The sequence below is a fragment of the Chanodichthys erythropterus genome, chromosome 10 (genome assembly GCF_024489055.1).
Source record: "Chanodichthys erythropterus isolate Z2021 chromosome 10, ASM2448905v1, whole genome shotgun sequence".
NCBI lineage: Eukaryota > Metazoa > Chordata > Actinopteri > Cypriniformes > Xenocyprididae > Chanodichthys > Chanodichthys erythropterus.
Genome location: NC_090230.1, coordinates 2,625,396 through 2,697,484, shown reverse-complemented (window position 1 = coordinate 2,697,484; position 72,089 = coordinate 2,625,396). Strand labels below are relative to the sequence as shown.

Here is a 72,089-nt window from a genome sequence, read left to right as displayed (position 1 = left end):
TATGGCAACATACTCTTTGTGTTCATTTTTTTTTATTTTTTTTTTTTTTAGAGAAGACCTTAGTTTAGCCAATGATGTGCTTTGGTTAAGTCACATAACATGCATTTTTTTTTTTTTTTTTCTGTGGCGCGATTTCTGACAGACTGTCATCTCTTGTCGGTAGTTGCTGAAAGCAAACTAAAACATCAGTAACAAACAAGTAAGTTATCAGGTAAGTTATGATGACATATTCACTACTAAAAAAAGTTTTTATGAAATTAGTGAAAATAGATGAAATCGCTAAAATGGCAACACTGTGCAATAATGGAATGATGTTATTATAATAGGCTAGATAGCTAGCAAAGGCCAGCTGCAGTCTGTTAAGATGTAACAATAATAGCATTAATGCTAGTGATATAATGTTAACTAGTCATATGTTAAGGACTGTCATGGCATTTGTATTATGGATTAAATCAACATCAGAGATCTGCCACCAAAGCCAGTACTACTGGCCCAGACCAACCACGGAGACTACCATTGTGTCTCAAAAAGGCAGGTGCAAGTGGATGTAAGTGTATTGTTAGGGAGAAGTGCACCAAATGTGATGTGTACCTGTGCCTCACCTCTGAAAAAAAATGCTTTTTAAAGTTTCGTACAGAAAAAAGTTGAAGTTTCAAGGATTATGGGGGGTTCATGTTCATAACCTTCCTCTCATAAGATTGCATAATGTTGAATTTTCATGATCTGCAATGTTTTAGGTTTTATGTCAATGTTTTATGATACATGATGATACGTATTATATTTGTTTTTAACTGTCTTCATTTGCATTTTTAATAATATTCATGAAAAACGTAATTAAATTCAAAGAATGTAAAGCATTATTGAGCAAAAGAGAATGGAATAAATAAAAGCCGTTGGAAAATATGTATAAGGCGTTGTTTATATTTACTGCTAAAGCTTATAATAGCAGCATTTGATTCAATACAAACAACATTTCTGAGGAAAAATATCAACTATATACACTTACACTTGTTCTAAGTTATTTCCACTATTGCGCGTTGCTGCTATATGGCAGCATATCATAAAGTACCTTAAAATAATTTTTTTTTCCATTTTTTTTTTTTTTTTTTTTTTTTACAGCACTTCAAGTTAAGCCATTCTGAGAAACAGCATCAAATATTTTTTTTCTATAGATTTATCATAATGTGTGCAGTAGAGGGTTAAAGATGTAGGTTGATGTACTTGTGTTGTAGACTGCTCTTGAGTGTTCTAATTTTGACACATAACATCACTTGTGGTGTAATAACACATTCACATCTACTCCAAGCTGTATTGGACATTAACGGAGGAGTGTAAGTGTGTTATGACCCACTTTCAGTAACACACTGTCAGCGGAACAACTGTGTTGATAGTTTGATAATAATGAGAACTGAACCATGACATGCGAACACATTGATTCATACACATAAGAACCCACTTCCATGTGAGGAACTGTGAAACTCAGATGTCTTTGGCAAGAAAATTGACGAAGAACAAAAATGTAATTTATAAAAAATACATTTTAATTGCTCAGTTAACTTTAAATATAAATAAATAATTGTATGTAATCACCCCTATAGATATATTTTAGTAACACTTTACAATAAGGTCTCATTGGTTAACTTTAGTTCATGCATTAATTAACATTAACTAACAATGAACAAAACATTTGTTACAGCATTTATTAACATTAGTTAATAAAAACAAATGTTCATTGGTAGTTCATGTTAGCTCAGGTTCATAAAATAATGTTAACAGATACAATAATATTAACAGATATAACTTGATTTTAATAGTGTATTAGTACATGCTGAAATTAAAATGAACTAAGGTTAATGAATGCTTTAAAAGTATTTTTGGTCATACGTTATATTAGGTGTCTTTAACTACTATGTACTCATGTCAATGATAATAATAATAATTGTACAATGTACTCACTGTGTTGATGTTGTATTGCAGAACACTGCTGTTGTTGAGGTGTGATACCAAAAGTAGTTACCAAAATTAATTACAGCTGTAATTGTTCTCTCTCTCTCTCTCTCTCTCTCTCTCTCTCTCTCTCTCTCTAGAAAATATATATATATATATATATATATATATATATATATATATATATATATATATATATATATATATATATATATATATATATATATATATATATATATATCTTCAAGAGTATAATTTGTTTAATTATGCTTTAAAAAATATTGGATTACTTTTTACTACTTACTATCTAAATCCCACCAAATCAGTCTTAACCAGTTGAATAATACAAGACATGAAACTCTTTTATTTTTTTTTATTTTTTTTTTCAAATAAATAATATAAAACTGCATAAAATAATCTTGAACTGACCAAATTATTTAAAGGGAGACATTAAAAACATGCATTACATTTTGATATTAAATCCACTATTGTTATATATAGAATTGTTCTATAGTCTATGTAGTATTTAATGCAATTACATCAGAAATAACTGTAATTATATTTTTGAAAAATTAAGAGTAATCCCTTACTTTACTTTTTCAAGGGAAAGTAATTAAGTAGTAATTATTTACTTAGTAACGCATTACACCCGACACTGAATATAAATACAATTTAAAAACATGTACACAATAAGTGCATTATATCAAATTATTCATTTAGCCTAAATATTAATAGGCTACATATTAGATAAATACACTTAATATTAAGTGGGACAGTATTTTTAATTATCAATGTACTTAACTAATGTTAAAACATGGAATTGTATTGTAAAATGTTACTGATATTTCTTTGTGTTCTATTTTGGTTCTCATTTAAATTTGCATGTTACCTAAAAAAAAAAAAAAAAAAAAAAAAATAAATAAATATATTTATAAATATATAATATATATATATATATATATATATATATATATATAGAGAGAGAGAGAGAGAAGTTAGAAATATCACCATTTACTGTAATTTATTCATTTTTGAGTTGATAAAAACAGTATGAAAGCAAACAAAAAAACCACAGACCCCAACCAGCCCGCCAGTGTTTTCCCATAATGCAACAATCTTGCATTGTCCTTTCTATGATCCCGCTTGCAATTATGTCACAGCCTAGCCGCGGGCGGATTCACATTTAAGCCACTTGAACCAATCGTATGTGCTCAGACAGACTCCACCCCCACATCACGTAACCAAAAAGCAGCTGTGGCTGACCTATCATTAAATGTTACCGTCATTCGCACGATCCACTTGGTACATTCACCCGCATTCAGAGAGCCATCGTTAGCAGCGAACGTGTCGATTTCCGGCAAAGGTCGAGTCATTTTCGGTGTCTTCGTCCTGTCCCGCATTTTGCTTTCCTGACAGCTCCTGGTGTTTACAGGTCAGCGACAGTAGAACAAGATAAAGTGTGAAGTGTAATGAGGTGACACTTTGTTGAACATAAAAACACCTCCCACTCTAATTCACACAGCTGCAGAAATGTTAACACACAACCCCAAACACCCCCACTGTTATCACCTTTGTCTGGCTGTCAACTAGCATTAGAAAAACAAAAATCACTTTCATGAAGACGGAAGGCTAGGGTTGTGGTAGTTGGGCCACCTGGTCACAGCAGGTCTATTTTGCACTTATTAGGAAATAAACTTAGTACATATTACAAGAATGGTTACAAATCTTTCTAATTACTTTGTAGCTAATAATAGTTTTAGCTAATAAAGAGTTAATTCCATTGGGTTATCATGAATAAAACACAGCATATAATGCTATCGACCAATCAAATTCAAGGACTGGAACTAACCGTTTGTTTTTTTATTATTATTATTATTTTTAATGGTGATATATGTGTACAATATTGATAAAATTTTGAAAGACCCGGCAATGTGGATATAATGTATTATATAATGTGGACAGCACAAGCAAAGAGATTTGCTTTATTGCAGGTATGGTTTTACATTCTAAATAAAAAGGAAATTGGCCTACATCTACAGTACAGGGTTTAAATAACTGGTTCTGTTTATAAATAACAGCAGATTAAGCTCTGTGCAAATGCTATTAATATTATTTACATCACTTAGCCACTTCAGCACATTTCCATTTAATGTTTTGATATTCTTCTCTGCTGTACTGAATGAAAGCATTTGAAATTCAACAAGGTCATAAAAGCTTACATGTTAAATAAGTAAATAAATAATGAATCCAAGATGAGGAAAATAGTTGATAGTTGATACAATCTCTGCTGACACTTCAGGGTTGTGTAGTGCTCATGTTTAGGCGCAGGTCCTTTATCTGATCCGGATATGGCCCGGATCCGGCTGACTACAGTAAACCTTGGGATAAGCAGAGAGACTAATATTAGCATAGATGCCATTCTTCTTATGATGTAACAAGTACATCTGGTGTTGCAGGAAGTGTTCCCGGTTCCGGCTGAACTATGCAGCCTAACATTTAACTGGTTTGAATATATATATTGATAATGAGTTATGTGTAAGCCAGGTTAAAGAGATGTGCTTTTAGTCTATGTTTAAACTGACAGAGCGTGTCTGCTTCCTGAACAATGCTGGGAAGACTGTTCCAAAGTTTAGGTGTTAAATAGGAAAAGGATCTACTGCCTATGGTTGATTCTGATATTCTATGTATTATCAACTGGCCAGAATTTTGAAATCACAATTCTAGTAAGAACTCTAGCTTTTGGATCAGCTGGAGTTTGTTTATTAAGTGTGCATGGCAACCACCCAGTAGAGCATTGCCGTGATCTAGCATTGAAGTCACGAACGCATGAACAAACTGTTCCGCATTTGTCATTGAGGGCATATGTCATAATTTAGATACATTTTTAAGATGGAAGAATGTGGTTTTACAGATGCAAGAAATGTGGCTTTCAAATGAAAGATTGGTATCAAAGAGCACACCCAGATTCCTAACTAATGACAAAGACTTAACAGAGCAGCCATCAAGTGTTAGACAGTATTGTAGGTTATACATGCAGAGGTTTTTGGTCCAGTAATTAGAATCTGTGTTTTTTTTTTTTTTTTTTTTGTTTGTTTGTTTGTTTTTTTCAGAATTTAGTTGTAAGAAATTACTAGTCATCCATTTTTTTATATCAGCTATGTATTCCGTTAATTTTGTGAATTGGTAAGTTTCGTCAGGGCGCAAAGAAATAAAGAGCAAAGTATCATTAGTATAAAAGTGAAAACTAACGTCATGCTTTTATCCGGGAAGGTGGTCTAATGGTGGATCCAGGAATTCTTCCAGGTGCTCTTCAAGGGAGATTTCTTCCTGCTCGAGGTAGCTTCATCTTAGTTGCTGGCAAATCTAATTTAAATGAAAAATATTGAAACAAAAATGAACTGGTAACGGAAAGATAGGTACAAACGGATCGCAGCTTACTTTCACTTTGTGGTTGGGGTCTTCTGTCATGGGTTGTGTGGTAATAACAAACACACTATGAAGAAGATGAAGAATAACAGTCTTTTAATAATCCACAAGGTAAATTCCAACAGAGGTAGCAGTCCAACAAAACCCGACAATGAAACATGTTATGACTATATTAACTGTATATTTTGCCTTTTTTATTTTTTCAATATTTTAATATACTTCAAGTTTGGTGGCCTCTGGCATTTCTTATAGTCATCAAGGACGTGTGAGAGGACACTGTGGTCGCTGGGAAATAATCACAGCATGTCTGCCGCAAATTTGATTAAGACTGATAAATATCATCGCTCAGTTAATGAGATGTCAGACGCTAAGTGGACTTTCCCAGCCTAACCTTTTCCACCCGCAAAACATAATATAAAGACAGGACAGCACGTTCCCAAATATCTCAAGGTCATCTTTCACTGCACTGGTCAGGTGGCTTTTCAGTTTCATCAAAAGACAGCATGGGAACAGAAGATGGAGGTTCTCATAGCTGGGAGGTTCTTATAGCTAACATTTTGATTAGAAGTTCAAGGTACCACACATTAAATGGATTCCTCACAGACATCAAAGGAACTGAAAGTTCTAGTCCATGCACTTGTCTTAAAAATGTTTACACCATGACGCATAAGAAGTGTGTTAAAGTAATAAAAAAAAAAAAAAAGTATCACTAACTTGACAACATTCTTTAATAACAGTAGCTCAATGCATAGTAAAATGCTCAGGTAGCTTGGTGTTGGTTTTCAATAACAGTATTACAATTAGTTTTTGTTGAAAATGCCAGTGTATTTATAAAACGTTATGCCATAATGTGCACATACTGCAGTCCTAGATTTATTTATTTTTTTTACATTTTCTTAAGATTAAAACTTGCAAAACTTACAGTTTTAATGAATAGGGTTGGAGTTTGTTTGAAAATATATGCAATACTAATAGTGATAATACACATAGAAACACTAATATGTAATTTAATCTTATATTAAATGGATGGTTCACCCAAAAATTAAATTTCTGTAATTAATTACTCACCCTCATGTCTGTCCAAACCAAATCAAGTCCTTTGTTCATCTTTACAACACATATTACAGTTTTTCTGAATTGCTAAAACACTAAATCCCATCCTCTGAACCAAATTCGCAATAGCCTAAAGCAATTTGTCAAATAAATCACTCTTTCTGTAAAACATTAAACAAGGTCAGGTAGTTAAGACACTGTTTGCAAATCTCACGCACTCTTTTTTTTTTGCAAAACTCTAAACACATTCTCACTCACTAAAACACATTTCAGACTGTGATGCACTTATGTTTCAAAACGCTAAACGCAGGCAGGCGAACATTAAACACAACTACAACAGTTGTCATCGTTTACACACAATGACTCAAAATTGTTCACACATTTTTCAAATTATGTAATCAAACACAATAGAAGTCAGTTCAGAGTGCCAAAATTGACTCAAAATGTTAGAGGGTTTTTCCCTTTGCCTGGCAAGAGATGACATTGGCTGTGATGTGGACAAAGTCCTGAGGCTGGACCCAGCATGAAGACATGATGCTGAGGTAGAATGAATCTCTCATTGACCTTGATTTTGCAGTTGCACAACTCGTTTGAGTGTGTTGAAACATGCTTTTCATTTGGATTTTTTTTTTTTTTTTTTTTTACTTTTTGGCTTCTGCAGTTGTGTTATTGTATTTTTACAATATGCATGTGCTGAATATACAGATATTCAATTGACTATATGTTACTTCCTGGTTGTCATTAAGCCAGCTCGGGCATATCCGGTGAACTGTTAGCAATTCATTCTGTAGCCTAATCGCTGAACATCGACAGAAAACCATCAGTGGTTAACTTTTTAAATTTAATGCAGTTATTGCATTTACCTAATTTGCCAATAAACCAGTTTTATTGATTGCAATAAAGACGAAATTACGTCTGTAATTACACACACACACACACACACACACACACACATTTTTTTTCCAGCATTTTTTTAATGTGATGACCACAAACATTATATATTCATCCTTCTGAGATTGTCCCCATTGTACAACCGAACATTTAAAAATCCAACATTTGATAGAAAACACTTATTTAAAAATAAAAAAGACAATAATTACCACTTTAACCAGCAGGTGGCGGCAAAGTAGCATTTATTTGCGCATATATCAGCCATTTTCTCTAATCGTTTTTCACTTCGTTTTTGACTAAATATTAAACATTATAAAATAACTAGGTTTAAAAATACATTTTGTCAATGTGATGTATGAAATACTCAAACAATAACTTTTCTTGTGAATGAATGGCACAGAAAACGAGCACCGCGCTTTCCCTTTGTAATCACAGCAGCTGTCAGTCAGTGCAGCGCAAGATCCATGATTTCAGAACACTTGTAAAAACGTCTCGGTTACGTATGTAACCCTCGTTCCCTGAAGGAGGGAACGGAGACGTACGTCAGTAGTGACCGACGAATTGGGATATCGCTTAGAGAGCCCTATCATCTTCGTGTAAACTAAAACAAGCCAATGGAATTGGCGTGCGATATTTGCATAATGCGAACCGCCCCCGACAGGTGTATATAAATAGGAAGCAGATGCAATCACACTCTGTTTTTCGCTGAGGAGACAACTGGTGTCCGCGCTACAGCGAGGGTACAGAAACTGTGGCGACGGGACGTACGTCTCCATTCCCTCCTTCAGGGAACGAGGGTTACATATGTAACCGAGACGTTCCCTTTCAGTCGGTCACGTTCGACGTACGTCAGTAGTGACCGACGAATTGGGATCCCAACTAAAGCGCCACAGTTACGAAACCCCTTCCAGTGCCCAGCGCAAGCTCAGCCGCCCATAGCACCGGCTGGCGGTGAAGGGGGCGAGCTTACACCGAGAGAGTCTACTGCTGTCTAACCAATACCCACTAAGTAAACTAGACACACTGGGGAAGCGAACCCGAAGGGGACGCTGCGGAGACCACTACCTACCCAATGGGGGAGGAGTTTACGTGGAAAATACACACATGGACTGGCCCGGGGGGCAGTACGCATATGGAGTCCCTGGGATGGCTCCACCTGGTAGGGGGAGACTCATCTGACAGGTGACAGCAGAGCTGGCTCTGCTAAGGGAAAGACACGGACTCAGCCCGTAGGGAGTTTTAAACCGTGGAAAATACACATATGGGACCGCTCACGTAGAGGGGTCACGACATATGGGCCCCAGCCAACAGACAGCGTCAGCGACGGATGTAGGCCTGGCATCAGACATTCCGCAATGTCCGAGCCGAAGGGGGAGGCGGAGGAACTCGACAGGGTTCGCCAAGCGGGGAACACGACTGGAGTGAAAGTATGCACGTATCCGGCCAGTGGCGGGAATGGCATTGCAAGCCGACACTTAGAGTGGGTACAACACGTCTACCGACTAGTGGATGCGAGTACACGTGAGGATACCGGCTCTACACGTAGGCTATAAAACCTAGCGAACGTGTTAGGTGTCGCCCAGCCCGCAGCTCTACAGATATCTGTCAGCGAGGCGCCATGAGCCAGCGCCCAGGAAAAGGCCACGCCTCTGGTGGAGTGGGCTCTCAACCCGAGCGGGCAAGTCACGCCCTGGGATTCGTACGCCAAGGCGATGGCATCCACTATCCAGTGGGCCATCCTCTGCTTGGAGACAGCCTTTCCCTTCTGCTGGCCTCCGTAACAGATGAAGAGCTGATCTGAGGTCCTGAAGCTTCGCGTTCTGTCCACGTAAACGCGCAGAGCGCGGACGGGACAGAGCAAAGCTAGGGCTGGGTCTGCCTCCTCCGAGGGCAGCGCTTGCAGGTTCACTACCACAGGATTGGCCGTAGCCCACCGCCCTTTTTCGGTACAATGAAGTAGGGGCTGTAGAACCCCGACTTCATATCGGCTGGAGGGACCGGCTTGATTGTATCCTTCGCCAGGAGGACAGCAATCTCCACCCGGAGAACAGGTGCACTGTCCAACGACACCGGAGTGAAGTGGACAGCCCTGAAGACCGGGGGACGCCGGGCAAACTGAATCGCATAGCCGAGTCTGATAGTACGAATGAGCCAACTGGACAGGCTGGGGAGCGCTATCCACGCTTCCAGACACTGAGCCAGCGGGATCAAAGGCACCACAGACGCACCGGGGGTGGGGCAGCAAGGCAGAGAGGGACCCAACTCGGACGGCTTGGGAGCGGCCCGGAGTGGGGTCGGACTCTGCGAGGCAGCAGTGTGTATGGGAGACGGCGCACGGGACGCGGTCTGCGCCATCACACTGCCGCCTGCTGGCGAATGGGGAGGGAGCTGCCAGCGGCGAGGCGGGGCCTGGCACACTGGCAGACACACCTAGTTGTGACCTGGAGTTTGAGGAAACTGCTCTTTTTGTGGCAAAGTGGGTACCGCTGGACTCCGGAGAGCCAGCGGCGGTAGATGGACAGCCGCCACAAAATCCCCCCGGCCCTCCTCCGGGGGTGGGAGAGCAGATGGAATACTCTCCCAAAGGGCAGGAACCTTCCGCTCCAGGTCGCCCGTCTCAGGGCCGAGTTTTCCCCGACCGCTTGCCACCTGGCTTGGCAGAGACGGGCTGGGCACCACGTCCGCGACCGGCACCCTGCTGTTTGGCTGGTGTAGGCTGCTGCTTTGCCGACTTACAGGGGCGGAGGAAGACGCAGACGGGCGCCCTCGGCGACGAGCAGGCTGAGGCTGAGCCACGGGCGGCTGGGTGGAGGCAGCAGCGGACCGCCGTGGCATGACATGTCTGATAGCCTCAGCCTGCTTCTGTGCAGCGGAGAACTGTTGGGCACAGCTCTCCACCGCGTCGCCGAAAAGGCCGACCGGAGACACGGGGGAATCCAGGAACTGATGTTTGTCGGTCTCCCTCATGTCTGCCAAGGTCAGCCAGAGGTGGCGTTGCTGGACTACCAGAGTAGACATCGCCTGGCCAACAGAACGCGCTGTCACCTTCGTTGCCCGGAGGGCAAGGTCAGTGGCAGCGTGCAGCTCCCCAAGCAGCTGTTGGTCAGGACCTTCCTGGGGCATCTGCGACAGCGCTTTTGCCTGATAGACCTGCAAAAGGGCCATCGCGTGCAGGGCAGAGGCAGCCTGCCCACAGGCACTGTAAGCTTTCTCAGTCAGACTGGCTGAGAATTCACAGGCCTGGGACGGGAGACGCGGCTCACCGCGCCAGCCAGCGGCCGTTGGACACAACTGCATCGCAACAGACCACTCGACTGGCGGGATCCTCGCATATCCCCTGGCTTCCCCGCCGTCCAGGGAGGTGAAGGCGGACGAGGGACCAGGCCCTGTACGAGCCCCATACGGAGCTTGCCAAGACCTGGTCACCTCATCGTGTACTTCCGGGAAGAAAGGCATTGGGGCGGGACGCTGGATTTGACCAGCGCGACCCCCCCCCCCCCAAGTACCAATCGTCCAACCGAGATGGGCCGGGACAGGGTGGAGGGTTCCACTCAAGCCCGACGCACAAGGCGGCCCGGGAGAGCACAGCCGTGAGCTCGGGATCCGACTCGGGCAACGCTACCGTCCCGGGCGGCAGCGCGTCCGGGTCTTCCCCCGAGGACTCTGGCTCACCTTCCGATGCAGCGATCGACATCCGATCCGCCGCCGGCACACCAAATGTAGCGGCTGGACAGTCCGTAGAGGGCCCAGCGGAAACTAACGGTGGCACGATGGGTTGCGGTGCTGATGAGGCGGCAGGGGCCCGAGGAGCGTTTCCGCTCGGCGGGGGAGCCGTGACCGTTATCCTCAGGTCGCCCTCCCTATACAGCGCCGTACCGTCATTCTGGTTCCCGGGGCCGGAAAAAACGGTCGTACGCGGCATAGGAGAGGGGACTCCCGCTTCCTGAGACTTCAGGAAGGAGAGCCTCGACCTCAGCACCGCGATGGTCATGTTCCCGCAATGGGAACATGAACCATCCACAAAAGCTGTTTCAGCGTGCAGAATGCCCAAACACGAGATGCAGCGATTGTGCCCATCAGCAGGGACCAGGGAACGACCGCACCCAGTAACGCATAGACGAAATGACATACTGTCAGGGTTCGTCTGTAAAGCTCTTTTAGAAGGGGAAGTCAACTCACTCGTGCTGAAGCACCCAGGGAGCGACGCGATGTGTCAGGTACACCACTCCCTGACACACTGAGGAACCGGCCCAAATCGCTACACACACACACTCTTTGTGTTGCTGTGAAAACAGCAGTTTTAGAGCTTATAGCTCAGCTCCTCGGAGACTCGCGACCTCGCTGAACGTGCCCTCTTCACCAGCACTAAAAGCTCGCTGTAAATCCTCTTCTGAGGCAATGTTTTAGAATAAAACAAACGAAGAAAGGAGTCTTCTGAACAGGACACCAGTGAATGGCTCCGAAGCGAAAGACAGAGTGCGATTGCATCTGATTCCTATTTATATACACCTGTCGGGGGCGGTTCGCATTATGCAAATATCGCACGCCAATTCCATTGGCCTGATTTTAGTTTACACTAAGATGATAGGGCTCTCTAAGCGATATCCCAATTCGTCGGTCACTACTGACGTACGTCGAACGTGACCGACTGAAAGGGAACACACATTTTATTCAATTAATCTAACTAAAGTGCACAATCAATATTTAATTTGTTATTTTATTTATTTATTTTTTTTTTTCACACGAAAGTGATGGTCGAATTGAATTTAGCCGAGGAGGAATACTGAGGTACGTCTTTCTTTTTTTTTTTATGTTTGAATAACTAAATTAATGCTACACCTGACTATATTGTGATTATAAACTAAGTATTGCACTACTGATGCTAAACACATTAGCAAATGACATCTCACCAGAAGTTTTCGAGCTGGCTTATATTATTGCGGAAGTTCTAAAGAACGCACCATACTATACTTGCAGTACATACAGTATACAATTTATTCACCTTACTACCGTAAGTTGTGATTTCTGTACTTTTTTATGTAATTGAAAAATTTGTTTACTTGGTTACAATATACTTTTTTCAGTAACTACATGCTGTGGATGCTGTGTTCTCCATTTTTTGATGTAGTGTAATGAATGATCTGTAGTGTTTACATATTGACTGATGTGTGTATGATCTGTTTGATTTTGCCAGTAATCAGAGGTTCTCTGAATGTAGTTTGTAACTCAACTCAATCATATTAAGTTCAGCTTACTACAATGCAATTTTGAGTTCACACAACATTTTTCTATTAAGTACAATGAACTTTCTTTATTATTTGAGTGAAACAAACTCATTTCATTGAATTAATTTCACTGTTCAGTTTTACAGTATATTTGGCCTTTATTCAACTTAATTTTTTGAATGATATATACTTAAGAAAATAATATTTTGCAATCAAAGTTATCTACATAGAAACAGATAAATATTTGGCTGGTTTTAATTACAATTCTTCCTTGGTGTGAGTAAACTACAAGTTTAAACTAAATAGTGGGCAAGAAGTTTATAGCTAATAAACTAACCTGTATATTCACTTGTGCTACACCTGTTGTCATTATCATGATGTGGCCTGCAGCGTCAGTTGCTTCTCTCCACTGGCATTCATAAATCTACTCCCGTGGCCTCATGGAATAGTAAAGTGTCCATTGAATGTGCACTTCAGAATCTCAGTGGAAGGAGTAGGTCACCCAGGTACTTTTCGCTTACTGTTTTTCAGATACTATGTATTCGGACATACTACTCTGTTTGCATACTTGTTTTTTTTAATATTGCATAGTAGGAAAGTTTTGCATTTGCAGTTCACAGTATCCACCTTATTCCCACACCACATGACATTTTGCGCAAATTATGGGTGTAACTTCTGTTGAGCTGTAAACAATCAGTGAAAGGCTTGCTCTATGAATGCAAAAAACACATTTTTTTTTAAAAACTGGGTACAATGAGATGACATTACTGTATTCTACTCACCTTTCAACCATCGAACAATAAAAGTACATTTAAAAGTGTAAAAGCAATAAAAAAGGTACTTTCAACAGACCATGTATAAGCACCAAAGCGCGATCTTTTCCACAGCTATAACGGACGGATAATAAATTGCATTTACCTGTGAATACAAACCTGGAATGAGACGTGAGGATTTGAGGAGAAAAACGAGAGATTCTTTGTGCATTTCAGTGAATTATTAATGGAATATATCTTAAATTACATTGGGAGAACAGATCACAAATGTGCATTATATATTGTCCTTTTTTATACTATTACAGTGGAATGCCAAGGTAAAAAACAAAATAATTATGAGGAAAAGAATGCAGCGACTGAAAAGAGCTCTTGCCATAGATATTCTTGTTATAACACGTCACGTTAAAATACCAAGCGTTATGTTATTTTCAGGATGTCAGAAAATAAAACATGAACGAAAATTGACAGCTGATCAAGTCAAACTGACGGATAAGCTTTATTTGTAGGGTAACCTTAGGATTTGAAATTATTTGTTTCAGTCTTTTTGAATGGACGTTCCCCAAACTGGAATATGCCACCCTTATTCATTTAAAACGCAGTAGGATCGTCAGGAATAAGGTGGATAGTTGTGGGGCAAGCAGGATTGCTAATGAGCATCACCTGTGTGCCACACCGGTCTCGTATCTCATGTAGGAGCTTCGGAAGCAAAAAAGGAGGAGCAATGACAGTGCAGTGAAGGAAAAGAGAGGAGCAGGCCTGGATTTATGTTATGTTTTGTTTATGTGTGTTTGGCAGTCGTTTGTGAGGGGCTGCCACTTTTACTCTCGTTTTGTGTTTGTTTATTTTGATATTCAAGTATTGTGTCGAAAGTTCGCTGGTTGCCACCTCCTTCTTCCCTGAACAACAAACCTTGCTAAAAGATACAATACAAAATACAAACTTAGATGCAAATGAGCTGTTCACTTAAAGTCTATAAAATACACTTAAAGTATACTTATATAAACTAAAAAGTGGGCCAATTTAGTCTCAAAGTATTGAAATAGTATACATGCAACATGTAAAAATAACCTGCTTGACCAGTTTCAGTCTTTATAGTAGATCATAATTAATATATTGTTTGAGTAATGACAGCGCATGGCAAACTAATCCAGTTTAGGGTGTGCAGCTGCGCTCAAAGATCTCAACAAAGGCCTGCTTGTTGCACCACTGTCAATGCAGGCTGCCATTTTGGATGGATCAGTCAAGGCGAACAGAATTGTTTTGGGGGTTGGAGGTTGGAATGGGATAATCCTGCTTGACGTTGTTGGGAAAGTATGGTGGAGCTTTCCCTAAAGTCAAAATGGAGAAAAGCCTGGCTTCTAGAGATCCCTGCATAGATAAAGTCCTGTTTTTCGACTTTTAATGACATGGAAAACCAGAGGACAATGTAACGTTGCCAACACTTTCTGCAATTTAACTTAGACTGAATCAACAGGAAGCATACAGTACTCCAAAATACGCATTCAAGCTCATTAATCACAGTAAATACAGAACTGAAGACATGACAAGAATTAATAAAACACGTTTTATTAGTCTCCTGGTAAGATTGCGGTTGTTCTACCAGAAATTCTAATGAAACACTATATGAAATAGTGCATAATAAGAATGTGATTTGTGACCGTTCAATAGATGACCACTGGAAAAAAAACATTTGAAACCCTTAATGACACAGATATATCATACTTGTGTATTAATTTCCCATATGGAACAGTACGGATTTTCTTCCTTGTCTTGGCATCGGCCTCAGCTGCAAACACAGTCCGCTGTCAACTCCTTCTCCAAGCGGCACACATGAGCACACAAACACCCCCATCCTTGTGGGAACCCTCTTCCAATTAAACGTTGTGGTGCTGGCCCTGTAATTAGCGTTTCCAGTCAGTTGCTGTCTGCATGTTGCTTAGCTGAGACAGGCCTGATGCTAAACGGCACACTATTTGTCCAACAATTATGTCAGGTCCCTGTGTCATGGCACAGACGTGACCAATTAGCTGAACCTCTGCACCGAGTGAGAGAAAGAAAAAAGGGATTAGAGCAGAGGAGATGGGCGAGGATGAAAACAGGGTGAGGGGGAGAGGAGTGGGTGGAGAACGAGGCGAATCTAATGGGAATAAGAGAAAAGAACACATAGAAAGGCTTTTGCCGGGAGGGAGGTGGAAGGCTGCTCTCTCTCTCTGTACTTTCTGTATTTTCTGAGGCTGTACTGATCATTTCTTTAACCAAAACATGGTCCACAATATTCATCAAAGGATGCTTGGTAAAGCTCAGTCTATTAAAATAGTTTGTGAAACTTGTGTTTATACCGCATTATAAAGATTGACGTAATACATCACTATGTATTCATAAAAGCTGTCTTTTGTAGGTTCTCGTGTAAAATATCATGGACTGCACAAAATACTTAACTTACAATGGATTCCGATAGAGATTGATGTTAGCATGGTGCTAAGCTAACAACACAGTTCTCTTATTAGCATAAAAAACAGCAGAAAGAAGTTGCGTCCCAAATGATGCTCTATACACTATGTACTTATGCGCTATGTACTCAACTGTGCAGTGTATGAACTTAATAAGGTTATTTTGTCATTCATCATCAGAATCTGATAGCCCCTCCCCCTCCGCTAAGTAATTAAAGCTGCAACAGTTGAGTGCAGGAAGTGGTGTCCAACATTCCACACTTTCTCCAATTAATTAAGCGCATCATCTGCGTATTTAAAGTGCACTTTCTTATTTGTAATTTTTACTATGAACACACTGCTCATACTACAAAATGCCATAAAATAGTGCACAAGTAGTATGTGAATTGGGATGCACCTACAAACTAATAAAAGTATTTTAATGACACTTCTCAGTATTAAATGAAATATACAAATAAATATATAATTATTATCAACATTTCTCTCCCTTCCACCATTTTGAATTTACGTTGTCACTGAGCTTGTCACAGAGAATCCTGGGATTGTCTTCTGCATAAAGGATGCAAAGGATGAATAACCTATTGAAACAGTACAAATGCAAAGCAATACTGCTCTATAAGCACATAAATCTGCGCAAACGCTATCTCTTCATCTAAAGAACCTTTCACGTCTTCTCTTGTCAAAACATTTTGCCATATAGGATGTGCGGTTGCCCCGTCTGGAAGCACCTCTGTTTCCCTTTCCAATCTGACAACAGCTCTTGTGTGCGCGCCAGCCACTGTAATGTCACGGCTCTCACCACAGAGACTGACAGCGACTGGTTGCCATTGCAAATCAAGAGATAGCACACAATACAAGCACTGTGTCATCACATTCCTGCCCCATAATATCTGTCAGGGCTTGCTTAACTGAATCTATTATCTGGTACGGACCAAGGAACAGGGTTTGGTGTGGTAAGATTTCTTTTGTATTCTCTCTCTCCCTCTCTCCTGTGCAGGCAACAAACAAGTAATCCTCCTTTTAAGGACCTCTGAGCGTATCGCCACAGTCCTGAAGAAAGTATGCAGCAGCACACAGCTACTTGACAACAAGAGAAGGAGAAAGAGGCCATTTTTTCTTTGTTTTCTTAGTTTAATACTACCTCTTGGAAAACATTCTAGCATCATTTGTTTGCATACACCACTTGTATTGATATTTTATTTAATGCACTGGAATAGTGCTTTTTTTCTGTCTGGTAAATTGTGTTGTGCAACCAACATGTAGAAATGTAAACACAAAAGTCAAAACAAAACACTTAAAACCAAAATGAAACAAAACAAAGCATACAACACAAAACTTAACAATGCACAAAACAAAACACAAACTAAAACAAAACAAAACATAAGACAAAAAAAGCAATTAAACCAAACCAAAATATAAAACACAACACCCTGCAAATCGATGTTCAAAGCCATGCCTCCTCCAAAACACATGAACGCATACAGACCAGAAGTTAGACGACCAGAGACAATGTTATTGGATTAAATCATGTGTCATTCACCGGTGATAAAACTTTACAGCACCGTGAGTAACAGTACTACTAAATTAAAGTTAAGGTGATGATACACGGGGCAACTTTTTGAGCAGTGTTGCCGTGCAATGTTGCTTGGGCACTTTCCCATTGAGAATGAACAACAAATTTCTATCTGGATACTTTAGGTTGGTCGTGGGCAATTTTCTGAGATCCTCCAATGAGAATGCTAGCAGCCGATCACGTGACCGGCTTGGAGAATTAAAAAAAAAATCAAACAAGAAGGCGGCCTCTCAGTGGCAGTAGAGCGAAGAAAAGGAGAGTGTACTTATATATTTTTTAAGTTGTCATGTGTCAATTTACCTCATTTAAATTTCAATTAAAATACCAACAAGTGTCCAATTTAATGCACACAGGCTGTAATTTAGCCATCTAATGTTTTCAGTTAAATACTAAAAAGATGAGTTTTGTTTAATGTCTGTAGTGGCGTAGGCTATAAGGCGTATGGCACGTGAATGTAGCTTTTGACGCGATCGACTCTGGTTTGAATCCGCCTTTTGCCACTTCTCCCTTTTCCTATCACAAATCAGACTGGAAAGGCATTAATATTTAATAAAAACAAAGAAAATATTTGAAGAGTTTAAATAAAGTGCCAAACAAGTATTTATTATAAATTATTAGGCTGGCAATAGATATTCTCCTCTGTGATTGGTTGCTGCCTACTGTTCGTTGCCCTAATTAGTTGCCCTGTGTCTCAGGTTGCCCATTGACTGAATGTAATGACTGAACAAACATTTTATGGTCCTACACCTTTCACAGACAATATAGATTTATAAAGATACATTTAGATCACTTAACATAGTGGTTGCTATCAGGATATAAGAAGACTTTCAACCAACATAACAGAATCACCTATTGTACCTTTAATTATTATTTGTCAAGGTCCCCATTAAGTGTGACTTCAGTGTCTAAATATTTGGAGGCCACTGTTTACAATTTTAAGAAAATAGTCCCCCGTTGTTACTAGTGGCATTCCTTAAAATCACATATTGCTAAGATACCTAATGCAAACTAAAGTAATAAATCGTCAAGGCCAATATATCGGCATTTATGAAGATTCTCTATTTTGAAAGTCCAGAGCAGTCTGAACAACACATCAACTCCACATATTTTCTCACAGTCTATATCTGCAAGGCAGGTGCCCTGACCTGTAAAGATCAAAGCCTTTCTCACTCAAATACAAGGCAGAATGTTTTATAGAGGAGAATGGTCTTAAAAATCCTCAGGCTTTTCAATTAAGCAAGAATTTGTGGCCCCAACATGCCTGAAAAAGCTACTACAATTGAAGACTTCGACAATTGAACATGTCGATACAAAATAACTTTCAACAGAGGCCATAAAGTAAACCACGCAAGAATACACACAGCAAACACAGGTATTTCTTAAATAATTTAATTGCAAAAGGGGTTTTTAAAAATATTTCTACAAGAATGCATTATTTAATCGCTGTTTTTTTGTCTTCACCATTAAATACATCTCAATGCTTTCCAAAACAAAACAAAAAGAACAAGAAAAGAAAATATTTTGAAATGTGTCTTGCTTCTCCTCAATATAAGTACAGCACTCAGCAGACATTTTGCTTTTGCATGTCAGTGATTTGTGATGTGATGAGAAGACCGTTTTAACTGATTGGAAAGAAAAAAAAAAAAAAAAAACTTTTTTTTTGCTTAATTTTTAATATAAAAGAGTAACTTTGAAACTCAGGAAAAATGTCACAGAAGAACAGGAAAGGAGTGGAGGAAAGAGAGAGTCCGAGATTGGCACAAAGTTACTGAACCAAAATCATGCAAGTTATGTTTCAAAACTGCTTTGATAAAAAACAATGACAATAGCACCTTACCTAAATACAGTCATACACACAAACATACACACATTCAAATCCAGTTATGAGAGAATATACCATCAGACATGTTGAATGTGACAAAAGCAGCTACTTTTAGTTCCCGAACGGCTCTGTAAGTTAGTTGCAGTGCAGATAGGAACTGTAAGGAACAGGGTTCATATACATCGAGATCAAAAAAAGATAATGTCTGTCATCATAAAATCACTTCAGTGTGTTATATTACATGGAGCTCTTGTAATTGAGAAAAGAGGGAGCCATTAAATGATTTGTGAACTTATGAAACAAAACCACAAATAGAGGAGTACTGAGTAGAATATATGCAGTACCATTTCCCAAAGTGCAATATATAAGCACTGAGACTATTCTAGATACAGGTTTTGGTAAAAACGTTCTGTATTAGCTTCAAGCTTTAGTTCTTAACCCATCCGACATGCTACTATTTTGCATATTTTATGTCTTTATTGTTTGATGTGGGGCCATGAAGTCTTCACATAACTACTCAGAGCAGACCAGAATAGAAGACAAGAGCCATTCAAAAACTGAAATATGCTGGTCATCTGTCTCTGCCAGGCTGTAAACAGCCTATTTGCAAGAAAAAAAGAAAAAAAAAGATGAGCGAGGTGAAGGAAGGCTTAAAAAATGTGGAAGACAAACCAAGTTTCAGGAAGTATAACGTATCCTGCCGCCCGCATAGCACTAACATGAATTTCCATTGTGGTTGAAAATCTCATTTGAAAACAACCCCGGAAATCCTGTAATTCCAAAAATATGATTGCTAGAAATTACCAAAACACTTGGTGAGTGAGCTTTACAAAAGGATATCTTAGAGAATTGTTACTAACAGTTTCTCTTTGTGGTGGTGATGGAAAGGCTTAGATTTAATAATTAAGAGATTTACTAGGGATCTGCCCAACATTGATGAGATGTTCAACACCTCTATTCATTTCTCCTATACCGATTTCAATGCACTTCCTCTGCATTAATTTTTCTCTTCAAAGAAACATTATGTCATTCCAAAATCTTTTGTTTGTTGTTGCATATCTCTTTTTGAATGTCAGAATATGCTGATTCAAATTTATATCAGATCTTTAAATAAATTAATCATTCCTTTTGGCCTCTTGGGATATGTTAAAATAAAATAAAATAAAATAAAATAAAATAAAATAAAATAAAATAAAATAAAATAAAATAAAATAAAATAAAATAAAATAAAATAAAATAAAATAAAATAAAAATCATTATAAATTGGTATTTCTCCACATAATATTATTGATTCACAAGTAATAATATATAATATAACTGGAGCTCCTCATCACAAATTATTTCATGCATTTGTGCTCCACTGTGGAACACAACTGAAATGTTCATCTACAGAATATGTGTGCATAATCCTTATACTCTCCCTTTGTTTTATACACATACACACAGAGAAACGCACGCACTACAACATAGTCATTCTGACACGTACACACACTCATTTTAGAAATGGTCAGTGATTAGCACTGTTTTTACACTGAAAGTATTTTGTCTTGTTTTCCAGGAAACAGCTAAACATTCTTAAAATAAGATAAATTTACTTGAGAAGCAGAATAGTATTCATTAGATTTGTTTTCTTACCCAGTTGACAATTAGTTCGTTTTAAGCTTATGTTTATTTTTATAACCCTTAGTGAATTATGTTAGATTTATGCTTAACACAAGAAAAAAATTGGTATATGGATGTATTTATAGATATATTCTTTGAAAACAAACTTAATATATTGCACAATTTTGCAGTCTTTTTTAAAATTATGTTTAGACATTTTTTCCTGGAAAAAGACAAATATATTGATTTTAAATTATTTATTGCAGTGTAGTACAAGTTATCACAGTCCTTCTCATTTCTAACTGCTAAAGAATCCAGATATAATGGTTAATGACCAGCTAAATGTCAACCCATTGTGGAACAGAAACTAAACAGGGTGAGGGAAAACAACAGAAGAGAATAAAAAGAAAACATCAAGTGAAATTGTGAAAACATAGCTGAACTATGAAAACATCCTGAGTTCACCAGGTATATTCTAAGAAGTCCTTTTGTCAGTTTAAACCTGGTGGACAAATGCAACTTCCTCAAATCCGGTCCTGCGACATCCATGATCTTTCGCCCTCGGCTGTGCCTCTCCCTCCTGTCCGTTTGAGGCATGTGCCCTTAAATAAAACACCTTCAATATGAAGATGGAGAATAAGCACAAAATCACACGCACAATAGAACATCTGCTAGCACTGGAGGGATTCGTGTCCACGCGCTTTGTGAATTTATATTCACTTTTAGTTTTTTGTCCTTATATTCAAGTTATGCATACTATTAGAAGAGTTTCTCTTCCATAAGCAATGTCCATCCAGGAGAGTCTGTCCCTCAGAGTCAGCTTCAGGGAGAAATGCATTATGGGAGGCTTTGGAGATTGGGCGAATCCCAGGCAGCCTCACAAACGAAAGTATCACACGCACGCATGCAATCGCCAATCCCATACCGGAGCCTCGTGAGTCAGGCATTGGGATATGGGCTTTCCTCTCTGTTCTTAAAAATAAGTACAAAATAATCTTATCTAATCCTGTCGTGTGTAAAATAATGCAGTCGTTACAGGAAAACAGGAAAATTGAAAAGAAAAAGTTGTCCGAGGCACTGCAAGCCAGTTTCATCTGATTAGTGGAGATGATCAGGCATCTGGGGACGTCTGTTAGTTCTCTGTAGAACAGTTCCACCCCCATTTCAGACCTGGACGGGCAGCGTTTGGTTCATTTGCAGTCTCATGTCTTGAATGCTGCCGAGAATCTTCTTTTGGTGGCCGGCTAATGTCACACCTATCCGTAACAGATCTCTGTAAAAAACAACAACAAAATAAAAACCTTATTGCCACTGTTATAAAAAAAAAAATTAAAAAAATACTTAATAACAAGTGGTTTCTAAAAGAGAGAACAGAATCGATATTATTCAAGCAAATAAACTCCCATGGGAATGTAGCCAGGTGAGCAAATCCCTTTAGCAAATTGTCACTGGGTTAAGCAAATAGAACAACCCCACCCTTTGGCTACTAAACTGAGACAAGTTTGTGGTGCAGAGCCACTTCTCAAATTGGAGGTAAGTCAAGCGTTGGTCAATGATTTGCAAGGGTTTGCACCTAGGGCTACCAGATGTTAAATTTCACATAAAGAAAGAGCTATTAGCGTAACCACAGACATGACTTGGAATAATATTTCACTGTACAACAGACAGCAGTCATACAGTAGAATGAGTGCGGTGTAAAGATTACCGCAGGCTTTATGATAAAAATGCTTCTTGTTGTTTCATTGGCTGAGGTAATCTAATCCATTCATGAGGTTTTAGTTTACACAGCTACATGTGTAGCTAAAAGCTAGCACAGTCTCGTCTTTTACTCTTTTTTCACCTTCCGATAAGAAAAAGATTGCAAGAGGATGGACGTTGTCATGGAGCAACCAGCCCTGTGGCGGCCCCCAGTCTGTCTGCCCTTCTCATCTCTACAATCGCATAACATTAGCAGAGTAATTTCACACAATGTGTAAAAGTGTTTTCTCTCTTTTCCCTCTGTTGGTCCCATCAAGCCAACAATGCTGGATAAAATGATAATAAATGGAGCCCATTAGGAGAATTACTAGTCATTAAGAGCACAAGAAAACCACCGACTGGTACACCTGTCAAGTTGCCAAATTGAAACAAATTACCCCTGCCTCCATCCTTTATTACACTTTAATGGGCATGATGAATTTATAATTTTTCTATAAATTTTTCTCTTTTATTCGTTTATTTGACCCCAACTTCTCTTTTCACGTCTGTACAGACATTTAACAAGGCAACAAATCATGGATTTTGTTTTTTTTGCTGTTGTTTTTTGGACAGTGAGCTTTGTAAGATTTTTTTTTTTTTTTTTTTTTTTTTTTTTTGTTCATGACATTTTTTGGGGATGAAATTAAAGCGAGATGAGATGAATAATCAGATGCTCCATCACTAACCCTGTTCTTATCATTAAAATATTTAATTTCCTGTTCAAAACTTATTGTCTCTTTAATTCCCTATTGAGGTTCTGTTTTAGGCTGTTTTTACATTGGTTTGATTGCTTGGTCTAAACCAGAGTTCGATTCCATGCAATTGGCTCAAGTCCATGCCACGAGCTCCATTATAAAATCACCCTTACTCCTTACTGGAAAAATTAAACTTTTGAACAATAAAAAGTGCATGGTGCCTTGAAGTCAAACTAATGTTAGACCACCAAAACAAAGAGGAGCATTCCAACAAATTGTCCAGACACTCACTCTGAAGTCATCTGGGCCACCAAGTCAAAAGAAGCAAAGCCAGCATTGAGGAAGTTGTCTCGGTAGCGGCTCATCTTGATGGCATCCAGCCAGTCACCCACAGTGGTAAAGGTGGTGTAGTCAGGCACACAGCGGTCGAGGAGCGGCTGGGAGGCCCTACAGAGAAAGAGAGGAGTGGAGATAAAAAGAGAGAGAGAGAGGGTTAGGTCACGCCAGGCCTCCACCACCAAAACCTCACCCCCAAACCCCCCACCACCACCACCTCTCCTGGCCTGTAGGGCCTGTACCTGCCACTGTGGCCTACTGGCTGGAGACATGCAGGGGCCTGCCAGAGAGAACTTCAAGGAAGCTGTGGGTGTGGGTCCATATGAAGCAGCACATTTCTGGTCTTAAAATGGGTTGCCTATTGATACTTGATATGCTACAATTCTATATTAATTGTATTTTATGATTCTATATTCCTTTACAATTTTGCTTATGCATGGCTTGATTTATCCAAGTAGGACAAAGTAGGTGTATCCACATCTTTTTTTGATCCTGGAGCAGCACCCCTATTGTGATCTATATGAGTAAATCATGTTTGCCTGCATGCACACAAACAAGATCCTTCTTGCACAATAGCACAACTAAATGTAATGTCATGCACAAAAGCAGCCATTTTAAATTAGACAAAACCAACAGAGACCAGACTTGATCTATGCCCAGATTTGGGTCTTAATAACTAACAATGAGGTTTGGGCAGTGGGGATTGGGAGGCAAAGTTTGAGAGCAAAGACACTCCTGTCTGCAAGCTCTCTGCTCTGCTGAACCTGCTGTCTTTTGATGGCATTAGATTAATTAACAATTAAAAGCATAAGAAAAAAGTTAATAAGAATGGAACAGAGGCTCTATTGAAGACAAGGTCTGTAGATGGATGGGAAGAGTGATTTTTAATAAGCTCCTGCCTTTAGGGCTGAAGGGTTTGTGGTCATTAACCTGGAAGGCAGCTTTCCTTAATGGAGCATTGTTAGAGCTGGTCTGGCTCTCACGTCTTAGGGACATTGACTTTAAGAGAACATGGGAAAACTGTACGAGAAAACCAAAAAGATGAATTTCCATGCATAAATAACCTACCCTTAACTCAGCACAGAGAGTAATTATTAACTAAACAAATTGTCTTTAGTTTTGTTAAGGAATGGGTCACTAAAGATATTACACGGTACATCAAGTACATCAGTACAGGACCCCATCTCTCATTCTTTCTTTAAACTCAGCAGGCAGGCCACCTCTCCATTGGCCCCTTTAAAATCTTGTTACTTGCTAATTAAACCATTCCCATCTCTGAATTACAGTAACTAATTATTTTCCCTTTGTCCTATGATCATTGCAAAGTAGACAAAGTGTCTCTCACTGTTTTCTGGTTGTTGAACCTATGACCCAGAGGCGGGCACCCCGAGAAGGGTCAAAACCCACCTGAAGCTTCTTGCTAACAATTACTGCGTGTTTCACTGAAAAAATAAATGCTGATCAATTCTATTATATAGTGACTGGCATCTGAAAGGCAGCTTATGTCATTAAATATCTCAAACAGAAAAGGCTATAGTAAGAGTAGACCCGAGCAAGCATCTCAGGCAAAACAATCAATAGGCCTGTAATGGTGCAATTAAACCAAATGTTTTATTGACTTATTAATATCTATACTGTCAGAGTTTCTCAGCTTATGATATTGTTTGTCAACTGAAAATTATCTGAAATCAAAGGTCTCTTAATTTAAATGCCTCTGTAACTTTGGCCTAATTCTGAATTTAAAATAAAAGAACCAGTTTGAATACGCCTTTAATACTGCTTACATTGTTGAGAAGATACTAACTAACATGCTACTATGGATCCATGTGTTCCCTTACCCAGAATGTGTGCTGGTGACCACCTTAAGGCTGGCGGCATTGCGAATAAGTTTGTCCAGGGTGTTGACGATCTGAGAGAACTTAGGTCTCAAGTTTCTTTCTTTCACCCAGCAGTCTAGCATAAGTTGATGCAAGGCAGTAGGGCAGTCCATGGGTGGGGGCAGTCGGTAGTCCTGCTCGACTGCGTTGATCACCTGTTGATCAAAAAATATTAATTGTTTGGCTTTAGTTTACTCTCAAATTAAGTTGAATAGAGGCAAAGTAGAGCGGAAACTCACATCTTGGTTGCTCATGTCCCAGTATGGGCGTTCGCCATATGACATCACCTCCCACATCACAATGCCGTAGCTCCAGACATCACTGGCTGAGGTGAACTTCCTATAAGCAATAGCCTCTGGGGCTGTCCAGCGAATAGGGATCTTTCCCCCCTATAGATGCAAGAGCATACAATGATTTTTAACCTGTTAGGAGCTAAACATTTTTAATTGCTATACACATTAAATGATCAAGGTGTGAATGCTGACCAATGAGCTGGTGTAGGTGGGGTCAGTGGGATCATCCTCCAAGAAACGAGAAAGACCAAAATCGGACACCTTACACACCAGGTTGCTATTGACTAGAATGTTACGAGCAGCCAGATCACGGTGCACATAATTCATGTCGGACAGATATTTCATGCCAGCTGCAATGCCTCTCAACATACCGACGAGCTGGATGACTGTGAACTGTCCATCATTTAGCTGTTGAAGAGAGAAAGTGGGAAAATCACAGACCCATTCATAACAGAAATGTCTGCTGTCTAAGTGTTTTTAACTTTTCAGGATGTTACTCATCAGCCAGCTGATTCATCTTTGAATGTCACAGCTAGCAGCTACGCTATTTGTCATCTCTATTCAGAAAGTTTAAGATGTTATTCAAGGGGATAGGTGAGAACATCTCTTTTTTTTATTAGTTTATTAGAAAACTACTGCTTGGATAAAATATGTGCTATAACCACAGCAATTATGGTATGTATTACTTGTATTTCCACAATTGTTCCACAACAGGAATCCAGGCATAAAACTTAAAAATAAATAAATAAATACATAAATAAATAAATACATTTTATTATGGAAGTAATTGTCTCTAACCCGGAGAAAGGAATCCAGTGCTCCGTTCTCCATGAACTCAGTGACAATCATGACTGGCCGACTCTTTGTCACAACCCCTTCCAGGCGGATAATATTAGGATGATCAAATTGGCCCATGATGCTGGCCTCACTCAGGAAGTCTCTTCTTTGGCGCTCTGTGTAGCCTGCCTTCAGAGTCTTGATGGCCACGATGATCTCACGCCGTCCAGGGAGCTTCAGACGGCCACGACACACCTCTCCAAACTCTCCTACATAGGTATTGTACAGACGAGAAAGAGGCAGAAAGGGTGGAGTGGAGAGAGGAGAGGGCAGAGTGGAGGAGTGTGGGAGAGAAAAGGGAGAGGGACAGTTACTGGTTAGAATCAAGGAGCCAGGGGGAAGCAGGGGGAGACAGCAAAAGAAGCCAGGGCTAAAGGTGATGCTATTGGAGTGTATCCAGGGGGCGAGGGAAGGGGTAGGGTGAGGTCAGGAATGCTTAAATGGGAAAGGGATTTGGAGAGTTGTTGGGGGTTGGGGAACCAAAAAGGAAATGGAAAAAGTAAGGCAATAGAGGAAGGGGTAAAGGGCAGAAGCAGCGAATGCTAGGGTGTGGAGGGAGTGAGAGTAGCAATGTGGGAAGTAGGTGGGGAAAGAAGCTTGGGAGGATTGGATAGCTTGCGTCTGCAATCTAGGCCAATGTGTAAGCAGGTGCAAGAGAAACAGAGGGGTCAGGGAAGGACATGGTAGGGGTACATCACTTTAGACGAAGCTGGGAAATAGCAGGTTCAGGTAGCAGCGTTAGATGTTAAAAGCCTTGTTTGTTGGAGTCTGGCATGGGGCTCTTCAACTCCATTCTATTACAACATGGCTGCAAACTCTTACTGAACCAGAATCATACTTCTCTTTGCTTTTGGCTCTTAGAAAATAAACTGCTAACACTAATATTAAGATCTAGAAAATTTACTAAACAAAGGGGAGTGGTCTCGAGGGCAGGAAGGAGCACCATGGACGGAGAAGTTAACAGGTCATAGGGTCAAGAGGACAATTAGTTGTCCAAGAGGTATAATCAGGCTTAGGACAGGCTTGGTAAGTTAGCAGGAATGGTAGCTCTATAGTTAGCTCTGAAGATAACCTCAGAAGCTCCATTTTGTAAGTAAAGCTGTTAGAGACATTGGTAAAGTGCTAAGGGATTGGATTTTGGAGCGGGATGAGTTGATTGAAGTACCGCTTGAAGTGAAGTCCTCTAAAGGTATGGCCTGGGTGTGCCTAGCTGTCTTCCCCCTGTTGCTCAGGAGCTTGTGTTGTTGGTTACCTGCGCCAATGACCTCCTCGATTTTCACACAGGAAACGTCAATCTCTTTGGCAAACTCGCGGATGGCCTCATTTGGGTCCTCGTAGGTGAATGGGTCAATGTAGACCTTCATCCCCGGAGTGACTATAGGGGATTCAATAGTGCGAATAGCCGTATGAATCACACTGCCATAATACACAATATTTATAGCATTGTTAGTCATTCAATGGCAAGTAAACTCTGTAGAGACTTACTGTATTGTTGGAGTTTTTCTGTGTATTCTGATTCTGAGCCATTGCGTTGCTTCCTGTTAACCAAAGACAATACAGTCGGTTACAAAAGGTTTATGATTTCTTGACTAAATATAGGAAAATATGTATTTTGAAAAGGACCTTTTTTTTCCCTGCCAGCCCCTTCAGGGACATAAATTGAGGTCGAATAAAGAAAGGGAATGATATGACAATTAAGAGAACAACAGATTCAGCCTCAAGAGACCCTTGTCACTTCAGTTGACTGAATGGTGGAAGTGAATTCTGCATAAGGACAGCTAAGAAAAACAGTAGCAGCATTGGTTGTCTTGCTCCCATTACATACTAAGGAATCTTTACTGCCACATTGTTTAATTCACTCCTGTCTTTTAATTCTTTCCTTCACACTTTCTCCACTATCAGTCCATTAAATGCAATGCAATTTCAACCCCCCTCTGGTACATTTTAATGCAATCCCTTTGTTGTCTAACTAGTAACCGGGCCAATAATACCCGCTGGTGATTTGTATCTCATTTCCAATTCAAATTCAGTTCCGGAATATGCCAAGGCCTACATTTTTTCAATCGCAGGCAAGTTAAGATACTGAGACACACTGTGCTGATTAGAAAGAAAGTGAGTGCAAATTGAGAATTTTTGCATGATAAGGCTTTAAACACACAGCTGCCTTGCTCTCAGCTGTGGAAATGGAAAGGTGGCCGCAAGATGGAAACTGCCAGTGCCAACGATCACCAGGACACTGCGGAATTCCAATGTAGGGCACATGTACATTTGAGACCACTGGATACAATTTACAAAGTAAAAGACCCAAAATAACTGACAACCAAAAATGAATCTGCTTCTGAGAGTGCCTAAAATACATCCATTAATTGTCCAATAGGTTCCAAGCAAGCATCATAGGTGACTAAATTACATATTCATTCAAAGAAGTGTGTTGTTTCATAGGTATACTTTGACATTAATTATTTATTTAATATTTGATGTGATCTATTTATAAGTGCAATTACTGAAATTTATTAAGATAAGTAAAATTTACCTGAGGCAGACAATGGCAATAACCACCACAACAATGATGAAGACCAGCCCTGCCGTTAGAGAGCCCACAATGAGGGGTAACTGCTCCTGTAGAGTCTTGTCAGCATCAGCTTTGTGAGGCACACAAAGGGAGATATCATAGGAGATATTCAAAAGAATCTTATTTCTCAGATCTATTTATAGCATTTATTTTTCTATGAATGTTATTTATAGGATTATTAATGCAAAAGTTCTTCTTAGATTCACACCAATGCTTGATATGCTTTTGAAAGGAATCATTTTAATGTGATAATCTAGGAATATCGGGTATTTTACATACTCTGGTGGTTGGTGCTGAAATCAGTAGGGCTGCTATAGCGGCCATATCCTGCCACCGTTCGAGCTCGAACTTGTACCACATATGGCGTGCCCGGCTTCAAACCCTCGATGCGTGCAGAGCTACGCTGGGCTGTCATGGTGTGGGCAATAGCTTCTCCCTGGTCCTGTGGGAACAGTGATAAAACAAGCCATATAAAACCAGCCAGCACCCAAAAGAGAGCGTCTGGCAGCTCTAGTTTAATCTGTCAGTACAACACATCAAACACGGAGCAGATATGCCTGGCTCTTTCTTCTCCTCTATGCAAATCCTCCTGCCTCCATCCCTGCCAAGCTCCGACTGCCTCGCGGTATCAGCGTTCAAAAGAAGGGGATGAATCAAGGAAGGAGTTAGGGAGGAGAGTGTTAGGGTACGAGAGAGAAAGAGAGGAAGGGTTGATGTTGTTGTCAGGATGAACGATTATGTATAGAGCAGAGGATGACAGTGGTGGAATTGTGATTGAATGCCTTTCGCTTCATTGACTTACACTGGCTCTTACCTTCTCATGGTATTTAATCTCGTAATCCAAGATGATGCCATTTGGTTTTTCAGGGGGGAGCCAGGAAAGACTCATGGCGTTGGCTGAGGCCCCCATCAGGTGGACAGTAGGAACTGCAGAGGGAGCTATGTGGGGGGAAATGAGAGAAATCCTATTTTAATGAAAACTGAATTTCTTTTTTTTTTTTTTTTTTTTTTTCAGATTTAGAGCATGGTCACATTCAGGATTACCAAAGAGCTGCTTTGAAGTATAAGCATCAGACAGCCCTTAGTCTTGGGCACTTTCGGGGGCCCAGCCTCTCAAACTACACAGACAGAATAGATTCTTAAGTCTCTTGTGAAAAGCACCATGACAGACAAACCGGAAGGCTTGGTATCTGGCAGATCCAGTTCACACAACTTACAATACAAACTACACACACATGCAAATATGTGTATAGCTGCACACACCCTCTGTTCACTCCCTCATTCTTGTTATGGCCCATGATGCCTTCTTTTTACTGACTGTCTTCCACATATACATTAATCTCATATTTTTTATATTGTGATATCATTTTCATGATGATTATTCACATTCTTTCCCAAATGTATGTGATGAATGTAATGTCTATGAAGTTTTATTGATTGATTGACTGATTGATTTCAAACTCTAATGTATCTTTTGTTTTAAGGATGAAATGTGACATTTTCACCCATATATTTATTTGTGTTCACATAAGTTGTTCCATAGCACCTTACTTATCTTAGCACCCAGCTTTACATAATCTATACTGTCCCCATTTGTCCTCAGACCTGATGTTACCGTCTCCGGTTTCTGATGTTATCAAGTTCTGTTCACACACTACAGTAGCTCTCAACATCCCCTTCTTTCGTGCCTCTTTCTCTCTCCACCTCTCTTTTTCTTTGTTAAAAATGTTTTAATCCCCAGGTCCGGCTCTTTGATCCTTTCCCTAGTAGTCTGTCTCTTTGTCTGCCTCCCCCAAATGTTCGCTCTCCCCAACCCAACTGCATCCACCTCCTAACCTAGGCCTTGCTCAGAAAAGCCTCACCCTGAAAACAATACTCCCTGGGCAGCCTGCTTGCTTACTCTCACCCCAGGATTAAGGGGCCTCATCCTGTGGAGACAGTGGAAGTAACCATGACGTCCCTTGAGCTGACTGCCCATATTTATTTTTTGTCTTAAAAGGTGGATGAATATTCAGGCACAGTCCTAGGAGATAATCTGCTCACAGACTCTCCTGAATTTTTAGAATCATGGGGGTGGGCTGCAGTGTGGGTGTGCATGTCACCCTGGGATTGACTTATGTGCAACAACAGTCTGGGTCATATTACAATACATGTGGTCAATCCCTGATAGCAAACAGAGGCATTTTTGCAGCTGGGTGCTAGCACAGAGTGCTAAGGAGAGAGTTAAGCATATGCATGGCTCTAATAGCTATCCTGAGAAGTGATCAAATAAAAACTTGGATTAAACAATAAGAGGCTGTTTCCACATGGTTTAATGCATCTCCACATCTCACTAACCCCGGAATGCCCTACTCTAGAGTAGTTTAGCTTTGCTACTGAGTATTATAGCACAGCTGTCTGGCATCAGTACATTCAGAGGAAACAATTCACTCAACTCACCAGCCTGGTTGGTGGTGATGTTAACAGAGGCAAACTGAGGTGCATAGGGACTCTTGTTGGAGACTCCATTGACGGCCTGAATCTCAAAGCTGTACTGGGTGTGAGCCTGAAGGTTTCTGACCGTCACATGTCTCTCAGTAAGCCCAAGGTGGCGGGGAGAGATATCCACGTTGTCATCACACCGCGTGCAGGTACCACGTTCAGGCAGACATTTCTTACAGATGACGTTATAGAGAAGGTCCTCCCTTCCACCTTGGTCACGTGGCTCGCTCCACTCAAGTACAAGCGATGTCTCATTTACACTGGAGATGACACTGCGTGGAGCTGAGGGCACAGCTGCAAAAAGAAAATATTTTTGTTGTTATTCTTCTGAAGATACAATTAAAAATTACAATCAGTTAAGTGCTTGTTGTTGTGTTCAGATAATTTAGTATTCAAAACCCTGACCAGCCTAAGGTGGTCTTCCTGTTTATTAAAGCTGGTGTTCAGTTGGTCTAGCTGTTTGGCCAGCTGATTTCCCAATGCCCAATTGACAAGGTTCCTCAAAGTCCAACACAACTATCAAGCAGTGGAAACCAGCATGGTAAGCAGCTAAGAACGTCAGACCACATTAGGCTTTTATTTTATTTTATTTTATTTTGTTATTTTTTTTAAGGAAATTTAATAAAATTGGTCAAATGGGGCTTCATTTATATTTAATGCATATTAAGTGCTTTCATGTAATTAAAATTAAGGAAAAACCTTGTTTTTCCCACTTGTGCTGCTCATTTAACAAAAAAAAAAAAAAAAAAAAATGGCAAGAAATACATGCAGTGTTCACTTGGGAAACATTTATTTATTTATTTATTTTTTTTGGATGTATCTGTTCAGAATGCTGACAATGAACACAACCAAAAAGAAGCTAATATAAAACAGGAGAAAGGGAAATATTTTGAAACAATCCTAACATTCTCCTACTTGTTGGGCTGTTGATAGAGAAATTAGTTTATATATAACTGAACATATGAATGTATATACAATGTTTGGATCAATGTGGCTTTTGAGAGCAGAGAACATGACAAATAAACAACACTGATTTTATGTTCAGATGAGGTCATGATGCGTGAAATGGTGGTTTCAGACGAAGGCGTTACTTACTGGTGCATCCTGAGTCAGGTGAGTCATTGTCTGCCCGATAGTAGCCTGTCCTGCAGGAACAGATGCTGGCAGCTCCAGAACTTGTTCGACTGTTGGGTGGACATGGGGAGCAGAACCCTTCACCCTGCTTGGACTTGAAGGTGCCTGGACTGCAAGCTAAAGAGATAAAGAGTTGTTTACTTTGACAGTTAGAGATAAAAACGATAGCTATTCACACCAAGTTGACTTTTTTACTACTAATTTTCGATGTAATGCTTCGATTTAGGTATGTGACAGAACATTTCATTGCATTCAACAGCTAAATCAATAGCAATTTCCCCTCTACAATTTGCATTTTGTGAGCTCTGTTTGCCTTAATTTTCCTTTTGTTTTCCTTGCCCACAGTATGCAGTCTAATCCTTTCCATCTTGGCATTGTAAAATACGAAGGCCCACAGGTTCTTGCTTACGTATTTGTTTGGCACCATTAATTTGCTTTCCTCCAGGGAAATAACCCCCTCATGACAAGACGAGTTCCAACAACATACCCTGGCCTTGCATAAACCCCATGCGCATATGCCAACCGTCAACTTCAATTACAAACAGATGCCTGTTTGTTCCAAACAAGAGCACTTTTCGAAATGAACTCTTTCAATCAATACTCAAACACATGGAATGTCAATGTTGTACCAAAGGAAGTGTCCCTCAAAGATAAACAAAGCATATTGAGGGCTACAAGGTAAAGTGTGAGCTCTTATCTTATGAATACAAAGATTAATGTGTCATTCACAGGTCTTTGGCCTTTGTGGAGCTCTGACACCGTTTACAGAGATTGTGTACACATTTTATCGCATCAGTGATACATGCAGAGGTGCTCTACTGGCACACAATGTGGTTGTGATCTTTCTGCTTGGAATGTCACCTAAATGTCTTGTTAAATGATCAAGGAGCCAGTTTTATGTTTATTAAGAGCAGGGAAGGAGTATGACACCAGTTCCCAGCCTTCCAAGCCATTTTATCAGTAGTCTCTAAGGCGTAGGATCAGCAAATAATGAACAGTTGCTGTTTTTTGGGGGAAAAGATTTGAACATCTGGTTTCTGGACTGATAGTGTTCAAAGCAGAACACACCACCAGTGTTCCTGGGGTCACCTTCTAAGTTCTCTTTCTCAGAATGTGCAATATTGACATAATGCTTCATTAGTGCAGGAATACTGTTAACTTGGTTAACTGGGGACTTTGTTTAATCATTAATCCGGGGAGGCCAGAGATAGGTAGTGAAGAAGGAACATAGAAAACAATTCACATAGCAATAAAGATGAAAGAGTATAGGTCTTGTGAATTCGAGTTTATTGCACATAACGTATCACTTTAGAGATTAATGAGTCCTCAGTGTTTTGCTTCACATTTCAGAAGTACATAAATCAACCAAAATGTTGGGGAGACAAATGAGACTATCTAGATTCTAAACCCTATGAAAGACTGCTTGAAATTCCCCTTCAAAAAACTGAGGCTGTTTTCTGAAGGGTTGAAAGTGCTGATTAATCGCTTCCAAGAAGGTAAGAAGTCAGCCCTTTCCTTTCATCCTCATCCTTCCTCTAGCTACACTCCTGACAGAGCAAGAGAGAGAGAGGAGAGGTGAAAGAAAGCAAAGAAAATGCAAATCCTGTGGCTTTTCCATGAGTTTTCTTACTTGTGCACTCTCTCCAGTACAGTCTATTGCACACACTCTATTTCCCAAGCCTTCTTCACTCTCTCCCTCTCTCATTGAGAGCAGAACATAGGACTTAAGGGAGTGATTAGAATTTGTGGTGAAATTGGAAGTGAGAAGAAAGAATGGATTGTAGAAATATGCAGCGCTAAGAGAAAAAAAAAAAAAAAAAAAAAAACGGTCTTGTCGATTAATATTCATGTGAATATCCTAACTGTGCTCTGGCAGGGTATTAATGAGACCAACGGCCTTCAGATGAAGGCAAGCAAGAGAGAGGTGACAGAGAGATTTATCCCTCCTTTAGTTTCCGGTTGGCTTGATTAGAGAACATTTTATCAGGTCACTGCTGCCAGGGCTTTCACCTTGAGCCACCACAAGCAAACAAATGAGTTTTTAACTGTACATCAGGCAGCAGATTTCTGAGGACTGCCCACTTTCCCCATGGGTATACACAGGTTTAATATCAAGTTGGCAGTAGAATAAAAATCATTTATTACTTTGACAATGACATACATTTTCTGGATAAAGTGTGAAAAAATAATAATGTGAGTGGTGCTTGCCTATGCAAATCTCACTTCCACTATGCTAAGGTGATGAAAGTTGTTTTCATGGCATTGTTATGCATCTCCAAAGGTGTTCTTTTTAGGGTACTAAGTGGTTGCTAGGGTTTGGTGGCTAGGCTAGGTCGTCAAGGAGTTGCAATGTGGTTCAAAAGGCATTCTTTCTTATTCTTTTTAGCATACTATATAGTCGCTATGTGGTTTCTTTCTATCTCAAGTAAAAAAGAGCCTACAAGTCTCATGATATTCTAGTCCCTACTTAAATGTAAATGTACAGGATTTCCCCCCTGATTTATCAAACACCAGGTGAAAAGTGAAAATAGTAGTCTACCTCTATATGCTTGGTAGTATATGATTTTTAAGGCATAATCCATGACCACAGCACAGAGTAGGGGACTTACGGGCCACAGTTTAATACTCAGGGTAAAGTATTTGCTCAAATCCACAGCCCTCATAATGTTGATGTTTAACTCAAACACCACTAATAATCGTCTTTTCTCTATACACAAATAATTTGCTGTTCAATTTAGTTCTTTATCCCAGTGGTTCACTTCTCAGTGACTCTGTCTTTATGGTTTATAGTTCTTACAATGTGTTGGAACCAACTGTCTCTTTGTGACCTTTCACTTCTGGTGCTTTGACTGTCAGGGTTACTTTTCTATCTCCATCTCGTGCTCTTCATTAATGTTTCACTGCAGCCCTTGCCCTTGGTCCGCAAATCGATTCCGGTCTCTTCTCACTCCCAGCTCTCCATTTGACCCCTGACCTCCTGCTGTCTGCTCTGCTCACTTTCATCGTGGCTATGTTACACGCTGGCTTAATTCACCTCAGCCTGAACCTGATATGTTTTTCAGCAAGACTGCTCCTTTCTCTCAGCAAAATGTTCCATACAGACTCTCTTACTTATTCATTGCTTTGCTCTGCTTAAATTGAGGTCGAATAACCAAATTTGCTGTTAGGCCAAACACCTCAATAAAAAAACAGGATGATTTGTCCATTTGGCTTAATGTGATACCAGGAGATAAGACAATCTGCACAGTGAGAAAAAAAAAAAAAAAAAAAACACATATATCAGCACTCACCTTGACACTGTGTCTCCTTAACTGCAGGCTCGAACCCAGCCATGCAAGTACAGGAACCTACAGGAACCATCCACTCTCCATCTCCATTGCAGTAGAGTTTAAGAGGTACAGACACCTCAAGAGCGTTCGGCACACAAGTGCCTGGGGCAATGACTAGTGACGTAGCCTCGGCTCCTGTGGCTGTCTCTGGGAAGACAGCAAAATTGGCAATGGTCGTGGAACACTTCTTGTAGAAAACTCGAACAGAGATTAAAGACATGCAGGCGCCCAGGTCCTGGAAAGCCAGATAGAAGCCAGCCTTGGAAAGTGGACCAAAACTGCGAATCTTAGTGTTGACTCGACCAGACTCCAACATGGAGAAGCTCTCATCCGGAGCAATGGTGTCCACCTTAACGTAAGGATTCTCCATCCAAAAAGGACTGGTGGCGGTGGCTGAATCAGAGTCAGACTCATAGTAGAACAGATTGAAGGTCTCTTTACATGATCCTGGAATGTTGGGAATACTGTTGCAATCTCGTACGGTGAACTTCATCTCCACATAAACACGGAGAACGTCCTTTCGAGGGATGAAATCACTGCGAAGCCAGTTGTTCTGATTAAGCTCACGAACATTGCACACTTGGTATGTTCGGATGGGGTTCATGGCATCGTCGTAACCACTAACTTCCTCCCACTGAGAAAAAAAAAAAGAACAGAGGGAAAAAAAGAGAACACTGTAAGTCATAGGTATACAACAACTTACAAGTTCACCTTCAGAATGAGCTAGCACTTAATATATACTGCATTTGAGGGTTCCTCTACAGAACAATAGCAATAACAAATGTTTTTATCTAAAGTATGGTACAATACACCTCATTGTCAGTATTATAAATGAAACCATTCTCATTTTGATGTTATCCAGGGCTTTAGAACTCTGAGGTGTTACGCTACAGAGGTACGGCAGGCAATAAATTGCTCTTTCTCAGCTACAGCCCCACACGCCATAACTAAGCAACAATATAACAGAGGGAGCAAGCTGAGAAAAAGAGTGAATGGGGCAGATGAAAGAAAGGGGAAATTAAATTTTGTGCTTTTTGGTTTGTGCCTTTTCAATTACACTTTGTGTATGGTGTCATTAAGTGGGGAGCTGCATGCTGGTCTTTCATCTGCGTTCACCAGTTCAATGAAGAAACCTGCCTGGCAAATTCATCAAAATTACCGTGGAGTTTCAGAACTCCATTGAATAAAACAACAAGTGGATGTTTACCTCATACCTCGAGTGTGGAGTACTCTCTGCTTCACTTCACAATCAATTACTGTTCAATTAAACCATCATGATTGTATTGTATTCATGCAGATCAAGAAGCAACATTCAATCCTCTACCTAAATGATTTCTCTTATCTACCAGAATTAAGAGTATGCTTCTTTTGAAAAGACAAGTGAGATATATTGTCAAGAGGTTGATTGTGGTACTAAAGGCTGCATTGTGCATACTACATTAGCATGTTTACAATGAGTATACAGGTCTCAGTGACAATGAACTAAAGTTTTGAGTGGAGATTTGGCGATTGAGGAGACATTAGCAACACAATGAGATGCAACAAGGTTGAATATAGTTAGAATATAGTACATACGGCAACTACTAATGGTAGTGCAGACTGTGGTCAAGTAAGAACACCTAATAGCCCATAATTTTACATCAACCTCTTCTTGGTTAAACAAACAGCATATATCAATGAGAAATTATTTATCTTCAATTTGTTAAAGGATCAATTAGATTAATGCTCAGCCTTGGGACACCATCCAACTTCTTTTGAAGTGAGTTCAATTTCAGAACAAGAAAAAGCGATCCTAAAGAAGAAAATAAGCTGTATCTATAAAGGAAAAATAAAACTATTGCAGCATCAAGAGATTTGTTGAGAGTAGCGTAGTGTTTGTGTAGAGGTGAAGTCTTTAATTAACACAGCGATATGGATGTTGTGCGGACAGGCCATTCATCCCTATGGGCCCCAGGGACCCCAGGCAGACAGGGCTTCCAGAAGTCCCTGCTTTATCACGGCCTTTCTGAGCCAAGGGTGCTGAAATCAATAATAAGCATCAGGTCAATGGGACAGGAGAAAGAATGAGGTGTAAATGGGCATTTAGTTGGAATAAATTGCTGAGAGAGTAAAGATGGGAAAGAGAAATAGATGGGAAACCAGTGCACTGGTTTTGGACTTCTTTTGGCACAAAGCCACAACAAAACATTCCTCTTTCCAGGATTAAGATTGCTCAATCAATTTCTTTTCAACTCAATATTAGGGAAATAAGCCTACAAATGGTGGTTTCTGCATATTAAACTTTGATATGAGAAAGTACTTTCATACACACTTCAGCTTCGAGTTGAATATTTATGCACAATCATTTTTTTTTTTTTTCTCCTGCTGCATATCTTAATTTACTTTAGCCATGGAATGATGGTTCATGTGGTTTATTTATAAATATGTATAAGTGCATTACAGCTTTTTTATACTCAGTTTGTTTATCTTGGAAGAATTAGCAGGTCAGGTTTAAGCAACAGCAGGCCATTATGTTTATTTTCCTTAATGGTGTTACAGTCTGTATTTATCTGTGTTTATTTCTCAGGTTACAGGTGTCAGAATAATGACTAATAGAGTCTCTCTCTATCTCTCTCCATCTCTCTCTCTCTCTCTCTCTCTTTATGGCAGATTAAGTGAATATAGAAAAAGAGCTGCTGAGTCAGGTTGGGAATTATTCCAACTTTTTGCCCCTGTATTTATTATCTTGGCACAGTTCCCACTTTGGTTTTCTGGGTGCGACATACCATTGAACTTAGTGTCACACAAAATTAGAAATGAGTGTGGCATAAGAAAGAGAGATATGGAGGGTACCAATAAAGCCAGTGGGTAAATCTCCAAAAACATACAGTCAAGATCATATTTCAGACAAAAAGAAATGAGAAATTGTATTTAGCAAATAAATAAATAAATAAATAAATAATAATAATAACAATAATAATAATAGACAAATAATTATGACAAGACAAGGCACCCTTACTCTTATAAGAAAAAAAAATAAATATAAACATATTTACTTTACAATTACAATAATGAGAATTTCATGGGAAAATATGCTGAATTGTCATGCAGTGAATGCAAAAAAAAATCCTACTTTTCTTAAATACAATATTAATTTATTATTATTATTATTATTATTGTTGTTGCCACAAAATATATTTTCCTATTTTTTTATTTTGATTTTGGTTTTAATGTGACCAGTTTTCATGCAATTCACACCAGCAGGGAGAATATTTCAATTTGAGAATGAAATAAAAGTGTCCAGAACACTGTGATATTTAAGGCAAAGACGCACTGGTGCCACATTTCCCCTGTCTGTCCTAAAATACAGAAGGGAGGCGTGGGTAAAATGTATAGCTGTGTGTATGACAGAGAGCAGAAGGGAAAGAATTGGAGAATGTATGTCCTGAAAGGAGGCATCTGTTGGGGTGTGAAGGGGTTGTGCATTGGCCCATTGTGCTAGTGAGTTTTAGTGCTTTAATGGGGGCGGGGAGGGATATTTACAATAATAATATATGGACGGGGAAGGTGAGATGCCAGTTGATTTGTGTTTTTGGGGCTGTTCTTGCACTTCGGTGCATTGGTGCTAAGTTACTCGGAAGTAAAGGTTTTGGGGAGGGGTGACTACAACAGCTGAGATGGTATGGCTGGGGGCAGGAAGGGCCAGTGGACACATGCAGAACCCTGAAGTACAGGATATAGAGAAAGAGAGGTAAAGACAAAAATTCAAAGAATTACACAAATCCAAACAAAAGTAGTAAGAAAAGGCAGCAGTCTCTGGGTATTGTGAAAGATATACTGAGCGAAGGATACTTCTACTGTGTCTGCCAAAAGCTTGTGGGCACAAATTTCACTTTTGGAGAATGAATGTAACACAGCTAGGGTGAAATCTGATCTGGGCATTGGCTTTATCTGATGAAACTCAGAGCTTCCTGTGTTTAACATGCTATATTTGAACAAGGCTGCAACAGGACTGTTTATAATACCTCTTGATTTAAAGGTAGTTTAACTATGACATTTATGAGAGAATCTCACGAAACATGTCAAGAATACGTAGAGTCATTTTTAACACTCAAAGGTTTCAATGGAAAGAAATAAGAATTTAGGTTTCTCTTGAAAAAATTAGGCCAATATTAAGACTACTCTATATTTTGGAATGATTTGAATGACAATTAAGTAAATTTTTAAGTGTCATTATATATATTAAAAATGTGATAATTAAAAATGTGATGTGTGTGTGTATATATATCTCTCTCAATCCGTCCTTCCAGAATTTTGCAAGACTTTTTTCTGATTTTTGCGGCGGCTTTTCTCAAAATTTGCAGCAATATTTGACATTTTAGCATTGATATTACTTTTCTGACCTTGAGAACCATTGCAGGGCTCCAGACTAACATTTGAGGGCAGTAGCATTGGTGCCATTAAGTTCTAAGGTGGCACCAACCCCTGATTTGGCAGCGCTGAGAGGGCTGACAGAAAAGCACTGAGCTTGAGTTGAGATGCAGATAATATTAACTTATATTTTGTTATTATATTTAATAAATATTAAAATATATATACTAGAGTGTAGAAATGGTTAATAAGCCAATAAGTGCTCCTCTGCAGCATCTACTACAGTGGTAATTTATTGTGTTTTTTATTTCTAAATAAGTGGTTGTTTTCCTAAATTGAGAAAATTTTAGTTTTACATATGGGGACAAACTATAGAGGATGAACAATAATGTTTTAGACATCACAATAAAATAACATTCAAATTGGACAATATTGAAAAGTTGTGTGAAGCACATAAAAGCATTTGAAAACATTAGACTATTTCTGCCACAAGTTATTTCTGTTAGTGTTACTATGCGACACGTAGCCTCACAGAATTCTGTGTTAAACCACAGATAGCAGATCAAACAGTTTCAACATCAACACTGTTTGATCTGATATCTGTGGTTTAACACAGAATTTTGTAACGAATTTGAATGCTTCTCACAAGATTTCACAGCGGTTATTAATTCTGCGGTGAATTCAAGCACTTCCCAGGGCTGTGGAATAACGGTGTCGTGGGTTTGAGATCAGCCCACTGCTCTGAACTCCTGTCTCATTGTCTTTAATTGGTCTGAGCTATGCAGCTCAAATGAGTTGACTAAATGCATGTTGCGATGACATCACAAGACGTGTCTAAGCCCAAAATCTGCGGCAATTAAGAAAAAATACAAGCTCCTCCGAATATTGAGTTCGCGAAATCCTGGAGGGCCATACAAACAGACCAGTTCTTTTTTTCTTTTTAATGTTAGGGTGAAATGTGACCTGGAGAGGATTTATTTATTTTTTTTATTTTTTTTGAGATTCACCTCATACTTTATTTTGACTGAAGGAGTGGATCAAATAAGCATAATGTGCTCTCAGGTTAACCAAAGTCAAACAACAACAGTAATAACTCACCCCAGTTTCAGGATGTGAGGTCCACGCAAGTTCGGTGGTGGCCCATTTGGTGTCCATAAGTGTTTCTGCAGAAAAAAAAAAAGATCCACTCAGTTTGAGGAGCAAAATGAACTTAAACAACACGCAACAAAAAAAAAAAAAAAAAAAAGAAAAGAAAAGAAAAGAAAAAGAAAAAAAGAAAACTAAATGAAACGGAAAACCTTGGGAGGAATTGATTTCACACTGTGAACGACGAACTAAGCAACACATAACAGTTACTGTCCATATTGTTAATAGGTAGGCTATTAATGCATTGTGGTAAATTCACGAGTGCAGGAACAGAGAAACACTATCATGCTAATCAACAGTGAAAAGATGGTAGAAAGGCAAAACAGCTTTGTGGGTGATCCAGAAGGCATTGTCAAAGATTTATGACAGCCCTCCTCTAATTAGATTTAATTAGCCGTGTATTTGCTGGGTGGGAAAGAAAAGCTAAGTGTTTTTGAAAGACAACCCGTTACCCTTCCCACACGTACACATACACAAAACATCCACACACTCGCACCCTTAAGCTAGCAGCTGTAAAACTCAAGAGGATATATAACAGAGCAAAAGAGTTCTTGAATAGCGCCATAAAACTCTCAAAAGGAAGATCTTCACAATTTCCTCAATGCCCAATATGTTTCTTTTTTCAGTTTTATCCCACCAGCCATATGTGCAGCTCTCTGTTTTTATTATAATGAAAGCACACTCACTCAAACGTATTGAGTCAACCATTTTACCTTCCGCCACCTGCTTTGGCTGTTTATGTGTAGCGGTAGCAGTTACGATTGCACGTTGTTACTATGGTTTTACTAAATTAGATGGATGGGACTGTTTTACAAGTGCACTGAAATCATATGTTAGGGAACAAAACATCGGAGTAAGTTTCTTGTCCTCTGAAATGAGTGTTAAACCCGGTTAAACCTGGTATTAACATCCGTTCCGGGGGTAAACAAGGTTTGAAAGTTGTCAGAAACACATTTGTGACTGCAATTTAAAATTATTTAATGGAAAACCACCAAAGCTTTTCTTTTGTTGACAACTGCCAGTTTATAAGCGCTTCTCATTACAAGTTTGGGAAGATGATTGGCACATATTATGTTCCCAAATGCACACTATAATTGTCCCAAACTTCATGTGAAGTAGCATTTACGAATGGAGCCGCTCCGAGACACTGAAGACACAGGATTGTAAGCTGCATGTGTGTAAATGAACACAGTGCCATGATTCACTGTCAGACATGCTATTCGTATATTTAATTATGTCGCAAACAGCCATATCGCAATTTAGATTTAATTTTAAACCGCTTTGTGTTAGTAGCACAATGAAAATTCATACTAATGCATTTTCAGATAACTAAGTCCATTTTAGATAAGTCATGTGACCCGGCGGCCATCTTTAAAACTATTTTAGTTAAGCAAGTGCAGCTTCTATCTCTTTGAATGTGGAAACATCAAATTCTCCCATAGCTTTCTCCCATTCATAATATGAGTGCATTGTCTTTGTATATCAAAAGTCTTTGCTGATCCGTCCCAGACAACAATGAAAGACAGCCTACTCACCTGTCAATCAAACCTGAGTTGTTTAATTTGACTACCTGAGACTGTATTACTTGGGATGGATGTTAATACCAGGTTTACATTCTTTTATCTTCTCTACTCATCTTTGTTTACTTGTGAAAACAGACACGAAAAATGTGTCTGCTGGAAATACTGAACTTTATTGTGGCTATATGTTTCAAACACTTAGGTCTTTGTACAATAAGTAGAAACCGTCTAAGGCAGTTGTTTATTCTTCATATACGCCATTGATTTCCTAATAGGATGTCATATATTGTGTTGGGACTGGATGTCATTTTGTGTCATCGACTGACAAGTCAGTTGACATTCAAACACACTCTACAAAATATCTCGTCGTTTAAAAGAAAACCATAAGTCAGCTGCCAGCTATGGGAAAGCAAGCATGCAGGTACTAGCGCAAATAAAACGGCAGGCAAAACCAAAGAAAAAGGAATGGAGTGAAAGAAAATGCGTCTCAGTTCTGACTCAGTGAAACAGGCGGAACATTCGGGAGCATGCGGCGATTGACTGCAACCTTCTGTTTTGTTTGCGTTTTGTAAGCTGCGCTGAAAAACAGCAAAGCTGAGCATTGTGTCAGCTGAGCGCGCTTTTAGATGAGGAGGCAAGTCCTGGCTCAATGTGAGAGCGAACACAGTGGAGGGTGACCCACCCCTTACCCCAGCCCGCCGCAGTCAGGGGGGGCGAGAGGCCGTGCCCTCAATGCGACAATTCATTCACACTCCAGCATGAAGCCTACAGCAGCACCGAGCCTCCATTACGGCCTACAGACAACTTTGCTCCAGTTAAAATGGCTCCACACAGGGAACGTTTTGTTTAAGCAGCAGATAACCCATGGTTTATTTCCTGTTTCTCCCACTTCTCAGTAAATTCGAACACTATTAGTAGTTTCTGGCAAGATGTTGAACCTGATTGACGAGTGCTTTGAAAAAATCCTTCCCTTGCGAAATCCGTCTAGCATTGGATGTTTGAGTGTGAAGCATGGGCAAACTTTGAGCTATAAACCCAATGACATAAAACAATCCACCATAAACTCAAGTTAGTGAGGCAGAACATTTGAAACTTGAAAAAGTAGGCCGACATATAAATTAACTGCCGTAAATTATAACGCAGGTTTCCTTATTCACCTCATGTTGACTTAACTGTCATAAAAATCTAAATTAAATATTTTGGTTTTTCAAGCTATAAAACACTAAAGTATAATAAAATAGCAATAACATACTATATAAACTACTTAAAATTATATAAACTAAAATATATTTTTAATAATAATATGTATTTTTAATATAAAAGTGATAAATGGTTTGCAGTTTATAAAAACGTATAAATTAGCAAAAAAATATTCATCATACATATTGCTTAGTAAGGTTTAGAACATTCTCATAAAGTCTCAAAATCTCCGAAAATGTAAATATTTGACTTTACTAAAGCACATATCATATAACGTAATTCGAGGAAAAATGACTTGTAGCCAAATGTTTAGAAGGAAATATGGACATATGTGTAAAGTTACTGTAAATTTGTTTTTGGTCCAAACACTTTTTTTTTTTTTTTCTTCTTCAGAAAATAGCAACAACACACTATTTAACTACTATATTGTGTACTGTGTAAAAGGGTAGAACTTTATTAAGGGTAGAACTATATTAACTATATTAACTTACTATATATAATGGTGTTGTATATAGTAAAACTTATGTAAATATGTCAGTATTTTAATTGCATATTAATAAGGTCTCAAAGACTGAAAATCCCAAGAAAAATTGCAAACTTGAGGTTACACAATAAGTCATTGTTTTTGGTTCAAACACTAAATATCAAGTTGCATGGCATACACACATTTAGAGGAAATTTCTCATTCATAGAATTGCATGTTAACACACACACACACACACACGTATTGATGTAAGAAAGGTCAGCTCTTCCATTCTAATCCTCTAATGACAGAGCAGCGTTAATAACAGAGGAAGACAGAGAAACACTTGGTCTCTGAAACAACACACACACACATGCTCATTCTGCGGGTTTACTAGCGCCTTAAAATATTTCTTTGTTCCAGTAAGCAATCTTCTTTAAAAAGAGGGGTATGTGAACAAAACCACCTCTATTGATACAAAGAATGTTCAGTGGATTTAGAAACTGACTCAGTGCCGTGTGGGCAGACAGGTGAGAGATTACTGCAGGATTTCAGCCCAACTGCTTTCAGCTTTAGCGATTCCTTTTTTCCGTGTTGTTTGGAGTTTAGAACATGTGGAAAAGCAAGGGAAACTCAATGTTAAACAGCAAAGTCTAAAAGAATTAAATTTGCATACATATTTTGCATTTAAGAAAATTGCAGGTTAAGTGTGTACTTTCTGCACCATTAGAATTGCCAAATTGAGCTACAAAAAAAAAAAAAAAAAAGTTGTTAAACTGGTTTTCTGATGACTGCTATTGGTCAGTCAAACAAATAGCAAATAGCCCTGCACCAAACTTAAATGATTGGTGCTCAGTGTTGTTGCTGGTCAAAAAAAACAAACAAACAAACAAAAAAATATATATATTTATATATATATATATATATATATAATTAGCATCTAAAGGTTTGCCGGTTTTATCCACTGCTGCGCTGTTGTGGCATCGTACCGAATGACTGCGCTGTTGTGGAATCGTGACGAACGACATACTTAAGGACGAAAAAAAAAGAATGTCACTCTCTGTCTCCAAACACTTGAGCTCTGTTTTGCCACCCAACATTGAGATCTGTCAACAGCGTGGGGAAAACACTGCATTAAACGTATTAAAGCTATTAGACTGATTGCTTTGTATGTGCTTTTGTTGCTGCTTTTATTAGCTGTTGGGGGGTTTGGTGAAGCAGGCAGAAAGTGGGGGAGAGATTCTGGGAGAGAGAGGGAAAGACGTTGAAAGAGTTTGGAGGAAAGGGGGGTGGGGGGATCCTATTTAAATTGAAATGTGGTGAGCGGCCCAGGCTTTTGTGCCACACTGGAGTGTGGTGATTAGAGGAGTAGGCTGCTTTTGGCAAGCTGGCGTGCAACCTCTAATTGGCCGACGGTTCTTGATGTAGGTGGCTGCATCTCCAACACCCTGAATCCTCCATGGGAATTCCATGAAAAGAGCGTCCTTATTCCCATCCGTCCACTTGCCGTCAGTCACGGTACAATGCCTGTCACTCTCTGGGCCATTTACGTACTAACAAGGCCCACTGTCAAAGCTGCAGATGTAGCTTTCATTTCATGACGGAATTACTGTAATTTCCGACCAGTAAAATCACCCGTGTCTTTGTCGAATTTGGAATTGTACAGTGGAAACTCTTAACTTCAGGAAACGCAGACTTCTCCCACTTGATTATTGTTGTCATTTTATGCTACATATACGTCTGTGCCAGACTTTTGTCCAAAGCTACATATAATGTATTCAAGCTATAATGTATTCAAATTTCATTAGTATATGCGTTCCTATCACGAGCTGAACCATAGAAACTTTACTTTAAAGAAAATTTTAAGCCATTGTTGTAATAGTATTTTGTCATGCTTTAAAGAAATACACTTTTTTTCACACACATTTTGATATAACATACTATTTAACTTTGTGTTATTCAATATTACATTTAAAGTTAATATATTTTAAATGTACTAAATTAAAATGTCATTACAAATATATTTAAATACCTGACTTACAAGTTTCTATAGAAATATCATTACCATAAATTTAATATCAGTTTACCATAAATGCTTGTCAGTACATTTGGCAGCACACGTTTTTCATATTTCATATTTCAAAGACAATAAAAGTAACTATGTAACTAAATATAAAGATGTACTATAAGTACATTTTACATTTCTCAACACCCGTTACAATGACAGCTAGTAACAGGAAGGTGACAAAGAGCATAAGTGTGCCTGCTAAATTTTTGTTTGTTGTGCTAATTAGTTCTTCAGCTGACGTTAGAAGATGACAGGATTGGCGCAAGGTCTTAGGGGGTCTGATTTTGAGGCTGAGGGAATGGGGTTGTGGAAGATGAGCTCATTTGCTTTGATCACACAGAATCAGACATGCCGTTCACTCTCACAGACAGTACAAAGACAAGCACGCAGGTTCATATGGCGAGCAAAAGATAAGCCACAATCAAGATGAATATTCAAGCTTTGTGTAAAAAAGAGGCTTGTGTACCCCATAGTGCATTCCAATTCCAGTTCCAGCCTTAGAAATGGGCATTGCACCCCCTTACCCACATTGATTCTCTCTTTTTTTTTCCCCTTTACAAGGTCTTTAATTACAGAGCACAGTCAATCTGGTGAACAGGCAGCCCCTGGGGCGGCTGTCTGCTAACCAGGTGTGCTCACAACTATGTGTTCCAACTGTCTAAATGGGCGTCCTTAGCTAGTAAGCCCCTCCCACCACCACTTGTGCGACTAAATAAGTAGGGTGATCACGTCACCTGTTTAAACCAGTGAGACCTTCTCACTGTCCCCCTCTCCCTGTAAATAACTTGAGATTTATGCATTTTTATATTTAAATTATAGGTGGCATTCAGCTGCTAAAAGGCATATATTCCTACCTTAGAGTATTACCCTTAGCGTACTACTATGAACCCTTGGCTTGCTTAGTTTGGGTTTAAAACACACTTAATATTCCGTAATATTATTGATTTGACACTATTGGATGAGAATAAAACTTGAACTGAATTGAGCTGGATGATGACTTGTCTTCTGTAGAGTTGTTTTATAGCTGAATTTAATTTGTTTCATAATTGACAAATTGTGCAACATCAGCAATGTTACTGAACCAAATTTAATCAACACTGAACTGACTCAAGCTGAATAATGACACTATTGCTTTCTGTAGAGCTGCTTATAGCTGAATTGAACTCATTTCATAATTGATGAACTCCACATAGTTACTGAACTGAACAAGCACTGAATAATGAAACAATTTTTTAAAGCCGCTGATTTTGCTGATTTTGTCTCATATTTGATGAAGTTTGCATCATTGATTCTGTTATTTTTCAGTTTATTACTGTGAAGCTCCTTTGAAACAATCTATGTTATAAAGCATTGTATAAATAATGGTGACTTGACTTTTAGGCATAAATAAGATACAAAGATGCCACTTTAAGGCTACTGGGACAAAGGATAAGCTGTTTCACCCCTAAAAGTACAATTTCTACTACTTTCTGAGAGTGTATGCATTAAGTTTATATGCATCATGCATTATATACACGTACATAGTTATGTATTGCGTATATAATGTTATAATATTGTAATAAAGGCATTATTACATGGCTATGCAATATACTAAGCATTTGGCATTTGCGTTTCAAGTGAAAACCTCCATATATATATATATATATATATATATATATATATATATATATATATTACTCAAGCCATTTTAACCTGACCACCTACGTCTATTGTGGTCAATTACCATGAATTCGGCACATGTCCCCTAAAGCACTTAGCAAAAGAGTTACGATACTGCTCATCAGTTACTCTGTTGTGGCTAGACAGGACACAAGATGCGTTGAGATGGAGATAAAGCACGATCAGCTATTAATGAGCACTTAAGCTAACACGCTGGCGTATTCTGATACTGAACGTTGATCCAATTACAGATTTCACACTAAACGGGAGCCGTCTGTTAGACTCACATTGCTACAGGAGTACAATCAATTAATGCGTTTGTGTTTCCTCTTGTAGAGGCGAGTTATTGTATGGCCACAAGGCAAACAAGAATGCGTAGGCCTCGTCTGTGTTCATAATTTTAGCTTGGCCTGTTGGTTAGAAAAAACTTAAATGTGTTCTCCAGTAATCAATATCTACCAATGCTTTATTCAAAAGATGTGCACTTTTTGGTTCTCCAATCCTTCCCTCGAAATGTTGCAGCATGATGTTTTTGCACTGATACTTCAGGCATCGTTACACAACATTAATGACAGTGTTTCCTGATCAGACAGCTGTACTTTTATGATGCATTATGTGTTTTTTGTGGCTTCCTAGACTTAAACACTAGCATAACGTAATTTATGTGTCAGAACATGTGATACTCCACACGGTCATGTTTCGGCAACTATGCAAAGAAACACAGAAGATTTTGTGAATGAACGCAAATATTTTGAGAGCAAACACAAAGTTGCTCAGGTGAACGCAAAACCTTTGTGACTATGCAAAGTTTCCTAGTGGAACACAAAACTTTAGAGAAAACACAAAAGCATTGAAATATATTTTTTTCTTCTAATTTTATTTATTTATTTATTTTTTATGTCCATATTCACATATCTATAGGTACTTTTTTATATTAACATTTTCTGCATTTTAGAATGCCAGCAAGAACATTAAAACAAATGGAAATATGGAAATTATATAGTTACCATAAAAATGTTAAATCAGCCTAAAATATATTACATTTTTAGGTTCTTCAAAGAAGCCATACTTTGCTAGGGTCTCAACTGCTCTATCTTTCTCTCTTTTTAATGTTTCATTCACACCTTTTCTATCTCTGTCTTCTTTTCCCAAGTGTCTGAGGGTGTATCAGTCAACAGGAAGTGTTTTGACAGGCCGGCACTGATCACAGCCTTCCTTTCCATCCACTTCATTCTCTCTCATTCCCTGCATATCTCTGAAACCCCTTCTCTCTTTTTCTCCCTGTCTATCATGCTCCCCAGGTCTCCATTACTGTCAGCGGGAGGCAGGGCCAGCTAGAATAAATACAGATGACTCAACTAGCCGTTGAAAAATGCAAGTAAGAGTAAACAGGTTTACAGAACACTTGGAAGAGGAGGAGGGACACTTTGACTCCTAAAAGCATCTCATAAAAAGCACTAAGAAAATAATAAAACACATGTTTAAGCCATAAAAGGTCATAGTGATCCGAACCAAGCAAAAGTGCCAATTTGCTTTACACGGAAATGCATTCTATTCAGTCAAAAAAACACCAGTGACTTTATGTTTCTGGTGTCACCCTGATGTCATTTCTCAGATGTGATGAAATGTCAAATTTGATTAACCTTTAGAGATCTTTGCTTTTAGTGAAGTTTAGACATTTTTCTTAAATGTAAAATGAGGTTAAGAATTTTAAACAATATATATACAAACAGTGAGTGGAGAAAATTACAGTTCATGGAGCGTGATGAATCCTGCCATTGGCTGAGCCTAGTGTAAGCACATTGTAACCAACCGTCAAAAACCTCTCCTTCTCCTCAAGCGAAAAAATTAAAAGCACTATAATCATGATAAGTATGTTATCTATGACTATGATTGATTTTCTCGTTCTGGTTGAAATTCAGCTCTGACTGTAATAAACTGCTAGGGATGCAAGTCTGCCAATACTGCTGAAAAAAAAAAAAAAAATCCACGCTCAATAGAGAACTCAATGCATCATTACCCCCAACTCATATTATCATTCAAGCTATGTCCCAAAATCTGGCATACGGTACTGACGGAGAAATTATTTACATAAATCAAAAAGATCCTGAGAGCATTGGAATTTTTCATGTGTTACTATTGAGGCATTTTGTCACAAAGTGAACTGCATCTTTTTACTGAGCAATAACACTGAAAAAGACATAAATGTCCAAATGGAAACCTGAAAGAATCCTGAGAAACCCTGAGAAATGTTCACTCAAGTGAACAAGTGTGACAACAAGCCCCTGTCTCCAGGGAGCCCTGCGTCCTTCCTTTTAAAATCGTGGATGTGTTGTGTTTGGAAATATTTTTGTATTCCCCTCCTGTGTTTTGTAATCCAAGTCAAAGAACGTGGCAGGAGGCACCGCTGACTTCCTCAGACTTCCATTCCAGGTTCATTATGGAGGTATTTTGGCACTGTGCTGCCCACTGGCCTTGCCTGTCAGCAACGGAGAGGAGTTGTCTGTTGAAGCGGCTGTCCAGGGACTCATCTCCATTCTCCAACAGCCCGTTTGCCGTACTTGCTTCCCTTTGACACGTTCATTATGCCACTGCAGAGGCAGCCAACAGACATGTAGGCTAAATATATGGTAATGTCACGATCCCTAAGGACCACTGGAAGGCATTTGCCATGCTATAACACTAAGGAGGTACTTCAGAGTGTGGCGGATGTTGAAATGCCCCCAAACTCTCATTTTCTCCAACCCCTTTTACCGTACGATAAGATGTTTGTGAAACAACGTCAGGGATGACTTCACAGTTTCTGATCGATAAAGGCACGCACACAATGCGAAACAGTGAACACAAAAATGCACACATGTATGGGTGTTTCTTCAATTATCGTCATTTTTTCAAGATATATTTTTTCCGTATTTTACAATCGAAAGTCTAAGTGTGTGATAAGTGTAAAACTATGCAATATACAAATATAGCCTATGTAAAAGGCATTGAAACTATTGCAAAAATGAGATATTAAAAAAGAAAAGTAGCAAAAATAATCGTTAATGTGACAGTCTAGCAAAAAATTGAATTATGTTATTGTTAACAAAGATAAGCAATCAAAATTAAACATGCCCATATAATTGTATTCATCCTTGCAATCACTCAGAAGGACCTATAACTCTAGTGTATATAAATGTAAAGGCTTTGGTTATAACTTTTTTTTTTTTTTTCTTTACAGTTCTGCTATGAATTAGGTATTGAGATGTACGTCAGGATACAATTACTCCTGATATAGCCATCAGCCAAACATACAATATCATCTTACTATGCAAACATACAAATAATCTCTAATGGCTGTTAAATATGAGATTTCTGCTTTATATCACAAGACAGCTGTTTGTTAGCAGCTACGTTGGACTGATGTAGGCCACATTTCCAGCGTTCCAGTGGCTTTGTAATGTTTCATCGTTTTGTAATGTGTCAAATATACCGTCTGGGGCGGCCAGTGAGGTTGAGATTCCTTTTCATTTCTTGAAAAGAAAACCCAAGCTGTGAGGGCAAGAACCCTGCTAACTTTCCAGTGCTGTCACATATTAGCATTGGCAGCTACTGCTGAAGACATGGGAACAAATCTGTAGCTCAGTTTCGGCTGTCATGCTGCATGCTAATTATCAGGATATGTTGTGGTTTACCTGCTCAAACAAAGAAAACATGTCTAATGGCTCCAGCTACACCGCAGCGTAATAGGAGTTATGTTAAGTTCTATCTTTTTTTACATTTCTTGCTACATGTGACACATTAGCCTGAGGCAGTGCAAGTCTTTTTCGACTACTACCTCTTCTCACGTTAGCTCATTAAGCCCAGAGCCACTCGTTAATGTTTACCTGCCCACTCATTATCTGACACAGGTCAGAGCCGCAACAACAAAGAAAGGTTAGGCAGTTACATACAGGAATGTGCCTGGGTAGGGCTTTTGTGACTGTTTAGCCGACAAATACACACAAAAACAAATACACACCCACACAGATGCTCTGAATATGCTCATTGACTAAAGCATGGTTTGGAACTGTCCTGAGTGAAAGGGACACTATCATTCATGCTTTATTTGAGAACACTCTTCCTGGAAATTTCTGCCCCACTCTGGCACTTTGGAAATGTGTCAATAGCAAAAAGTAGGGTGCAGAAATATGCAAATCTCCAAGCATATTCAGGCACAAGATTTTACCCCATAAAGCATGTTATTAATATTCTACCGCTCAAGCCAGAGGGAACTGATCGGTTGATGGTAATGTTGTTCAGGGACCAATAAAGTTAGCTGATTCAGGTATGTCTTAACTATGTAACATATTAACCTACCTAGGATGTGCCTTTGCTTATTTTTTTCTCTTTGCTTATTTTTTGCAAAACTTTAAAAATATACCTTTACATACAATTCTCTTCAGTTTCTGCTGTGCCACAGCTACGTCACTTGCAGCTGTACATGCATTGTGGTGGCAGAAAAACAACAAGTAACAAGTGGAGGAAAATGTGCAAAATCCACAGAATAAGAAGATAACAATGTCTTGTGCTTTTGGATAATACAAAAACTTAATACAAAGAGTAGTCTTCATTTTTAAAGAATACCGTCGTCAATGACGCCCTTTGATGCTAAATGCAGACATGTATGGTTGCAAGCCACAGACTGGACTGATGAAACCTGCAATGATTAATCTACTATTAAAGCATGGATGTAAAAAATAGATCTACATAATATTCACATACATAGTTCACAGGGGACATAATGTATTAGCTATAATTATCAATAATATTTAAACCTATAACTTTTTACGTAGATAACATTTAAACATGTAGCATATTTAACTTACATTTATGACTTTTTGCTCGCCATTGCAAGTTTACATCTCCCAATTACGACTTTATAACTTACAATTTTGAGTTTATATCACACTTCAGACTTGCAATTCTGTGGAAAAAAGACAAAATAACGAGTTTATATCTCACAATTCTGATTTATCTTGTTAAATACTGAAAAACTCAAAATTCTTTTTTATTCTTTAAGTCCATGGCTTCCATAGATTGCAGAACTATCATTTTCTGCCACCAGATAGGCTCCGCCCACAAAAATGACATCGCTGTTTGCAAAAACTAAATAGGTCTATATTTTTTTTTTCAAACTTTTAGCTCCACTCACCACTCGTCATAACACTGCCACAGTAATATAATAACACTGCCACATTCCAAAATAATAACACTGCCACATTCACATTCATCTGTTTTGGAGAAAACCGGAGAAAACACTGAACATTTCACTTTGATAGTGTTGTAAAACCTGAGAAGAAGAAACATAATATTATTGCAGAAATGTCTCCACAGCCACATTTTTTTTTTTTTTTTTTTTTTCCCAATGAGCTTGGGTTGTAATTGGAGGCTATAGCTTATTATTTCTGTTTACTCCTTGTATCTTCCCATTTGGCTAAAGCAAAGAATGTTGGATACTATTCGCCCCATGCTTATCTGTTAGATCTTTTCAGCCGCGTTCTTAATTGATGCTCAGTTAATTAATCTCACACTTGGCTGCAGTAATAACTTGACGCGTAGACCTCTCTAAATGGTTTTGGCTATTTAACGCACAGATACAGACTGGCTGAGTGTATGGAAGATGGTCATCAGAGTAATTTATTCATGGACTCCACCCCTGAGACTGTTGATTAAAAAAGAAACAACTGCCTGATTAGGACACGTGGTCGTCTAGGTCATTGCCGATCACACAATCATGCACTTAAGTGTTTCACTTACAGCAAATTGACTCACAGATTGTGACAGAAGGTATTAGCGATGGAAGTTCATTTCTGGGCAATTATGCTGGAGAAGGTTGATAGAATGGTTGACATCCAATTCTAGGGTGCCCCATATGGCCAGGGGTTTAGATGTCTCTGAACAATTAAATAAAAGCCTTTATACATTGGAGGGAGACTGTGAATGTTTCAGTAATTGTGCATGCAAGGAAGGGGGCTAGCTATTTGAAAATCTTTGGATATAAATCAGTATACAGTGCAGCTGGCCTGAGAAGGCCACAGTTCCGGGACCATTTATGCCACAACAATCCATCTCCACAGTCCTTGCTGTCCGACCTGGGTCAGTTGCAATACTTCCTGCCGCTTCAAATTATTAACCTAGACTTTATGGGTGTCACTTGCAGCTCTTGACCCCAAACGGAAGGAATGGTGCAATTTCTTTGTATTTAATACCTTACATACAGTGCCATCCATACACCATATATACACCATATTCTATATAGATACACTACGAAACAAGAACTTAACAACTACTTGTATGGGGAAAAAAGGACAAAAACATTATTCAAAATTTCAGTTTTTTACATAATTGTTATCTATTGCTCACGCTCATATTGTTCCATATTTTATTTATTTAATTTTTTGGAGATTGACCCCTTTTATCCACATAGCAGGCATTTAAGTATCATAATATTTGCATAAACAGTAAGTAAATCAGGTGGAAGACAGGTAGGCCAAAGCTGAGGTATGTCTCCAGAGGCTGATTATGGCACAGATGCGCTGATGAAGGGCCAGGGGAGGCTCCGTCTGCCTGCCTGCCTAGAACTGTACTGTCAGGGGCTGACTAATGTATTATTCACCCTTCATTGATGTGTAACTAAAACCAGCGGCTGGGGAGCCTGGGCCACCAATACCCCCCACAGACGGTAAACCCCCGACAGGCTACTGAGCTCCATTGATTTATGGGTCTCAGTAGAGGGCCTGGTGAGAAGGCTGAGGGAGGGGGAAAAGGATGGAGTTAGACATGAGATAGGTCTCATTTTTTTTATTCCAAAATATGCTTTCACATTCTAATTATGTAATATCTAAAACAATTTTAGTTTGAATTTCCTGTTAAAATATCCTTATGCAGTTAAAAATTATTTCACCCATACTTCCCACTCATAATCTAAATAAAATAAAGCATATAAGGTTAGACTGTGGGTGTATCTGAAGACGTGGTGCTAAAATGACACTGCTATCATGTGAAGACAGTGGCTCTGATGGAAGAACTGAGGGAAATGGCCACATGAGATAACAGTTGAATCAACAGGAACTGTGTATGTGGGATGGGAAATGCAGGGCTGCTGCTGCTGGGTATCTGTTTGAAGTGCAGGTGACATGGAAGGTTATAGCAATCTAGAGTCAATCATTGACTGATAAATCAAACACGGTGGCTTTAACAGCGTCTACACTGAACCAATAAAGTCCTTCAGTAAGACGGTGTATTGTACAAACACTGGTTTGCTTCAGTAATGTGCCTGGGAAACCAATGGCACAGATTGAAAAGAGGGCAACAGACTATTACTGGGGAAAAAATTTTTATATGAAAACACCCTTCAATTTATGAAGTACTGTACAGGTGCTAGGAGATGCAATTGTCAGGTATAGAGATAATGAGAAGTCTGGGAATTGTCTGCTGTTGTTCTCTTTCACACACTTGAACACACACACATAGATCCACTAAATCCAGAGAGAGAGAGAGAGAGAGGGAGAGACATGCCGTCACGAAGACTTGGTGGCCTCAACACTAATTACAGACCGGCTAACCACACCTTGACTGCCTGGAACCTACACATGAACTTTTGCATTTCAGGTATGTTACATCTCTTGGTGGTCTCAAAGCAGGATGAGTTCAACATGGGAGCGCTCATCAAAAGAACCACAGGGTGTGCACTGAACCTCAGCATAGATTACTCATAGGAACAAGTCAGCTGTACAGGAGTTCCATCACTGGAGGAGTGACCATATGTATTGGTTTCAACCCTGTATTTACATCTTCCTCAGAAGAGGGATGCATGAATGGACATGTTTCCCCGAGTCTGAACTTCATAACCCGAGGACAGGCGAATAGAGATGCAAAGAAATTACATAAAAAAGAGAGATAAGAATTGGCTCATTTCCTGTCCTTTCTGTATTGAAAAAAATAAAAGTGCCAAAAATGTTTAAGCTAAAATAAGAATCTCTAGATATTACCCTCTCGATATGCTTTAATCGTAAGTGCCTTCGTGTTTATGACACCGCTGCAGTGTCTTGATTAATTAACCATGCACAAAGCTGTGCCCAGTGTTGAACTCTATAGATTAGCCTTAAGTGCTTGCCTACTTAGCTAGCTTCTTCAGATCAAGCTGTCTCAAATTGATGGGAAGATTTATAAAAAAGTAAGAATAGTGACGAAGTGCATGCTTAAGTAAGCAATAAAGAGAAATCTAGTCCTCAAAAAATTTGATTTTGATGATAAGGCAGCATCACCAACCATCTCCTCTTGGCCTGCCATATTGACCAATGGCTGGCTAAATTGAATGGCTAATCATCACCGCCCTTTTAGGTCATTTCCCAGAGGACACGGCAGGGCAAAAGTGGCAATGAAGCTGTTTCACTGTGGTGTATCTCACACCCATGATACAAATATGGCCCCTCAGTTCACCATCCCCATCTGGCCATGGGATATTTTAATTTGTTTCTAGTGCCAGCTCCATTTCACGTCAATATGCTTCCTTTCACACCCCATGAGGGTTTGCATGACGTCAGCATGCCAATTTTGCTCTTGTCCTTAGTTAGAGACCTCTTTTTGACTCTCCTCCATGCAGTACATGGCATTAGGGTGGTTTGAGGCTGCTTTCGTACCTTCATTATTTCACATATGTCATGAGTGGGAATTTACACTCAGATTTTCTTAAAAGCCATGGGCGATGAAGTATCAAGAGACTGAACTTGTCAAATCTATCCTGCAAGAGCTTGACTTACATTGCTTATAGACATACCACTTAGCTCCCATAGGATAACATGACAGAATAGAGTTGTAAGAACACACACACACACATAGTCACAAATCTTATCAATGACTGGATACAACAAAGATTTTGTGGGTAAATAGGCCTTGTCCCCAAGCTTCTGTTCTGCATGGTCCTGTTCTGGGATTCTGATATCACTGAAGGGGTCAGATAACAGATAGGGAAAATAATGCCACAATTAGAATTATCTTCCTGATAAGATACGACCACATAAGGTGCCCAGGGAGAACAGGGAAGAGGGAGGGCTGTAAAAAGGTGGTGGGAAAGTGTAGCAAATAAGTGACAGGGAGCAGAGAGAGGGATGGTAAACAGAGTAGAGAAAGAGGTGCATTGTCTCTACCCTCTCTGTCTGGATAAAGCCCACCTGTTGGGGGAGAGGCCTCTGAACTTCCCACACTTGTTCTCTGGGTTTTCACCAGGTTGTTATCCCTTTTACAGTCGACACGCATCTAGATGCTCTTGTAGCCTTACAAATGAGTATACCAATAAAACGAGTGACAGTTTCAAGATAACTGTTGCAGTATAGGAGATAACTTCTGTCTGTTACACTGGAAAGCAAATTTTTTCCTGCCTCGAGAGCTTCTTTATTCTGTATGCAGACTGTAACCTTCTTTTCTACTTTCCCACTGTCAGGTGGACCTGATTTCAAGTGCAGACTCACGGCTGTCATTGATTGATGCTTGCTGGCTTTTCAGATTCATTAAAAACCCTTGCATATCCCTTGCCTATCAAGATTTTCTTAGACTAGCACTGAAAAAAAAGTGATAGGTAGAAAAATGGACAGAGAGAGAGAAAAGGCAGAAACAATGATCTCCTCTCAGGCATAGCTAGGCAGAGCAAGTCAAATTTAAGATGCAGAGATAGATCCATGGCAGCTGTCCAAGACAGAAGATGAAAACTCTCTGCTCTCGCTGTCCTGAGCTCTACCTCAATTCCCACTGCATTCATAACCCCATCTGACCAGCTCCAGTGTATTTCCATTGTCTCTCCTCTCAGCACCTTTTCAGATGAACTGCTCAACCAATACTGTACCAAGTGCCTTTGGGATACCAGACAATTCTCTCAGTCTTTCTCTGTCTCTTTGTACGCCTATATCCTCATCTCTCCCGTTCAGGTTGAGGGCACTTTAATAACAGACAAGCCACTCATCACGGCTCACAAGTGACTTGGGGGTGCATGGCATACCTTATATCAAGGGGTGTTCAGCCCTGCTCCTGGAGATCTACCCTCCTGCAGAGTTTAGAGCTGTAACTCACCTGTCTGTATTTTTAATCAACCCCAAAACCTTGATAATCTAGTTCAGGTGGGTGTATGGTTAAGGGTTCAATCTAAGTTCTGCAGAAAGATCTCAAGGAGCACGATTGCCTGTCTTATATATAATGCTTCTAATCTTCTCTAGACTTGAGACAAGGCTGGAAAAGGGCAGTTCTGAAGTCGCTGAAGAAACATGTCACTTCATCTACAGGGCTGTTCCTGGGACATGACGAGCGCCCTTTCTCCATGGCAGTTCTGGCCTATGTGAGATACACAAGAAGTTGATGGGAAGATGACTGGACAGATATTATCTTCTAACTCATCGTTTCCTCTATCTTGCCATTCTTCTATAAGTCCTAAAAAGCTGGTAATGAGAGGCTCTCAGAGGCTTGGCACATTTCGAAAGGGCAGTTGCCAGAAAGGCTAAGTGAGAAGGAAGTGTGATCGATCAAGCCTGACAACAAGCCATAAATGAATCAGTCACAGAGATTCATTGAGAATCCCTGATTGGATGTGGATAGTGACCCTGCTGAAACTAGATGTTATAGCAAAAGTTAAAAAGCAGGAGAGGGTACAAGGAATGTTGGGGGAAAATATGCTTATAAGTACAGAAGCAAAATATCTCTTGAATTACATATAACACTGAACAATATCTTAAGTTTATGCTCAAACATGCATGGTAATTCAATAAAAATGTTATCAGCAGAGTGAGATTCCCATCATGTCTTAAAGGAATTCACCAAAGAAAAGTGTGGTAGATGCATACGTGGCACTTTGCTTTGAAAGAATCATGAAAACATGAATCGTCTGATCCACTTCCAAACTCGCAATGCCTTCCGGGACTTTTACGACACGCAACCAACTGTTTTTCACAAGCACCTGCATTTGCACCTTGCCAAAGTGTCACTGCTCTAACCTCGAACACCAAATGGAGAGGTGACAGATCACGTAAGCAGTAAAAGAATTCCTGTCTAACACCAGTTGATTCTGTGATGTCGGCTAAACAAATTACCCTTACATAAGCATACCATGGTAAAAATAGTTTCTGCTAAAATAGTAACTGCACTTACTGTTCATACAATAAACTGTGATAACTTGGTATATTATATTAGCAAATAATAATAATATCCTGTATTACTTTACAAAGATTTTACAATAAGAGTAATTGTTTTCCAAATACAAAATTACACATTTTTGTCAGCAACTATGGTTACCATGGTACATTTGTTGTAAGGGTATATTTACTGCTTATATTTATAAATAAAAAACATTGAGTGAATTCAGCTTTTTTCCTCTTCCTCAAATATCCCCAAATGCAAAAATCAAACCAGTCAGAACTCATTTTTGTAGAAATACACATTAACAAAATGAATGGCTAAGAAAGTCTACAGATGTGTAATTGAACAGCCTGGCTCAAAAGTGCAAATTCTAGTCTAGATTTAACAGAAAGGGTAAAGGGCCAGTGTGCTTTTGGGCCCCTGCCTGGAGCTCCCAGTGTTTGATGTGGAGATTATGAGCATGTTTTAACCATCTAGAGGCCTGGTTTGATTGGTAGCGTGGAGTTTAGAAGCCATCATTAGCCTAACACCCCCCACCCTGTTCGCACATGCCCATATTGCTAATCAAAGCAGACATTTGCACCTAGCATTAGCATTAGCCATTTCCTGCAGGGCTTCTAACATCACACATCCCCCCAATTGAACTGTGGTTGAAAACTAGCACAAATATCTCGGACAGTTACCTTTTTTTTCATTGTGTTGCGCATTATTGTCAGTTCAGTATCATTTAATACCTGATTTTGGTTTATATTTTGGGTTTAAAAGCTAAAATGAGGTTCTGGATTGTGTTCTCTCTCTCTCTTTAATTTTGATGAATTCATATCAAAGAATTCTTCTGCTTTATCAGCAGCATAAACTCATAAACATCGTCCAGCAAAGGATTAAAACACTGCAGCAAAAAGTCTGAAAGCTAACTACTACTTGCCAGACAGCTTCACTATAAAGTAATGGCTGTGGCATTCTTGTAAAAATGTGTTAGTCATTTCTCAGGAGCATAGCAGGACTACATGTGTGTGTCAGATCACATGTTATCTCACTTCCATAGCAAACGCAGCCTATTTCTGCATGCTACTTCTATTCGTGTGTATTTTGACACACTACGTGCATGTAGAAAGATGGAGTTCCCTCTATTATATCTGGTGGTTTGAAAATGAAGCAAATTATTATTTCACTGTATGCAGCTTATATACTGCAACTTATGCAGCAAATAGGTCACACAATTTCCATCTAGTGCTACAATGCTCATGTCCATAAAACCCATCATATAACAGTCATAGACATAACCATGAAAATGACACATTTCAAAACCATTAATGAAACTCTCTGCTGTATTTTTCTCTGATCAAATTGGCTCTGACTGTAAATTCACTGTAGTAAATTCACTGTAAATTCCAAGTCCAAATTTAAAAATCCCTGTAGGTCGGAGAAGGAAAACCATTCAGATGGAAAGAAAAATGTATTGTGCTTGTCATCATGCGACTTTGTTTTGGTATTCTGCGCTGCCTTTTCAATGGCTGTTTTGGTAGCAAATATATTCCCTGCCAGCACCACCCATCTTGCTCCTGACCAACTGAAGACAGAAACCAAGCACCGATGTCTCTTTTTCTCTCAGTCCCTCTTTCTTTCTGCCCGTCTTTAGCTCTCGATTTCTCTCTCTCATTCCGCTTCAGTAGTTGCAGACAGCAACGGGGGGATTTTGGCAGTGTTCAGGCCCAGACACATTCTCTCCTCACACTGTCGTGAGTGTCAAAGACCTATTTTTCTGTAAAGGCCTTTGCGTCAGCTGCCAGGATTGCCCTTTTGAGTGGACACTCCAAAAAGAGTGAATTCTACATTCCAGTCAGCGTCCAGTCCACTTCTTCATCAATTAACAGAGCACTTGGTTAAATATTGGCCTTCAGCACAAGTTATTGCTCCACGCTGGGCTCAGAATGCTGGCAAATTTTACATCCAAAGCATTCCTGAATTCCAAAGGTTATCAGTGCTAATGTTTATAGGTTAGTGATGGGAGCTTACGCGGACCACCAGAGTAAGTGTGCTCATGATGACCCTGCCTAGTTTTCATAGCATCTTTAAGCCTGAGTCTGAGACCCCTTTGAGCTCCTTACGAGAGTCTGAAACAAAGCCAGCGGACATCTGTTCACGCTATCCTCTGTTTAACATATGACCTTTCAATGGCTCTCACACATGACTTATTTATTAATAAAATTCCTTATTTTATATACAGATATTCTATGAAATAAGCTAACGCTATTGTATGTACATTAAATGCAGGCCCACCACCATGAGGTGGACATGTCCCATCCAGTATTATTATTATTATTATTATTATTATTATTAATATATATGGTAACACTTTACAATAAGGTTCATTGGTTAACATTAGTTAACTACATTAGCTAACATGAAATAATAATGAACTGCACTTCTACAGCATTTATTAAACTTTGTTAATGTGAATTTCAACATTTACTAATACATTATTAAAATCTTTTTAACATTAGTTAATACACTGTGAACTAACATGAACAAACAATGAACAACTGTATTTTCATCAACTAACGTTAGTGAAGATTAGTAAACACAGTAACAAATGTATTGCTCATGGTTAGTTCATGTTAGTTAATACATTAACTAATGTTTATATATTAATTTGGGCCCCTTGAATCTTGACTGTTACACTTACAGTATATATGTGAGGTGTGTGTGTGTGTCTGTATGTATATTATATATATATATATATATATATATATATATATATATATATATATATATATATATATATATATATATATATATATATATATATATATATATATAATACAGGCACACACACAAAAAAAAACAACAACAACAAAAAACAATAAATGATTCCCATCATTTTGGCGCCTACCATAAAATAATATATATATATATATATATATATATATATATATATATATATATATATATATATATATATATATATATATATATATATATATATATATTGGCATTTATTATTGCTAATGTTCAGTTTGTCTAATTGAATTAGTTCACTCAGCAGAGTGTAGGTCGTGTGTATGGTGTGAAGAACAGATCAATGCTTTGACCTCTTTTTAAACCTTTTGACCGGAGATTTTACAGATCGATGAAGTCGCATCGATTACTGAAGTCTGGTGTTGCGCTCAACAGCTGTCATAATAATAATCATAATCATAATAATTGCTTTCTGTTTTTAATAATATGTATTACAGTATTATTAAAACATTAACAGAGAGGAAAAAAATATAATAATAATAGCGATGTAGCCTAAATTGGTGTCGTATAGCCTACGCGTAATCTTTGACAACATCTAGAATTTTAGGCTAAATTATATGTTTTATTGGAAAGCAGACTATAATTTATGGGATGTTTTAAGTTTTTCATTATTTATTGTTTGCCATCAGCAGTTCCATTTTAAACGGACCTGTCTTGCGGTGTGATAGATGGTTCTTAAAAGTGCAAACATTCCATTTAGCCTTTCAGATAATGAAAAAAAAAAAATAAATAAAAAAAATAATAGTTTTAATAAAATGTACTCATACTGGTCTATAACATGTCAGCTTACAAGAGCTCACATGTATGAGTGAATTTAATATTTTTCTAAATATAAATAAATGTTTTGCTCACATTGCGCGTTTAGGCCTTTCCTAAAACTCACATTACGACTCTTCAGTGAATACGTCCTGTAATTATTCTCTTGTTTCTCATGTTAATGCTGTTTACCCCCAAAATTAGCCTGTTATTTCGTCAACAAGGGCTACATTTGATTTAGCTGCGTTTACCTTTGAATTACCACTTCAGTTAGACATTGGTGGGCAGATACACGCTCCGAAAAAGCATGAAATGTTCCTACAGGCGTAGGACGTTTGCTTTTAACGACTAAAATACTGTAAATAATATAGTGTATTTTGGGGAAAACAAACATGAATAATGTCAGCTACGTTGATTTATGGGGTCAAATGGTCTTTTCTCGCGTTATCCTGCGAAGGTCTGTTTTACCACATTCCGCTGAGATATGCCTTAAATTACTGTAGTTACCTCAGAGTAAGTATATAGCACAAAATGTGTTTATCACGTGTATGTGCTAAATAATAAGTGCAGTGGGGTAGTGGGAATTAAAACCAGGCCTTAGACTAATTGGACTAGAAGAGAGAGTGTGAGAGAGAGAGAGAGACTTGGAGACTTGTGATTTCACATTCAAACAGAGAGAGACGCGTAACTAATGATTTATACAGGCAACATATCATAGTAGAAATTAGAAATGAAAAAAAAAAAAAGAGATTTTAATGCATGTTGGACAGTTTTTTTTTTTGTTTTTTTTTAATTTAGGCCTATTTTTTTTTTTTTTTTTTTTATTATTATTTTTTTTTTTAAGTTTCGGTAGACTCTTATATGTGGAAATCTCCAGGGAACAAGAAAATGACACGATTCTTGCCAGCGATAAAACTTAAAGTATAAATGTAATTCAAATACACTTTAAATACACTTCAGTATTAACGGACACAAAAGATGGCTCGTACTTACAAGTAAGTTACAACCCTAAACAATATAGGACTACTGAATAGTTGCTGATTAAGTTATTCGTTGTTATCACGTATAACCATAAATTCCATTATAGCCTATCATTAGGCCTATATTTTCAATTAAACATAAAGATACTTGCGTGCAATTAAGGACAGTTAATAGGCTGCTTGATTTTTATTTAGTGACACAAGGAGAACAAACTTAATAGCTAAAGGCCCGTAGCCTTTCATATAAACATGCACTCTTTTTTTTTATAGGTTATCGGCCAAGAACATAAGTTTATTTCAAAAACATATAGACATATCCCATAAAAACATAGCTAAATGAATTGAACTAAACAACCGTATGAACCGTAAACGTTTCCGCATCCGACTTCCACCCACATCACTCATTAAAACATTCAAATAAAATTAAAATAAACAAGTAAAGCAATATATCCTCTTATTTACTGAGTAATAGTGTAGATGGTGTGTAGAAAGTAATAATCCAACATTGAGCAATGAATTGAAATGCTTTTTCATCTAAAAAAGGCTATTTGGGGCTCCAGTTAAACAATAGCATATTTAAAAAAAAAAAAAAAATATCCCCTGTTAACAGTAGGCGATGATACACATTTTATTGAATTATAAGTGCTGTTTTAAGAAGAATCTCACTAGCACTTTCAATGATTTTAAAGAATCCTTCACAAAAGACAAGTCAATGCAGAAATACAATAAGCAATTGTTCGCGATGCCATGCTTGTCGCTAATTGTATGGTTAAAAATAACAATAAAGAAATAAATAAATCGACTTTGTTGTTCTCCCTGAAAATCTATTAAAGCGCCCACTCATTTTCATCTTTATTGGTGTCAAAAGGTCCCCTGGTCTAATGGGGGTCCAGACTTCGAATAATTAATTAAATCAAAAGCCAACTAAACTACCGAACGGAGTCATTTGAAAATAAATGAATCATAATTTTGATTAAAAAGAACACACGCACACACACACACACACGCACGCACACACACACACACACACACACACACACACACACACACACACACACACACACGGTCATAGTTGCTTCAAAATGTGTCTGACATGAGAGCAACAGATACAAAGAGTAGCCAATAAAATATTAATTTAAAAAGCCTAATCTTGGTCAATTTATGCGTTCAATATATCGCCCAAAATTCTTTTCTTTTTTCCCCCCGAAATAAAATGCTCAATTCCCCATGATTCATTTGAAGGAACCTAAAAATGTGTGTCTAACTGACAGATAGCCTGTTCAAGTGGGACTCCCTGTAGATACATTTCCTTTACGAAAGACAGAAACTATTGTCTTGTTAAAAGAAAATAAACAACAATTAAGAGGGAGAAGTTCTGCAGTGTAATTGCATGTGTATTGGTGTCATTCAATAGCCAGATCGATTATCTGGCGCTTTTTAAGAAATATCGGACCAGATGCGTGTGTCTGCATTAATTAATAGCTAATGCATAAAAGTAAAAGCTCGTTATTATTAGTCTATTATAAGCGCAACTCCTATAGACGCGCATCAATAGTATCGACCGGTGACGTGCCTCCCTTGATAAGCACTGCGAGTAAAATATATTTAATAGGCTATCTTACCTTCAACAGCCGAGGACAGAGGCAGCAAAAAGCCGCATAAAAACAGCAAATAATCCATTGTCATAAACCAGAGACTTCGGACATGAAAGTGGAGGAGATTGTAAAATCCTTCAGACCCTCTGTTCAGCTTCTGAGACCCTCTTCTCCAACTTCAGACGTCTTCTGCTCAGCTCTGTTTCCATAAATCAAAATCATCTAAACATACAGATAATTTCAGCAGTGTTTATGTAATCCAATGTGCAAAATATCTAAAGCAGCGCTAAAAGAGGTTTAAAACTCATCCACCGGGTGCTCTTTCTAGCTTATTTTTCATCAGTGGAGAACATGTGTGTCCGTTTATAGATGTCGCACAGTGAAATCCCTACACGGAGAACAGTTGTTTAAATGTCCATTCGTCCTCTAATAACATTCTGTTGTAGTCCAATAATAAAGCGCGTCCCGTAGAATCACCTTATAGCTGCTTTACGCGTAAAATCCCTGAGCGCGTTTCACCTTCTGAGCGCTGACCGTTGCTGCTCCTCTGCCTTTCCATGTGCACTGGAATGAAGATCGGCTTCTCTGAAATCAGGGAAAGAGTGAAAGAAGGAGAGAGAAAGGAGGTGGGGGAGGAGTTACGCTCAGAATCAGCTGTCAGTTATTCTGGTGGTCCCGCCCCCTTGAGAATCTGGCGCAGTTGGCAGGGTGAGAGCGCCGCTCTGCGGGTCTAACAGCTTGCATGTCTTCAAAATCTCTTGTGGAAACGAACAAGCCTAAAATTTTCTTTGGGTAACCTTCTATGTTACATTGTGTATTAATAAACATAGGCCTATTTTTTTTTAATAATCATTACATTATTAGCATTTTTAAGACCGTAAACAAAATGTGTAATTGTGCGATTTTTTTTTTCCCAACAAAACTGGCCAACACAGTAGTAAGTAAAAGTTAAAACTACTTTAATTTGTATTGATTACATGCATAAATATACTGCAAAACGAACAATGTTATCTTTTATTAGTTGCTGAATTATAGATGCTACTTTTGAAGCATAAAGCAGGATGGAATTGTTAAAGGTTTGGCATATGTTGGGGAAACGCTCGACATGTGCCACGTTGACCTGTCTGTTCTTTTTTATTTTTATTTTAATTTTAATTTTTTTCTTTAGCCATGTTATGCTTTATGATATTATACTAAACATACTGTTAACATTAAGTTCTACATGAAGTTGTTACATGTACTTATCAGAAAGGTTCTCTTCATCTTGCTCTTGCTCTATTTCACACACACAGACACACACACACTCTTTTCCCCATCACTCCCTCTCTCTCTGTCTAAATGACAACAATTTCAAAGCCTCTTTGAAATCTACTAACTATATCCAAATTAAATAGGTTCTGCCTTGAAAGCACTGTTTCCCTATTGTGTTTTGTAAAAAAAAAAAAAAAAACAAAAAAAAAACAAAACAAAACAAAATAAACAACGCAATAGTAATATTTTAAATTATTGTTATTATTGAATGTTTATTTTGCTTTGTTACTTTGGGTTTAAGTTAAGCGTTACATAATCTAAATTATAAATGAAAACTGAATAAGTTACTTTACATTTAAAATGACCATTAGGACCATTCACCCATCCCTTGATTTATTTTATTTTAATGTTATTTATTTTTGAATAATGTTTTAATAATTTAAAAATATATTAACTTTATTTTATCTTCAATGTTAGTTTGACAACCTTAACTTCACCAATGTTTTGCATAGCTGCTTGTATGTTGTGTGAACACATCAACACACCTTTTTTTACGTCAAAAAGGTTGTATAACATTGACTTTAGTTGCATTTTTTTTTTTTTTTTTATAAACATATGTTTTGCATAAACATTAATAAGTTAAACAATAAGTTAAAGGAGACTTGTCTTTCAGACGTGTCCATTAAGGAAGGACCATAATTACTGGAGGTGGATATAAGGATGTAATTGAACCAAGGGATTCAGTCAAGTAACTCTGAAATGATAATTAATGTTCTTTTTCTGGTATTTGTGCTGCAGCAGATAGGACAATTCGCGGTCTGATCTCTTTTTTTTTTTTTGGGAAGACTGCACGAGAGCATTGCCGTTCAGACTGCATACTGACTGAAGGCATACATCAATATCTGTATTTGTGTGAGAACAATGCACTTTGACAGTGATTTAAAATGATTTTTAAAAAAGCATTTTTGGCATAAGTCACAGTACATTGCTTTGTTTCTCTTTCTACAATTTATTCCCTTATAGCTGAACGTTTTTTGACACTACTGTCAGCTGTGTATCTTAAGTGTGTATTATATAATCCTTGAAAGCATTAAGATAAAATAATGAGGTATATATTGGAGCTAAATGTAAAAGGACCCAGTATAGAGCCTTGATTCACCCCAAATGTTTAATTTAGCTTTATCTGAGTGCTGATTGCCAATGAAAGCAAAAGTTTCTATCATGTCAGATTTCAGAATTCAGATATTCTAATTATGCTTGAGAGGTCAAGTGCTTCAGGAGTTGTATTTGGCGTTGTCAATAGCTAAATCTATTTCCGTAATCTTTTTTGCCTTCAATGTTATGTTGATGTCATAAATTACTTGAAATAGAGCTGCATCATTTGTATTTTGCTTACTAAAACCGAATTATTTACAGAATACTTTATTATTATAAATAGAATGTTGCACTAGAGTTGGAGTTTCTAAAATGAAAACAATACAGCATTTATTTTCTATCTAAAGTGTCATTTTAACAATAAAATACAAGTAAAATACTGCAACAAAAGTGTTTAATATAGTGAGTAATAAGTGAGTGAGTATCAATTGCAGTTCCAACATTTCTGTCATAGAATTGTTATTTATGGGGGTGCTTTTACTGTACAAAGACACAAGTGATATTTGATTTATGATGTAGGCAGTCTTGTGTTTTAATGAAATCTTATGTGCGATCTGAAAGAGGGCTGGGTCATGAGAACAGGGATTAGTCGCACACTGAGGAAGTCTTCTAATAAGAATGTTTGTTAAACTAAAAAACTATATGCGTGAAGCCATAAATATGGGGCCAAACTAAAACCCTGACCAAAACTCTGGGGTCTATTTCGCATGAATGGAAAATTCAAGTTAATAGACTGATTGGCTCATTGCCTTTAGGTTCTACGTTGTTTTGCAAATGTTTTATTACTTGGTTATTTGTCATTATATGTGAACTGTTTTTAAAGGTTAAATGTTATTTGAATTCTAGTTTTCATTGAGAACTTTTTTTTGTTTGTTTTATTGCCCCTATGAAGGGTAATAACCGTTCAGCGTATTTTATAATACTTGAAAAGTCTGTTTTTGGTCAAACAGCAAGATTTCTTTAAACATTCTTTTTGTTGCATATCCATGGAGTTCCTAAAAAAAAAAAAAAAAAAAAAAAAAAAAAAAAAAAACAGACTACGCACCTGGCATTAATTATAATCTCAATAAGTAAAGTGGCAGACATTTTATTGCCATGTGGACATATGGAAATTTCTCAAACTTAAACCCAATCCCCTTCCACTACTGGACTCCATGCTTGTCTGCCCAACGCCACCACTAACTTTGATGCTGAACTAACAAACACAAGCGCTAAAGCAATTTGGACATGAGCATATTGTTTTGTTCTGGGTATATGCAGTGAGGAAACAAAAATCTGATGACAAACTGCAAGTTCGGAGACAGTCCACCCCCAGGATGGTGGTACTGGTGTCAGCATATCACAAGTTTAAAAAAAAAAAGTGGTTCTGAGCTAGAAAATGCCACTTTTGCATCGGCCCCTTAAACATGCTGGACTCAAACCAGGAATGAATAACGTCAGTGGCCTCGGGTGCAGGAATGAAATTTAAAACCTAAATTTGATTTTTAAGTAAAAACAAAGTTGAAATGCTTTGAACTTTTTCACCACTTTGAATTTAATTACTCATGAAAAAAATAATAATATATACAAAGTAATATTGCATAATATCAAGAAAAAATGCTCATTGTCTAAGAAATAAGCATTCAGTTAGCATTCTCATATTTAGTGCACTTTAAATCAACTTCGGCCATTTTATGTTTCCCATTTGCATGAAATTGCTGAAATAAATTACCTTGGATGCTAAAATATATTCTCAAACCTAGTAATACTTCTAAAAAAAGATTGTGGTGTTTGTTTGTGGGTAAGTTCGGGGACTCAATATGGCGGGGAACTGCTAATTGATGTCCCAGCACCTACAGAAACCCTCCCCCTCTCTTTATCACTGCCTTTGGTTATAGTTTCTGCCCATTGCTCTGCAACACACACACACACACAACACACACACAGGTATGTGTGTGTGCATAAGGCCATAAGCGTGAAATGATTGCTGACAGGTTTCACCCATTTTAAGTATAGGGCTTTGCAAATGCATTGTCTCATAGAGCAAAACATAATTGCTATGCCACAGACAGAGAGCAGGAGATGCCAACAGACAACAATGATACAGTTCTTAGAATTGAACGCTGGCATTCAGTTTTCTGATTCATGCCAAAGGTCTTACAAAATGTCATGACTCATAATATAATACTCAAAAAAAAAAAAACAAACAACAAAAAACAATTGTACAATACCTTTACAATAACAAATAGTCACTCAGACACCACCAGTATTGTATGAAAAATGTAAACCAAATGTAAATGCTAAGTGACGTCCCTTCAATCTCATTCTTCCTCTCCTATTTGACCTCTGGCCTCTCCTAAACGAGTCCGGTCTTGCCGTATTACCACCGCGATACCAGTACAGTGGCGGCGGCTATTAAGAGTCGATCACAATAGGTCAATGTCAACACACCCTCTAAAACATGAAAGAAAGCAGGACGTTAGAGGGCAAGGGGGAATTCACTTTCATTTCCAAATGCATTGCGGATACGATCACTCGGTTATTACGGGATTGAGGTGATCCAGAGGTCAGGGAAGTTGATAAGTTTTTCATCCAGAAAAGTCCATTACATATACGGGTATTAAAAGCCAATCTGTCATCAAGCCCCTTGCGATTGTGCAGATCTCGTTTAATTTGTTTTATGTTTTATAATGCTTTCGGCGTAATGGAAGGCCCATGGCAGAGAGTAATTCTTGCACCTTTGAGCAAAGCTCTCTTTAGTATTTACTGTAATGCACCTAGCCGCAAGTATGTCTGGTTTGAATTAGGGCCATGCTACTTCTAACATGCTCCCCATGGTCATGCAGCGTGTGATCAAACCACCCATATTTCCCAGCTCAAGAACTCATGGGTAATGGGAACCAGAGTCATTGGCGATGTTTGGGCAGACCTGAAACGCGCAAAACGCCCTCCATCTGACTGATGTTCCCTGGAATCTTCTAAGCAGGGGGCTGTTGATGGATACATGCGTTCAGGAAGAAGAACTCCCGACATGACAAAACATCCACACACTTGATCATTGTTCTTTGTCTCCAAGTGTCAGATTGTTTTGGGGGCCTCATTAATCTTATTGTAGTTCACTTCATAGCAAACACCTGGAGATATTGAGCAACGTTTATGAACGCAACCCAAATGAGGATAAAGTTCACTGCGACCGCAGGAACTTTACAAACTTCACCGTTTTTACTGCCAAAATTACAGCTAAGACAATAAGATATATTGAGTCAGTGAACTCTCAAGCTAAGAGCAGTAAACCAATGCTCTAAAATGCTCTGGATGCTGGTGGTTGTTCTACACAGTTAGGTTTTTCTGGTGAATAACATCCAGCATCACATCATTAATATTCATAGACGATCATTTAAACTCCAGTTTAAAAATGTTTGGAATCATTATGGGGGTTTCTTTTAATGTTTTTAAAAGTCTCTTATGCTCACTCAAGGCTATGAATTGTTGTTATTATTTAACCAAAAACACAGTAAAAACAGTAAAAGTTTTATTTTATTTTTGAATACATTTTAAAATGTAATTTATTTCTATGATCAAAATTTTTCAGCATCATTACTCCAGTCTTCAGTGTCACATGATCCTTCAGAAATCATTTTAATATGCTGATTTGCTGCTCAAGAAACATGTCTAATTATTTATTTATTTATTTATCTTTGCTGCTTAATATTTTGTTTGTGGAAATAATATAAATATATTGACAGAATTTAAAAGATCTTAAGGAATCCTTTATATTAAATTTATACCATAATCATATTTGTAGAGTTACTTACATTTGACTATTATGTAGATATTTTGTGGCCCAAACCCCATACTTAATATATAGCTAACAACTTCTTAACAAATAAAAAAAAAAACATAATAATATGGAAGCAAAATAATAAAATATAAAGAATGAAGCTCCCAAAATTGCAGGCCTTGAAAATACAAT

General features: G+C 38.5%; 1 protein-coding gene across 7 annotated transcripts; it reads right to left on the bottom strand.

The window, feature by feature from the left end:
• Window positions 1-18,744: 18,744 nt before the first annotated feature.
• On the bottom strand, window positions 18,745-66,297 carry LOC137027598 (ephrin type-B receptor 3-like). 7 transcript variants are annotated; one of them, XM_067395813.1, is made up of 17 exons: window positions 66,209-66,288; window positions 65,759-65,930; window positions 41,502-41,566; window positions 36,015-36,687; window positions 32,686-32,841; window positions 31,549-31,884; window positions 29,924-30,048; window positions 29,389-29,551; window positions 29,071-29,179; window positions 28,023-28,075; window positions 27,703-27,924; window positions 26,499-26,746; window positions 25,893-26,108; window positions 25,647-25,796; window positions 25,369-25,562; window positions 23,486-23,641; window positions 18,745-22,035 (listed from the first exon to the last, which is right to left on the bottom strand). In XM_067395813.1, exons 2-17 carry the CDS (start codon window positions 65,820-65,822, stop codon window positions 21,927-21,929), a joined length of 3,039 nt encoding a protein of 1,012 aa, XP_067251914.1. In that variant the 5' UTR covers window positions 65,823-65,930; window positions 66,209-66,288; the 3' UTR covers window positions 18,745-21,926. The 7 variants fall into 7 exon arrangements, with proteins under 7 accessions (XP_067251914.1, XP_067251916.1, XP_067251918.1 ...); XM_067395815.1 differs by having other exon boundaries at window positions 66,251-66,283; XM_067395817.1 differs by having other exon boundaries at window positions 27,790-27,924; window positions 65,759-66,297.
• Between the last annotated feature and the right edge of the window lie 5,792 nt (window positions 66,298-72,089).

Coding starts and splice junctions, on each gene's coding strand:
- LOC137027598 (XM_067395813.1), bottom strand. CDS start 65,822: ATGACAATGGATTATTTGCTGTTTTTATGCGGCTTTTTGCTGCCTCTG. Junction 26,109..26,498: donor CACTGGATTCCTTTCTCCGG/GTTAGAGACAAT, acceptor TCTCTTCAACAG/CTAAATGATGGACAGTTCAC. Junction 25,563..25,646: donor GGGACATGAGCAACCAAGAT/GTGAGTTTCCGC, acceptor TTTGATCAACAG/GTGATCAACGCAGTCGAGCA.